This window comes from Ovis canadensis, chromosome 3 (genome assembly GCF_042477335.2).
Source record: "Ovis canadensis isolate MfBH-ARS-UI-01 breed Bighorn chromosome 3, ARS-UI_OviCan_v2, whole genome shotgun sequence".
Lineage (NCBI taxonomy): Eukaryota > Metazoa > Chordata > Mammalia > Artiodactyla > Bovidae > Ovis > Ovis canadensis.
The window spans coordinates 210,431,903-210,503,991 of NC_091247.1; the positions used below are offsets into that span (position 1 = coordinate 210,431,903).

The 72,089-nt window shown below is 38.5% G+C and overlaps 2 protein-coding genes across 5 annotated transcripts in view; both read left to right on the forward strand.

The window, feature by feature from the left end:
* Positions 1-3,097: 3,097 nt before the first annotated feature.
* On the forward strand, positions 3,098-56,467 carry LOC138437798 (C-type lectin domain family 7 member A-like). 3 transcript variants are annotated; one of them, XM_069585680.1, is made up of 9 exons: positions 3,098-3,208; positions 6,773-6,865; positions 33,098-33,190; positions 40,827-40,940; positions 46,181-46,276; positions 49,843-49,992; positions 52,064-52,215; positions 53,685-53,791; positions 56,265-56,467. In XM_069585680.1, the coding sequence occupies exons 2-9, from the start codon at positions 6,775-6,777 to the stop codon at positions 56,407-56,409; spliced, it is 948 nt and encodes a 315-aa protein (XP_069441781.1). In that variant the 5' UTR covers positions 3,098-3,208; positions 6,773-6,774; the 3' UTR covers positions 56,410-56,467. The 3 variants fall into 3 exon arrangements, with proteins under 3 accessions (XP_069441781.1, XP_069441783.1, XP_069441782.1); XM_069585682.1 differs by lacking the exon at positions 40,827-40,940; XM_069585681.1 differs by lacking the exons at positions 3,098-3,208; positions 6,773-6,865 and adding an exon at positions 9,102-9,405.
* A 13,771-nt stretch (positions 56,468-70,238) lies between these two features.
* Positions 70,239-72,089, forward strand: part of LOC138437802 (C-type lectin domain family 7 member A-like) — a 19,713-nt gene continuing 17,862 nt past the window's right edge. The window contains exon 1 of one of the 2 annotated variants that reach the window (XM_069585689.1): positions 70,239-70,399. The gene's annotated coding sequence lies outside the window, so the exon portion shown is untranslated. The remainder of the gene's footprint in view (positions 70,400-72,089) is intronic. The other variant, XM_069585690.1, reaches the window with a different exon arrangement.

Genomic DNA, 72,089 nt, shown 5'->3' on the forward strand with positions numbered 1-72,089 from the left:
ATTGCAATAAAGTGAATGTTGCCATAAAGTAAGTCACACAATTTTTGTTTTTTTGTTTGTTTCCCAGTGTATATAAAAGTTATATTTACATTATCCTGTAATCTATTAAGGGAGCAATAGTATTATGTCTTAAAAAACACACACACACACACACAATGTGCATAGCAGAAAAAATTAATTAAAAAAAGTTTAAAAACTAAAACCAATGTGCATATCTTATTTAGAAAATGCTCCATTGCTAAAATATGCTAGCCATCATATGAGCCTCCAATGAACTGTAATCTGTTTGCCGTTGGAGGGTCTTGCCTTGATATTTGATTATGGCTGATCAGGGTGGTGGTTGCTAAAGTTTGGGGGTGACTGTGACCATTTCTTAAACTAGACTTGTGTTACATATGTGTACTTGGTTATGTCCAACTCTTTGGGATGCCACGGACTGTAGCCTGCCAGGCTCCTCTGTCCATGGAATTTTCCAGGCAAGAATCCTGGAGTGGGTTGCCATTTCCTCCTCCAGGGGATCTTCTTAAATCAGGGATCAAATTCGCATCTCTTTCATGTCCTGCATTGCAGGCAGATGACCGCTGAGTCATCAGGGAAGCAGAAGTGAAGTTTGCCACATCAACTGACTCTTCCTTTCAGGAACAATTTCTCTGTAGCATGCCATATTTTCAGAAAGCATTTTACCCACAGTAGAAATTTTTTTTCAAAATTGGAGTCAATCCTCTCAAAGAGTGCTGCTGTTTTATCAACTAAGTTTATGTAATATTCTAAATCCTCTATTGTCATTTCAATCATTTTCACCGAGTCTTCACCAGGATTAGATTCTATTTCAGGAAACCACTTTCTTTGCTCATCTTTAAGAAGCAACTCCTCATCCTTTAAAATTTTATCACGAGAGATTGCAACGATTCAACCATATTGTCAGGCTCCACTTCTCTTGCTATTTCCACCACATCTGCCATTACTTCCTCCACTAAAATCTTGGACCTCTCAAAGTCATCCATGAGGGCTGAGACCACTTCTTCCAAATACCCATTTATGTTGATACTTTGACCTCTTCTCATGAATCACAAATATTCTTAATGGCATTTAGGATGGTGAAGATTTTCCCCTCTCTCCTTTCTTCTCTTCCTTCCTTCCTTTCATTATCTACTCATATATGGTATGATTTTCCCCCCTCCACTTTTCAATCAAAATTCTTTACTTCACAGGTACTATTTTTTGGCTTGCTTGCTCTAGGCGATGAGAGAGACCAGTTCAGTTCAACACAGTCACTCAGTCGTGTCCAACTCTTCGTGAACCCATGGATTGGAGGACGCAAGGCTTCCCTGTCCATCACCAACTCCCAGAGATTACTCAAGATCATGTTCATTGAGTCGGTGATGCCATCCAACCCATCCCATCCTCTGTGGTCCCCTTCTCCTCCCGCCTTCAATCTTTCCCAGCATCAAGGTCTTTTCCAGTGAGTCTGTTCTTCACATCAGGTGGTCAAAGTATTGGAGCTTCAGCTTCAGCATAATTCCTTTCAATGACTATTCAGGATTGATTTCCTTTAGGATGGACTTTTAGGATCTCCTTGCAGTCCAAGGGACTCTCAAGAGTCTTCTCCAACACCACTGTTCAAAAGCATCAATTCTTCAGTGCTCAGCTTTCTTCATAGCCCAACTCTCACATCCATACATGACTACTGGCAAAACCATAGCTTTGACTAGATGAACCTTTGTTGGCAAAGTAATGCTTCTGCTTTTTAATATGTTGTCTAGGTTAGTCATAGCTTTTCTTCCAAGGAACAAGTGTCTTTTAATTTCATGGCTGCAGTCACCATCTGCAGTGATTTTGGAGCCCAGAAAAATAGTCAGCCATTGTTTCCACTTTTTCCCCATCTATTTGCCAAGAAGTGATGCCATGATCTTCGTTTTCTGAATGTTGAGCTTTAAGCCAACTTTTTCACTCTCCTCTTTCACTTTTATTAAGGGGCTCTTTAGTTCTTCTTCACTTTCTGCCATGAGGATGGTGTCATCTGCGTATCTGAGGTTATTGATATTTCTCCCAGCAATCTTGATTCCAGCCTGTGCTTCATCCAGCCTGGCATTTAGCATGATGTCCTCTGCATTTAAGTTAAATAAGCAGGGTGACAATATATAGCCTTGACGTACTCCTTTCCTAATTTGGAACCAGTCTGTTGTTCCATGTCCAGTTTCAACTGTTGCTTCTTGACCTACATACAGGTTGCTCAGGAGAAAGGTCACGTGGTCTGGTATTCCCATCTCTCTAAGAATTTTCCACAGTTTGTTGTGATCCACACAGTCAAAGGCTTTGGCATAGCCAATAAAGCAGAAGTAGATGTTTCTCTGGCACTCTCTTGCTTTTTCCATGATACAATGGATGTTGGCAATTTGATCTCTGGTTCCTCTGCCTTTTCTAAATCCAGCTGGAACACCTGCAAGTTCTTGGTTCACATACTGTTAAAGCCTGGCTTGGAGAATTTTGAGCATTACTTTGCTAGCATGTGAGATTAGTGCCATTGTGCGGTAGTTTGAGCATTTTTTGGCATTGCCTTTTTCTGGGATTGGAATGAAAACTGACCTTTTCCAGTCTTATGGCCACTGCTGAGTTTTCCAGATTTGCTGGCATATTGAGTGCAACACTTTCACAGCATCATCTTTAAGGATTTGAAAGAGCTCAACTGGAATTCCATCACCTCCACCAGCTTTGTTCATAATGATGCTTCCTAAGGCCTACTTGACACATTCCAGGAAGTCTGGTTGTAAGTAAGCGATAACATCATGGAGAGGCAAAGTGAAAGTGAAAGTGAAATTGCAGTCATTCAGTCGTGTCTGACTCTTTGCAACCCCATGGACTGTAGCCTACCAGGCTCCTCTATCCATGGGATTTTCCAGGCAATAGTACTGGAGTGGATTGCCATTTCCTTCTCCAGGGGATCTTCCCAACCCAGGGATTGAACCCGGGTTTCCCACCGTCTGAGCCACCATGGAGAGGCAAGGGTACTTTAAATAAAGTGGACATATGTAAGAGTTCTGACAAGAACAGAAACTTTCAGAATGTCTCAAATGTCAAGATTTCCTATTCTACTGCTGAGAATATTTTCAGTTGTTCTGGACATCAGATCTTTTCTTCCCATTCAGCCTTTAGAAGGGAAAGTGAACCCCTCCCAACTCTATTTCTGAACAAACTGTGAAACTTACAGGTAAGATCAAAGCTACTGTGTGTCATCAGCTACTGTTTCTGGAGAGATTTTTAACATCCTTAATCCTATCTGATGGGGCTTGGTACGTGAAAGTCTGAGATGGTAAAGAATCTGCCTGCAATGCAGGAGACATGTGTTTGATCCCTGAGTCAGGACGATCCCCTGGAGAAGGGAATGGCTACCCACTCCAGTATTCTGGCCTGGAGAATCCCATGGACAGAGGAGCCTGGTGGGCTGCAGTCCATGAGGTTGCAGAGTCGAACACGACTGAGCAACTTTCACAGAGCAAACTCAGAGTAATGAGACGTTAGGAAAGGAGAGCAAATCCCCTGAAGTATAGCATTTTCAAGTAGAACTATATTGAATTAAAAGGAGGACATTGAATGAAAGAATTTTTATTCTGGTAATGAAATAATGCTGAACCCTCCAAATTTCCTTGTTAAGAAATCGAATAAAGTGAATTGTAAAGACTAATAAAAGGTATAGAAAAGGTATGTTTACCTTTCATTTTTTTTTAAGAATAATTTTTTTTGTGAATGTTTTCTATCATCATTTTAGTTAGCTTTTACTCTTAGTTATAAACTATAATAATCTAGATAGGCAATATTTTGTTTTCTAGTAGTATACAAATTAATGACTATGTGAAATCTTTTTTCCTTATAAGTTGAAAATTTTTGGAAGATAAACACTTTGTATTTAAGTTTAGAAACAAAGTCATTCAAGGAGATCAAATTATTGTGTCATAAACACCTTTACAAATAATTAATTGCTCTTTCTTTTCAGTTTTCTAAGTTTATAATTGCCTCCTGCCTTAGAGTATTCATTTGTTCCTTTATCCGTCTGTTCACCAATGCTTAGTTAACACTTACTGTGTGCAAGGCACACATTATACTTGGTGCTGAAAATTTAAAGGTAATTAAGTCACAGACCCTTTGCCTTGAAACTCAGAGTTCAGGGGACAGAAATAGCTATAAATAATTAAAATGTAATGTGAAAACAGAAGTAACTGGATCATAATTAAGGATATCTGAGAGTTCACAGGAAGATGGAGTTAACTCTGTTCAGGCACAAGAAACTTTTCAAAGAAATGCATTCAGTCAAACTTGGAGGAAGACTACGTATTTTGCCAGGTGGAGGAGAGGAGCATGGCAATGCATTCAAAGTGATTATAGCCCAGATACATTATTTCCACAGACTCTTAGTGCTGCTGGAAGATAGGATATTGGGCATTGCTGGAGAAGCTGTGAATAGGGGCTATCAGCGTCAGATTTAGCCAGAGTTGGCAAACTAAGAGCAGTCTGTTTTTTATTTTTTAACTATGCTGGGTCTTCACAGCTGTCAGCGGGCTTTTCTCTACTTGCCATGCACAGGCTTCTAAGTGCCCTGGCTTCTCTTGCTGCAGAGCACAGGCTCTAGAACACACAGGCTTCACAGCTAAGGCACGGGGCCTAGTTGTCCTGCAGCACATGTAATCCTTCCGGAACAGGGATGGAATCCTTCCGGAACTGTGTCTCCTGCACTGGCAGGCAAATTTATAACCACCAGACCACCAGGGAAGTCCCTAAGAGCAGTTTTTAAAGAATCAATAAGAGAATCAATATTATACAGAGATTAAAAAATACCCTAAGATTTCTGTTCAGTCCGAAACTGTTTTTCTCTTCTTTTTTTGATTACCAGTCCTTTCCGGGACTCATCCCTCTTTTCTTTTCAATATAAAGTTGTCACAATCTAGGGAATCCCTTAGTATCATTAACCCAGACATATCCTTCAGGTGAAATCTTTCTAATTCAAACTTTTGTTTTTCCTATAGGCAAAAATTATTCAGAGTTCTCTGCTTTTAAGTTTATATTTTAAAAAGGCTTTTATTGAATTTGTTACAATATTGTTTCTGTTTTTTTGTTTTGGTTTTTTGGCTGAAACGCACATGGGATCTTAGCTTCCTGACCAGGGGTCAAACTTGCACCCTCTACTTTGGAAGGTAAAGTCTTAACCACTGGATTTCCAGGGAAGTCCCTTAAGCTAATTTTTTTATACTGATAATTGCAGTAGGTAAACTAGCAGAGACAAGTAATATAGTAAAAGATCTTCTAAATTCATTATATACTGTGATATGTATAGCTCTTAGCTCTTTTTCTGAAAATTAAAATGCCTTTTTGGATTCACTGTTGTTGTGTAGTCACTAAGTCATGTTTGACTCTTTTGCAACCCCATGGACTGTCACCCGCCAGGCTCCTCTGTCCATGGGTTTTCCCAGGCGAGAATACTGGAGTGGTTTACCATTTCCTTCTCCAGGAATCTTCTTGACCCAGTGATTGAACTTGTGTCTCTTGCATGCAGGTGGATTCTTTACCACTGAACCACCTTGACATCACCTTTACATTAATTTGAGGGTATAAATAGTTAGACCTCAAAAATGTGTTGATGTCCATTAAATCTTGTGTTAGCCCTAGCCTAGGGGGCCAAAGACTATTGACCAGTCCATGAGCCCTTCTGAATCACTGTTTCTCTTTTTCTTCGCATGTTACTTTCTCAACTCCCCTTGTAGCTAGAATGGCTATGTAGCCCACCTTTGGCTACTAAGACTTAAGACAAAGTCTAGCTTTCTGGAATGGCTTGCATTACCTCTACTCTTTTTTGCCTTGAATACTGAATAAGTTACCTGGAGCTGTGACAACTCTAATGTAGCCATGAGGTTGTCAACATGCCCAAGAGCAGCTTCAAAAGCTTTAGAGAGCCAGTGGCATTGATGATGCTGTTGACCTGTCTTGATCTCTGGATATTTTATCATATACATCCAGATACATGTCTAAGAGCCACCTACTCGTGGCTCTTATCGTCAGTTTCAATGGGTACCTCATTGCACAGAAGAAGGAACTCACACTGAATTAAAAATATAAGCAGGTTGTTTGACAAGTGAGAATGGACTTAGGAAAAACCAGATGGAGAAATCAGAATAGTTCTGGATTTATTATCACTATATCTATAAAACGTGTTCTTATAATCTAGCATTACAGTATACAGAGGATGTGCTTTGCTACAGAACTAGATAGCTTAACATGAAAACAAACCAAGACAAAACAAAACAGGTAACCCTTGTGATTTGTGGTTTAAAAATAAAAGGATCTCAGGCAGCCAAAGCTGCAACTTCTCAGCCTTTCTTCTGGCAGCTCTGCTTTTATGTTTTATGACCTATTGTTTTAATCTGTTTCTGAACACTGTAGGAAAGTCTCTTCAAAATATGTATATATACACTTTGGTCTGAACACTTTATACTTTTGCCCCGCCCCCCCCACCCCAATTCTCCATTTATCATGGGAACAGCAGCCTCCCTCAAGCCTACAAAAGACCACCAATGGTGTGAAATTCCAACACACAATTTACTTATTTTAGGCATTCAAAGGAGTTCTCATGAAAGAGGAAGAAGATCCCCTCAAATATAATTTTTATAAAGAACAATTTTTCATATGGTGTATGAGAAGTGTGAATTGCAATAATTTTTTCCTTAAATGTATGAGAAAGTTCTCTTTCAACCACATCTCATCTCCACGTTTCTCTACCCTTCAGACATGATGGAGAAGCATGTTTATACTGAGGTGAAATCTCTTGGCAAAAGGAAGAGAATGCAATCCAGAACTGCTGACACAAAATATGAGGGTGGTAAGCATCTATATTTACAGAATCATACATCACAGGTTTGAACATGATCTTATACATTTAAAAATCCACTAAATTTGTAAATGTCTCTCTATAACTTACCTGCCAAGTGTTTAAACTGTATTTGAACACCTGCTTGGAAATGAAACTCATTTTTTTCCCCCAGGGTAGTAGTCAATCACAAATTGTAACTGCTCCTAGAATATTTTTGCTTTACTCTGAATAAGAATATTTCTTCTTGACTCTGGCATGCACAAACACTACTTAGAAGCGTTTTCATGGAAAAAAAAAAGTGATTATCATAAAAGCTTGATGATTTCTTATGTTGAGTCCAGGATTTCAGTGCAACAAGGGCATTATTTCTTCCTGTGGGTCCATGAATTAATTACAGTGCAGAAAGCATGGCAAGATCATCTTGTTTTATTAGTAATAGATATAGAGTCAAGGTATATTTGCTGTTTAAGAGTTTTTTGTCTTTAAAGATGATAAATGCTAATGCTAGGGAATTAGCAGTGTATATAGGCATTATACTGTAATGATTGGGTCTTTATCTCCATTTTTTAATTTTATTTTTTAAAAATCAACTAATTTTTGGCCGCACTGGGTCTTTGTTGCTGCACAAAGGCTTTCTCTAGTTGCAGCAAGTGGAGGCTACTTGCTAGTTGCCTTGTGAGGACTTCTCATTGTGGTGGCTTCTGATGTTGCAGGGTGTAGCTCTAGGTTTGCAGGCTTCATTTGCTGCTGTACACAGACTTCATTCAGCAGTTGGGGCTCTCCATGGGCTTAGTTGCTCCACGGCATGTGGGATCTTAGTTCCTGGACCAGTAATGTCCACTGCACTTGTAGGCCGATTCTGGACTCCCAGGGAAGTCTCCTTATCATCATTTTTCAATGGTTCTCTTCTGACTGTCCTTCTCAATAATCCAAGTGACTACTCTGTGCTGGGCTGTTTTCCGCAGGTGGCCATACCAGTGGAAGGACTGAAAGAAAATGTCTTGGTCCTTAGGACTGCAAATAGCTTCTTCAAACTCCTTATTTAAAAATCTGTAATTTTAAATTATTTTGTTCTTGCAGTTATAGCAGTTGCAAAAACATAAAAAAAAGAAAAACATGTCCTGTAATTTGTCGTGAGTAACATTAGGAAAGGGGGCTTAAGACTTAGGACAAATGTGAATTCTATCACTCTACTGTAATGCTTTGCTAAGTCGCTTCAGTCGTGTCCAACTCTGCGCAACCCCATAGACGTCAGCCCACTAGGCTCCTCTGTCCCTGGGATTCTCCAGGCAAGAATACTGGAGTGGGTTGCCATTTCCTTCTCCAATGCATGAAAGTGAAAAGCGAAAGTGAAGTCACTCAGTTGTGCCTGACTCTTAGTGACCCCATGGACTGCAGCCTACCAGGCTCCTCTGTCCATGGGATTTTCCAGGCAAGAGTACTGGAGTGGGTTGCCATTGCCTTCTCCACTGTAATGCTTTATTAAGTGTTAAATTTCTACACTTTAGCCATTTATTCATAGATGTTGTAGGAAGTCATTATGGGTTGACATATATTTACATATATAAAAATTAAGGGAGATTTCCCTGGCAGTCCAGTGGTTAAGACTGTGCACTGCCAATACAGGGGACATAAGTTTGATCCCTGCTGGGGGAACTAAGATCTTACATGGTCAAAAAATTTTCTTTTGAAAAAGTGAAAAGACAACCTACAGAATGGGAGGAAATGTTTGCAAGTCATATATCTGAAGTGACGTGGATTCATAATACATAATGAACTCTTACACTTTAACAATAAAAAGATCATTTACCCAATTAAAAAAAAATTAAGGGCAGACATGCCCATTAAGCAACTTGAGGCAGAGACAGAAGCACATGCAGGCAAATATGCATGCAAACCTTCCACGAAGGTCTTTTTCTTTTCCTTTTTTTAAAGAATGGATATTTATTTATTTATTGGCAGCATTGCAGCCTGTGGAATCTTAGTTCCCCAAACAGGGACTGAACCTGTGCCGCCTGTAGTGGAAGTCCAGAGTCCCAACCACTGGACTGCCAGAACCGTCCCATCTGGGAAGATTTTCTTAAACTTATCTTTTTTTTTAATGTCTTTATTGGGCAGCATGCCCCATTATGCTGCAGTTTTCTCTAATAATTTTATGCTTCTGTAATCTTGCTTTGACCTAGATACATAATATTAGTTTTGTTTGAACACTGTTGCAATAAGACCTTTAACTTATACTTTGATTGCTTTCATCAGGTTTATCGTTCCAGTCCCCTTACTTTCATGTAATCATAGCTGCTTACTGCAAGTCAGCCACATTCTGGGTGCTGTGCTGTGGGCCAGTGATACCAAGGAGATACTGTGTTTTTGTTGCTGTTTATCACAAAGCCTTCTCCCTCTAGACTAAAATACATCCTCAGGAATGGAAATTATGATCAAATACCTATTGCAGAGCATGTGAAACCTCAGAGGAGGTCAGTGTGGAAGGAGACTACAAGTAGTGGGGAAAATGACAGAAAATGAAAATGAGGAAGTGATCAGATAATGAGGTAAGTTTGAATGTTCATCCTCAGTTCAAAAGGAAGTATTAGAAACTTTAATGGAGAAGAGAAAGAACCTGAGCTCGTTGAGATTTAGCTGATTTCATGGCTTGAAGAGGGAAAAATTAAGTTTGGAGAAGGGCTATATCTAATTGTTATCTGTGAATAAGGAAGCATTTAAGACAAAGTTTGTCAATATTCTGGAAAAGGCAAAAGTACAATGATGGTAAAGAGATTAGGGATGTGGAGTGGGGAGATGAATAAACAGAACACAGGAGATTTTTAGGGCACTGAAAACACGCTCTATGATATTATGATGGATATATGTTATTTTACATTTGTCCAAACCCATAGAATGTATTAATATAACACCAAAAGTGAACTCTTAGGTAAACTATGGACTGAGTCAAGGCAGGTTAATTGATTATAACAAGTGACAGCAAGTGTACCACTCTGGTAGGAGATGTTGATAATAGGGGAGGCTATCTATGCATGTGTCAGGGTAGGGAGTCCTTGAGAAATCTCTGTAACTCCACCTTCAAGATTGCTGTGATCCACAGCCAGGCAACAAGAAGGTGGGACGAACTGAGAGAGGAGGACTGGCATACCTACACTATCATGTGTAAAACCGATGACTAGTGGGAACCTGCTGTATAACACAGGGAGCTCAGCTTGGTGCTATGACGACTTAGCGGTGGAGGGAGCAGGAGGGAGGGTTAAGAGGGAGGGGATATATGTATACTGACGGCTGATTCACCTTGTATAGCACAAACCAATACAACATTGTAAAGCAATTATCCTCCAATTAAAAATAAATTTTAAATTAAAAAAAGTTTTAGCATAAGAAGATTGCTGTGATCCAAGAAGTCTAAAAGAATAAAGTCTTTAAAAAATTCTTTTAAAGATAATGTAAAAAAAAAATAAATAAAGATAACGTACATAGAGGTCAGCTTGAAGGAACTATTAGGGGCAGTTTGTGCAAACTATTTGGGGTACTTTGAGCATTAATGATAGTAATATTATAATAGACAAATATATAAATCAATAAAATTATTTTACAAGGTCATATGTTCATAATGATAATTAAAAGAAAAGTTTGTCAGCATAGATAGTTGTAATCTGAAATAAGAACTCTAACAGATTATATTTCAGAAATGTATTTCAAAAAGTTAATAATTTCATTAAATGTGTTAATATAGCTAAACGATTTTGAATATGTTTATATTTATATATGTTTGTGAAGTATAGAGAGGTATTTGTTTTAACTGTGTAAGTAAAGATGGGAAAATATTGGAAATTATGTCAGCCCAGAAAAAGCAGAATCCAAACGAGGATGATCATACACAATAAGAAAGCAGAAAGAGGAAAAGAGAGTTTAATTTTGTGCTTTAAAATGATGATTTAACCACATGTTTTAAAAAGGGACTAACTTCAAGAGTTTGATTCCTCTTTTCCCAGGGCTTAGACTTTCTAAATGGCCCCCAAATTTAAATGTTACAAGAATGCATACATAATTTTTAATAGTGCTAACAGATAATAGCAATATATAAAAAGGATAGCATAATGCATAATTAAATGTTAGCTAAAATGAGGCCTAAAACGTACCCTTTGTAATGGAAATATTAGGTTAAGAAATACAAAATCTATATGAAAGGTGAGAATTCCAAATGTTCCATTTTTGTAATAAATTAAGTTTAAAACAAGAGCCAACTTAATGGCCTGCAGCTTGAATTCAGTCATGATGAGAAAGCAAACAATCTAAAAATCAGTTGTTTGACAAAGTATTTTGCTGTTTTGGTCCATGGAGATTACTGAAAACTAGAAAAGTATTCAAGGATCTAATAATGTAACTATTGAACAGTTTAAGTACAGTTATAACCTTAGAGAAGTATAAAAATTATAGGAATAACACACAAAATGAAGTTTAAAAGCTACTGCTTTATTTTAAAGTAGATTTAAATACAAGAATAGCAATAGGTTTTGTAATAATTTTACTTATATTTGTTTCTTGAGGTGTTCAAAAGAGTTAGACACTTTAACTGAAATTTAAAAATTTTATAGGACTTAATTTGAATACTTAAGTAGAAATTAATGTTGAAATGTTTCAGTAGGTTTCAAATTGTCTTTATTAGTGAATAAATAAGCTGGGTGAGTCACAGATAAGTTGGGTGACTGACTCAGTTTCTTAGGAAGCTGCCTTCTAGGTGCGGGTCAGGGGTGGGGTCTCAGGTCAAGGCTTGTCTAGGGAGCTCCCACCTCCAAGCTCACTCCCATGGGTGTTGGCTGGTCTCAGGTTGGCTGTTGACTGGAGACCCAAATTCTTTGCCACGTCGGTCTTTTCATAGGGCTATTTGCATCACTGGGGCTTCCCTCATAGCTTAGTTGTTAAAGAGTCTGCCTGCAATGCAGGAGACCTGGGTTTGACTCTTGGTTCAAAAAGATCCCTTGGAGAAGGAAATGGCAACCCACTCCATTCTTGCCTGGAGAATTCCATGGACAGAGGAGCCTGGCAGGCTACAGTCCATGGGATTGCAAGAGTCTGACACCACTGAGCGACTAAACCACCACCACCATTCACATCACAGCAGTTTGCTTCCTATGGGGGTGGGGGAGAGACTGGAGAAAGAAAGAGAGAGAGATGGAAATGCATTGGCTCTCTTGGGAAGAGGATTCCAAAATGGTATGGATATCAAGGGGTGGGGAATTGTGATTGGGGGCCACTGTAGAGGTTGCCTGTGCTATGAGATATGCATTTGTGCATTTTATAAAATCAGGATGATTCAAATCACAAATATTAGTAAATTTTATTTTCCATTTGCAAAAGCCTTTGGCCACATTTGCAGGGATCAGTTTGCTTTTGTATATCCCTGTTAAACTATGACCTTGAGGCCATGCCTTGTGACTCATATCTGTCTTCAGCAGGTGATAGACTAGTCACCGTGTGAAGTTCTCCAGAAATTCAGGTCGAACAAGATGCATTAATAAGTATCATTTGAAAGACTGTAAGCTTTATTTTATATGGTTGCTGAGGATAATTAGAAATCCAAATAGCAAGAGCACTTTTTGAAAACCTGTAAGACCGTTTATAGTCACCATAATTTTGCCGTTTCCAAAGGGGCTCCTCCACTTCTGCTTTTGTAATTTTGTATTATGGCCACCAGATGGCATCGTCGTACAAATCAAGTTCTGAAATTAAGCTGCTTCAATTTGAAAATGTCTTACTCATAAGAATAAAGAAATACATTCTCATAAGCTGCTACTCTGAATGTTAGTAGACTAGCATTGCAAATATATTTGGCAAAATATATCTGTAGTATTAAAAATGCTAACACTTTTTGAACTAATGATTCCACTTTAGAGATCTGTCTTCAAAAAATAATACATATGAACAAGATACTACACAATTTGATTTTTTTAAATCTCAGTATTATTTGACTTGCCAAATACTAGGAAAATCTAGTATCCAACAATAGGAGAAAGGTTAAATATATATATTACCCTACAATTGAAAAATACAAAAATTTAAAAATTATATTTATGAATATTCAAAATGTAAGAAATGCTCCTGATATAATGTTAGTTGAAAAATCATAAAATAATGTGTAACTCCTCCTATGCACAAAATATACACATAAAATATGGAAAGGAAACATATTAGCATAATTTTATAATGAGATTTTAACTTTTTTTCTTCATATTTTCCTTGTTGTTCCAATTTTCAGTAATGAGTAGCTGGAAATAGCATCGTATTTTTTAATAAGCAGAAATCAAGTGTAAGAACAAAGAAGGGAATAAAAATTTTTGTGCTAATCATAATTAAAAATTCTGTCCTTTACTATGTTAAACCATAAAAATATTCATTTATCTAATGATTATCTAGTGTTTTTTATATGTCAGACATCACACTGGGTGATGGTTATACAAAAGAAAATAAGACACAGTTTTTACGGTCAACTTGGAGAGAGAGACATATAAACAGATACTATATAAAGTACTGTGACAGGTGCAATGAATAAGACTATTAATGGTCTGGTACATTTTCTTTCTTTCATTCGTTAATCTCAACTCTCCCAGGTTTTTTTCCCCTACATTTCACGGGGCTTGCAGGATCCTAGTTCCCAGACCAGAGATGGATTGAACCTGGACCCTCTCAGTGAAAGTGCAGAGTCCTAAACCCTGGACCAGGACATTCCCTCCGTTCTCCATTTTGGTCTCCAACATTTGATTTGTGACAGTGATTTACTGAACTATACACATATTTTTCATTAAGAATTTCCAAGAACAGCCATGACACACAAGGAAATAACATTTACATTATCTATCCAGTGGTTATGAGTACCATTCTGTTGGCAAAGATATTATCTACCTGTGAGAAATGGATTGTTGCTGCTGTGATTAAGGTGGAGGATGATATAGAACAGCTGCTATGAAAAACTTGCTTGTCTGAGGTTACCAGCATTTCGATTGTGAGGCTGAGATGAGTTTTAGTAACAGATTTTCAAAAGGTTTTCCCTCTTCTCTGGTTCAGCACAACAGAGTGTATGTGTGAAGAAGGAAAACACGTGGGCAGCTCTTTTTGGAGAGGCATTACCCTTTTGAAAAAAGCCCTGTATTTTGGGTTGCTTTTCTTCTCTTTAGAGGGATGTGACTGCATGAGTATGGACTAGCACTGGGATGAGAAATTCTGAGCCCCGCAGGCCGCTAAAGTATGCTGGACTGTGGGCCTGAGGGTGTGTTAGGGAGATTGGGGTGGTGGGAGGGGGTGGGGGTGAGGGTGGGAGGGGGATCTTTTTCCCCAAGAATAACAGGAGGTCTGATCCATGGCCTTTCACTTACTAAACATTTAAGATGCAGTACTGATGAGAGAGATATTGGACAATTGTTTTGAAGGCAGAATAGTGAATGGAAATGCTCTCAACAAAGCACAACTTTCCTTATGTCCAATGGAAAAAAATGCACAACGTGTTGTGAGTTGAGTTTTATTTGGGCCAAATGAGCACTGCAGCCCAGGAGACAGCATGTCAGATAGTTTTGAGAAACTGCTCCAAAGAAGTGGGGAGTAAGATCAGCATATATACATATACATATTAGTAAAGGGGGGGTTTGTGTAGTTAAGCACACATTTTTTGGCAGAGGTTTGCTACTAGTCACAAGAAGGTTGCTGCTAGTCAAGAGGAGCAATCTCTCCTTTAATGATTTTAGTGCTTCCCTAGATATCAGAAGATGTAAAAAATTGGGCTCATAAACTCTTCTAAAAATATCTAACTATGTGAAGGCCTGTTCCGCCAGTTTTTCTTAGAGCACAGGGGGCTCATTCCTGATCTCCATCTTGGACTCCTTTCAGAGTCTGTTCAAGGTCAGGACCGCAGGGGCCAGTGACTTCATCCTTGTGAGAACCGGATGGTGAACTACAATTTTTAGCTGGCACTAATTTAGGCTGCAAACGGTGCTGGAGCTTGGTGGTTCTCTCCTCACCCCACATCGTTCTCTAGAAACGCCCCGCCTGCCTACTTTTAGACCCCTGAGCTAGCCACTTCCTCTCTCTTCACTCATTTCCCGATAGTGTGAGCTCATACTGGTCATCTGGAGGCAAAAATCTAGTCTGCCCAGTTTGTTCCTGTCTCTCATAATTAAATTTTGTGCATGATAGCTCTTGAATGCAAAAAGCAAAATGATTTTGTGGAAAGTCCAGTATTTTTGTTTTGGTTTTTGGAATTTCATGAAACATTTTCTGTTATTAACAGAAAAGTAGGATGAGAATGTGCACATAATAATTCTCATTAAGTTAATGTACACTTTATTCTTTATCTGTAAAGGTGAAAGTGAAGTGAAAGTGTAGGTCACTTAGTCATGACTGATTCTTTGTGACCCCATGGACTGTAGCCCACCAGGTTCCTCTGTCCGTGGGATTTCTCAGACAGGAATACTGAAGTGGTTTGCCATTTTCTTCTCTAGGTGATCTTCCCAACTCAGGGATGGAACCTGGGTCCTCTGCATTGCAGGCAGATTCTTTTACCATCTGAGCCACAAGGGAGCTCCTTAAAAGTAAATATAAATATTCTACATAAAGTCACATATATGGATTTGTGTGTGCTTTTGTGAGTCACTTAATGCTCCTACATCTGAGTGTCTTCATCAATAAAATGATGAAAACAATCTATTATCAAGTTTGTTGAGAAAGAGATGAAGTGGCTTAAGTGGGACAGCAACAATAACAAAAATAACCCCAAACTCTCCCAAACTATGCTTGACACATGGATTTTCTAAATGCTAGTTTGCTTCACTTAGTAAACAATAGACGATAGATGACAGCAAAAAGAACTGGCTCACACTTATTCATCTCTGAGCAAAGAAGAAAAACTACTCTAAAAACACAACAGGGGCTTCCCAGGTGGCTCAGTGTTAAAGAATTCACCTGCCAGTGCAGGAGATGCAGGAGACACAGGTTGGATCCCTGGGTTGGGAAGATCCCCTGGAGAAGGAAATGGCTACCCACTGCAGTATTCTTGCCTGGAGAATTCCATGGAGAGAGGCGCCTAGTGGTCTACAGTCCATAGCGTCACAAAGAGTTGGACAGGACTGAGCACGTACGCACGAAACAACAACTTCTGGGATCAAACACTCCATTTGCAATCATCAGACACTTTAATAAAATATCAGATTCTTATGTGTACGTTTCTTACTGTTACTGTACTGGAATCCATTCTCAAGAGGCCAAATTTAAAGTGAGCCAGGGATTTAAAGGTAGATCTCAAATCAGTAATATTTAAAAGTTTGTTTCATTGTTTCATTGTTTCTAGACCTTGCAGGAAAGTGAGGAAAGAGAGGAAGTACTTGTCAGGGTCACCCTGCCTTGCACAGTGAAATGTACATCACCCTGAGCCTTGCAGTGCCGTGAGCTCCTTGAGTTTGAGACTTCCTGTGTGGTTTTAGCTCAGATAGTGAGGTACCTCTAGCTACTTTTCTTCCTCTGCTGAGCTAGATATGTTGACAACCTCTCAGGAAGTCTCGGTCTATTTTTATATTTCATTTTCGTAGAGCATTTTGCTATGTCTTTTAGAATGTATTTTAATTGTCCTCATGATGGTGGAGGGTCAGATTGAGACAGACAAACAGCAGGTGATCTAAAACTCACTTATGTGTTATTTAATTATCATTTGAATTTTACTATTGTTTCAAATACACTTTGATAAAGCAATGTCCAACGATGACATTCCCTGAGCTTTAGCTAATTCATAACCAAAGAAAGTGGGCTAAGAAGGGTGAGGTGCTGGTAGGAAATTAGGTGAGCATGAAAAATTGCAAATGTAAACTCACTAAGAGGAGAAGTCACCAGGGTGTATCACTGAACAGTGAGTTCAGGGCTTCATCTTTATTTAGGCTGAATTGAATCTCTCTAGCATCATGCTTGATCTTGGTGTATTGCTATCAAGTGAGCAACAATGCTCTATTAGTCTGGACCTGGAGTTTACCTTTTTCAGGTATCAAAACTTGAGATGAAGGCAAAAACATAGAGTTGCAATTCAGCCTGGTTGTTATTCTTTAAAAACATAATGGGAAGTGGCATAAATGATTCAACATATTCCCTCCCATTTTGTATCTAGGTTAAGAAAGATTTTCTTTAGGTACATCCTTACTTTTGAACTTTTATCTTTAGGTACATCCTTAACCTCTGGGTTATTCAACCTTTTGGTTTCTCATTTTTTTTGTTTCTCCTACATATGGGCTTAAAGGGAAGGACTGTTAATAGCTGTGACTCATTTGCTTCCAATGTTAGCATCAGTGGATTTCAAACTTTAGCTTGCATCAGAATGATCCGGAGAATTTGTGAAAATACAGAATGTTGAGCTCCATCTCAAGAGTTTCTGATTCAGTGATTCTGGGGTGTGGCTACGAAATATGCATTTTTAACAGTTCTTAGGTGATACAATGCTTCTGGTCCCAGGGATGGTGCTTAAGGACCTCTGCTCTTGTTTATTTTTAATTATTTCACAGTGGAAGTATTAATTATAATTTTGTTGTTGTATAGTTGCTAAGTCCTATCCTACTCATTTGCAACCCATTAATTATGTTAACCAATGCCCTCTGAGTGCATCAGTCTGAGAATTCTTTTCTTGGAATTGCATTCTTAAACAAGAGAAATTGCTGTATATTTCTTCAGAAAAGGTTCCAACTAGCATTTCCATTTCAAAGCTATGTCTTTTGATTGTTATTTCCCTGATATAGTCTGCTCTCAGAATGAAAGTTTCTATATCTTTTCTCTTATTAAAGTTCATTCTTTTATTCTGTAGTAGAATTTTCCTTCTTCTCCTGTTCACATGGGAATTATTGTTAGAACTATTGTTAGTTGCTCAGTTGTGTCTGACTCTTTGCGACCCATGGACTGCAGCTGGCCAGGCTCCTTTGTTCATGGAATTCTCCAGACAAGAATATTGGAGTGAGTAGCCATTCTCTTCTCCAGGGGATCTTCCCAACCCAGGGATTGAACCCAGATTTTCTGCATTAGCAGGCAGATTCTTTCCTCTCTGAGCCACCAGGGAATTTGTAAACAAGAAGTTCAGTTCACTTCCATTTTGGTCAGGTGTCAGAATTATCCTTTCGTGATTCCAACCCCTCGCAAGGTATCCAAGTTTCCCACCTTCTCTTGAGGAGAGCTTAAAAGTGTTCAGAACTGTAAGTTGCCCGAAGAAATTAGATAGGTGGTAGGAAATGGATGCTCTCAGACAATTGGGTCATTTCTTCCTTTCTGTTCCATTATGTTGAAAGGGTATCTTATTAGTTCCATTCTCATTTCATTTTGTGCTCTGCTTTCCTGCTTTTCCCTTCCACAGCGCTTAGGGAAAAATACCAACCTCAACAAGTACCTCCACTTTAGCCTCCTAGGGGACTTTGCAAAGTAGTGTCAGCTTTCTTCCAGGCTGGGCAAGAAAGAGTGCTTTTCAGGGTGAGTGAAAGGGAGGGAAAACTTGGAGGACTAGAAAACAACCCAAGTAATAGCCCTATAACTCTGTTTCCATATTTATATGTTCCCTCATATATATATATTAATTTGTTCATATATTCTTTTTTTATGCAACAGACATGTATTGAATTCTTAGTGCCTTTAATTAACACTGTTCACCAACATTTTGGAAATGGAGACCTGATTGAAATAAAAGAGCCATTTGTTTGGGGTTTGTTAGAACTGCAGTCTGGGAGACACAGATTCAAGAGGTACTTGATTTGTGTTCTGATGGACTACCAAATGCACAAAGCCTATAAAAGCAAAACTCCAAGGCCACAGTTAGTTACATAAGGTGTTTGTCAAGGATTATAATTTGAGCTGGCAAAGAGTAAGGGTGCTTGTTAAGCAAGGAATGGTTGCGGCCTGAAATGGCGGCGTGGTTACCAGGGGGGACCTTAAGACTTTAATGCTTCAGCTGGTGGATGTTGTTCTAAATATGCCTGATAGTGGCCTTGGGTTTGATGCAGTTTGGAGAAAATACAAGTTCTCAGAAGTGCAGAGTCTTGTCTGAAACCACATCGTCAGTGGCTGATGAGTCTATTTTTTATGCCTGAACTGTGATTACTCCATTATAATTTCCATTGATTGTCAGTACTAACCACCATTTTAAAAGAGATTAGTTCCCCTCTCTTGTACTATTTTCTATTTAAGTTAGAAAGGTGTGTATTTAACCATATATTAAATGTGTATATTGCAAATTAAATATTTAAACATACACTATTTTAATATATGTGCCAAGCGTGTTTAACATGTGTATGTTATGTTAGTGGTTCAGTCATGTCCAACTTTTGTGACGCCGTGAACTATAGCCCACCAGGCTTCTCTTTCCATGGAAGTCTCCAGGCAAGAATACTGGAATGGGTTGCCAGTCCCTTCTCCAGGGCATCTTCCCCACCTGGGGACTGAACCCAGGTCTCCTGTATTGGAGGCAGATTCTTAACTGTCTGAGCCACCAGGGAAGCCCTATGTATGTCGTAGGTTTTTCTTTTACTTTCTAATCAAAGACGATAGAGAATTGATGATCCACGGTGCAAATGCAGTTTTATTTGTAATCACCAAGAATTAAAATACATTTTTTGTTTTGCTTTAAAATTCTACATTTTATTGAACATATTTCTGGAGTTTCTTAACAACATTCAGCAGTTATTGTATGTACTCTTCTCCAGGGTCTACTTGATCACAGATATAACACTTGCATTTTTTGAAAAAGTTTGTTCAACATTCTTAAATGCATTTCAGTATATAGTTAAAACATCTGGATTATAATTAAAATTATTAGAAATCAATACAGCGCATAAAATTACAAAAGAGAAAAAATTCACTATCCATAATCACCTAAAGATTCTTTTAAACTCCCTTCTAGCTGTTACTTATTTTCTTGTTTAATTAAACTGACAATTTAAAAAACTATATAGATTCTTTACAAAAAACTTAACATTTCAGATAAATACAAAGAATAAAGCTTTAAAAATACAAAATATAAGAAATAATCATTATGAATACGCAGCTATAAATGTATGACTGTAGGTACATTCCTGATTGTCAATCGATAAAATTAATATTGAGTTCTGTAATCATAATTTCCAAATTTGTGTGGTATCAATTGTTCATTTATGTCAATTTAAGATCACCATCAATTATTTCTCATTAATTTTCTATGCATTCTATGCATTCCTATGATTTCTTTAATTTGGTTCAAATTTTTGTTAAAGGAGCCACAGTGACTCAGCAAAGTTGCCACTAACTTTTATATTGTTTTATAACTATCTATATATAAAGGATATACGTACAGCCTACAATTCACTTACTAGAATGTCATCATTGAAAAGCCATCCAAAATTATGCAATTATTTTCACAAAGTGTTTTTTTTATCTTAGCAGAGCAATCCAATAATGCTAATTCAGAAATACATTTTTAAAGAAACTGAGCCAGTTGACTTTAAAAAGTCATCTTATATACTCTTCTGCTTAGAACATAGAAGGCCACATCAAAAAGTCATTCTCACTCTGACAAGGAAAATCTAGGTCATCTACAAAATTTTAACTTCATTTGAGCATGTCAGAGTGACAAAGTCACAAAGTAAGCAGTGCCAAAGAGGGACAAGCTCCCCTTCCCCCCACAACTCCCTCCATGCCGCCCCCCCACCTCCCACCTGAGGAAAGATAGAACTCATAAAGAGCTTTATCTGTGGCAGGGGAGAAACAGTGGCTGCCATAAAAGGGGATAAGATTAAAATAGCAGATATTTTAAAAAACCCTTAGTGTTTTTTTTTTTTTTTTTTAAATTTGGCTGCACAGGGTCTTTGTTGTGGCATGCAAACTCTAGGTCAAGTCATGTGGAATCTAGTTCTCTGACCAGGGATTGAACCCAGGCTCCCTGCATAGAGAGCATGGAGTCTTAGCCACTGGGCCACCAGGGAAGTCCCTTTAACAAACTCTATGTCTAGTCAAGGCTATGGTTTTTCCTGTGGTCATGTATGGATGTGAGAGTTGGACTGGAAAGAAAGCTGAGTGCTGAAGAACTGATGCTTTTGAACTGTGGTGTTGGAGAAGACTCTTGAGAGTCCCTTGGACTGCAAGGAGATCCAACCAGTCCATTCTGAAGGAGATCAGCCCTGGGATTTCTTTGGAAGGAATGATGCTAAAGCTGAAACTCCAGTACTTTGGCCACCTCATGTGAAGAGTTGACTCATTGGAAAAGACTCTGATGCTGGGAGGGATTGGGGGCAGGAGGTAAAGGGGATGACAGAGGATGAGATGGCTGGCTGGCATCACCGACTTGATGGATGTGAGTTTGAGTGAACTCTGGGAGATGGTGATGGACAGGGAGGCCTGGCATGCTGTGATTCATGGGGTCACAAAGAGTCGGACACGACTGAGCGACTGAACTGAACTGTAAAGGATGAAAGTGGACTGTCCTGACAGTTTAGAATCCCAAGAGCCCTAAACATAAAGGGAGTCCACTCTCTTTCACCAGGTCTTTTCAACAGACCTCCAGTGGGAGATCATGAGACAGACTGGGGCAGAGTAGGAGATGCAGGCGAGCTCCTTAGTGATTGAAAGGCATGAAACATCACCATTTCCCAGATCTTTTTCTCACATGAAGCAAAAACTCTGAGACACTGAGGGAGGGCCAGGAAACTCTCCGACTCCCAGAAATGGCTATTGGGGAAAGAATAGAAGCATTAACTTTTCTCCATTTTAGAAGAGGTAAGATAAGCCTCCCTGTTTCCCTCCTGGTCTCAGAAAATAAAGTGATGCTGCTGCTGCTGCTAAGTCACTTCAGTCGTGTCCAACTCTGTGCGACCTCATAGACGGCAGCCCACCAGGAGAGGGCTAAAAGCAAAGTCTCTTTGTAGCTGATCAAAGGAAGGCCTTTGACTGTGTGGATAACAATAAACTGTGGAAAATTCTGAAAGAGATGGGAATACCAGACCACCTGACCTGCCTCCTGAGAAATCTGTATTCAGGTCAGGAAGCAACAGTTAGAACTGGACATGGAACAACAGACTGGTTCCAAATAGGAAAAGGAGTACGTCAAGGCTGTATATTGTCACCCTGCTTATTTAACTTCTATGCGGAGTACATCATGAGAAACACTGGGCTGGCGGAAGCACAAGCTGGAATCAAGATTGCTGGGAGAAGAAATATCAATGACCTCAGATATGCAGATGACACCACCCTTATGGCAGAAAGTGAAGAAAAACTAAAGAGCCTCTTGATGAAAGTGAAAGAGAAGACTGAAAAAGTTGACTTAAAGCTCAACATTCAGAAAACTAAGATCGTGGCATCCAGTCCCATCACTTCATGGGAAATAGATAGGGAAACAGTGGAAACAGTGGCTGACTTTATTTTTCTGGGCTCCAAAATCAGTGCAGATGGTGATTGCAGCCAAGAAATTAAAAGACACTTACTCCTTGGAAGGAAAGTTATGACCAACCTAGACGGCATATTCAAAAGCAGACATTACTTTGCCAACAAAGGTCCATCTAGTCAAGGCTATGATTTTTCCAGTGGTCATGTATGGATTTGAGAGTTGGACTATAAAGAAAGCTGAGAACCAAAGAATTGATGCTTTTGAACAGTGGTGTTGGAGAAGACTCTTGAGAGTCCCTTGGACTGCGAGGAGATCCAACCAGTCCATCCTAAAGGAGATCATTGTGTTCTGGGTGTTCATTGGAAGGACTGATGTTGAACTGAAATTCCAATACTTTGGCCACCTGATGCGAAGAGTTGAGTCATTGGAAAAGACCCTGATGCTGGGAAAGACTGAGGGCAGGAGGAGAAGGGGAGGACAGAGGATGAGATGACTGGATGGCATCACCAACTCAGTGGACATGGGTTTGGGTGGACTCTGGGAGTTTGTGATGGACAGGGAGGCCTGGCGTGCTGCGGTTCATAGGGTCACATAGAGTCAGACACAACTGAGCAACTGAACTGAACTGAACTGAAAAGAAAGGAAACCATAATTGCTCCCACCACAAACCTTGCATGGTCACAAACAACAGATTCTACTGCTCAAGGCGGAGCAGGCAACCCTTTCATCACTGGTCCTAGACAAAAAGTTGATGCTGCCAAGGAAAGACTAGAATAAAATTATCTTTAATCCTGGGAGAAAGGCAAGGAACTCTCTGGGACCAAGGATTCCACATACTGTATATAAAACCGGGTTCTGCCACCCCTACAGAAGAGAGGGAAACTCTTTCCTGACTAAAACCCATACAGATACAAGAAAGAACTTGGCTACTGAGGAGGAGAAGTAGGAAAGCTGAGGGAGCCACACTCCCAAGGCTAAGGCAGATGGTATCTGTGTGAGACTGAGACTAGATCAAGAGAACTTCGAATCTCTACTGTCTCCCACACTGTCATACTTGATGTTACAAGCTATAGAAGCTTACCACTGGGGGAGGGCAAGAGTTTGGGGAGAGACCCCCTTCAGATCTGCTGAGACTGTAGGCTTGAATCAAAACACTCAGAACACATGTACACCTATGGCTGATTCATGTCAATGTATGGCAAAACCCAGTATAATATTGTAATTAACCTCCAATTAAAATAAATAAATTAAAAAAAACCCACTCAGAAAAAACGTTCACCAAGGGTGAAGACCTCACAGTAAGCATTAGGTTGCAGCACCATATTGCTGAAAATTTGAAGTCTGCATGTAACAAAGATGACCTCAGAAACAATGAACTATAAACCAGCCCAAGGTCCCACACTATTAGTCTTACAGAAGAGGTATCTTTTTTCTAGCCAAACATACAATGTTTGCCATTCAATAAAAATTGTTTGACACACATGTGCAAAAAAAGGAGACAATGACACACTGCCAAAAGTTAAAATGGTGGTGCTGGTGGTTTAGTTGGTAAGTCATGTCTGACTCTTGTGACTCCGTGTAGTCTGCCAGGCTCCTCAGTCCATGGGATTTTCCAGGCAAGAATACTGGAGTGGGTTGCCATTTCTTCTCCAGGGGATCTTCCCAATCCAGAAATCAATCCCAATTTCCTGCATTGGAGGCAGGTTCTTTACTGACTGAGCTGCAAGGGAAGAACACAGCTGAAATAAACTCAGGTGTGTTCAAGACGTTGGAATTAGCATCATGAAACTTTTTGAGAGTAACTTTTAACTTGTCAAAATACTAGTGGAAACTTAGGAAAACATACATGAGTATATGGGGAAATTTTATCTGAGAGATGAAGATTATATTAAAAAAGAGTCAAATGGAAATATCAGATGGGAAAAACCATATCAGAAATAAATCATTCCTTCCATGGGCTTGTTAGAAAACTGGACACATGAGAGAGAGAAGGAAAAAAATCCTAGTAAACCTGAAGATAGATCAACAGAAATATCCCAAGTGAGTCATAAAGAATAAAAAAAAGAGTGAAACTTGACAGGTCATCCAAGAGCTTTGAGACAGTAAGAATCATAGACTTTCCATCTGAAAGTATGCAGATTGGAAGGTGATAAAGTGACATTCTTTGTAGTACTGAAAGAAAATTTCATTAACTACTATAGGGATAAAGACACATATTACATAATGTTGAAGGAATCAGCATAATAAGATGCCTAAAAATTCAATGTGATATATACCCAATAAAAGAATTTGAAAATACATAAAGTAAAAACTGATATAATTGAAAGGGGAAATAGAAAAATCCTCAATTTCATTTGGACACTTTGACATAGTTCTATCAGCAATTATTCAGGATATTTAGGCAAATAAAAGCAGTAAGGATTTAGAAAATCTGAAAGAGCAATTTGCAACCAAATTGCATATCAGACGTATATAGAGCCCTATACTCAACAATAGAAAAAGCATATTCTTTTCATGTGCACATGGAGCATGGAATGTTCACCAGTATTCACCACAAAAAAAAAAAAAATCTTTTTTTTTAAAGAAAAAAAATTACAGACCTATATCTGTCCTGGATAGACCAAAATTTCTTAACAAAATATTAGCAAATCCAATCCAGCAATATAAAAATTACAAACACATCATGAGATGGTTGGATGGCATCACTGACTCGATGGACATGAGTTTGAGTCAACTCTCAGAGTTGGTGATGGACCGGGAGGCCTGGTGTTCTGCGATTCATGGGGTCACGACTGAGTGACTGAACTGAACTGAACACATCATGACCTCGTGGATTTGTCCCAGGAATTCAATTTTGTTTCAACATTTGAAAACCAATTAATGTAATTTTCTATTTCAACACAGTATTAAAGAATAACCATGTTGCTGTTATATAGTCACTAAGCTGTGTCCAACTCTTTCAGACCCCACGGACTGTAGCATAACAGGGTCCACTCTCCATGGGCTTCTCCAGGTAAGAATACAGGAGTAGGTTGCCATTTCCTTCTCAGAGAATCTTCCCAACCCAGGGATCAAACCCTCGACTCTTGCATTGCAGGCGGATTCTTTATTGCTGAGCCACCAGGGAAGCCCACACACAGAAAAATACATGAGAAAAATCCAACTTTCATTCTTGATAAAAGGTCTTAGAAAGTTGTGAACAAAAGATAACCTGCTAGCAAGCACACCTAAAGAAAACAAAACAAAACTGTATCTCATTTCATACTTAAAGGTGAAAGACTGAATGCTTTACTCCTAAGATTGAAAACAAAGCCAGGATATACACTCTCCCTACCTTTTTTAAATGTTGTATTGGCTCCAGACCATGTAGTTGATCAGGAATAAGAAACACAATGCATAGACCAGAAAAAATGAAAGACAAATATATTTGCAGAGGTTTTTATTGTACACAGTTTACTCAAAGAATCTACAAAAGAGATATGACAACTAATAAGTAATTGTATGAAATTTACAAGATATATAGTCCATGTATAATTGTATTTCTATATGAGTGTGGTAGGCAGCCTCTAAAGTGGCCTTTCATGATTCCTGTCTTCTATTTTTGCCCTTCTCTGACTACACAGGTGTTGATTTGTGGTTCTCTTCTAAGTATGCTGTTGCTGCTGCTGTTTCCTACATTGGCAGGCAGATTCTTTAGCATTGAGCCACCTGGGACACAGAGAGAGATTCACTCAATCGTGTCCGACTTTTTCTGACCCCACAGACTGTAGCCTGCTAGATTCCTCTGTCCATGAGATTCTCCAGGAAAGAATACTGGAGTGGGTTGCCATGCCCTTCTTCAAGGGATTTTCCCTACCCAGGGATCAAACCTGGGTCTCCCAGGCAGATTCTTTACTGTCTGAACCACCAGGGAAGCTTCACCGGGGAAACATGGTAAAAATAACAATATGTCACTTCTTTGGTTAGACTTCCATATATTTTAAAATATGTGTCCATTTCTCTTTAGAGAAATTTATTTTTTCCTTTAATGCAGCAGTTAAGGAGAGAAGAGCATGTACTGCTGATGCTTAGGTGAAGCACCAGTCTCCAGATCTCAGGCTAGAAGTTTGATCACAGAGCTTAGATATCTCCTGCCATACAATATGGTAAATACATGCTGGTGGGATCCTGAAGAACAAAGCTTGAATGGTAAAAGTCAGTTAGTTCATCTTCAGTTAAATAGGTTAGCCTGTTTTCTATTCTGCTTGCTCAGCCAAGAAGTGTTTGCTTCTTTTTCAATTGGAGTATAGTTGCTTTACATTTCTCAATGAGTCATCCATATGTGTACATAACCTCTCTTTTTTTTGGGTTTCCTTCTCATTTACACCACCACAGTGCACTGAGTAGAGTTTTCTGTGTTAAACACTAGATTTTCATTAGTTATCTATTTTGTGCATAATATCAATAGTGTGTATATATGTCAATCCCAATCTCCCAATTCATCCTCCCTCCCCCTTTCTCTGCCTTGGTGTCCATACGTTTGTTCTCTACTTCTGTGTCTCTATTTCTGCTTTACAAATAAATTTATCAGTACCATTTTTGAGATTCCACATATATGCCTTAATAAATGGTATTTGTTTTTCCCTTTCTGACTTACTGAACTCTGTATGACAGCCTCTAGGTCCATTCACATCTCTGCAAATGGCACAATGTCATTCCTTTTTATGGCTGAGTAATATTCCATTATATATATACACACACACCATGTCTTCTTCATCCGTTCCCCTGTTGATGGACATTTAGGTTTTTTTTCCTATGTCCTGGCTATTGTAAGTAGTGCTGCAATAGGCTCCCATCTTGGATGCTCTCTCTCTTACTCACTCACTTTGAGAGAAGCCAGTTGCCATGTTGTGAGCTGCCCAAAGGAGAGGCTCACCTGACAAGCAACTGATGGTATGTTTATATAAATCACAATTAACAATGGTTAAATGATTTGAATAGACACTTCACCAAAGAAGATATACAGATGACAAAATAAAAAAATGATTGGTTATTAGTAAATGCAAATTAAAGCCACAACAAGGTACATGCACCTATCATAATGGCTAAAATTTAAAATATGAACAATGCCAAGTGCTGGTGAAGGTGTGAGATATCTGAAAATCCTCATACAAATGTGAAATGGTACAGCCACTTTAGAAAACAATTAGAAATTTCTAATAAAGTTAAATATACACTTACCATATGGCCTAGAAATGAATACCTAGGTATTCACACTAGGGGCTTCCCTGGTGGCTCAGTGGTAAAGAATCCACCTGCCAGTGCAGGAGATGTGGGTTTGATCCCCTGGTTGGGAAGATGCCCTGGAGAGGGAAATGGCAACCTGCTCTGGTATTCTTGCCTGGGAAATCCCATGGACAGAGGAGCCTGGTGGGCTACTGTCCATGGGGGTTGCAGAAGAGTCAGACACAATTGAGTGACTAAACCACAACACATTCACACTGGAGAAATGAAAACAGACATCCACACAAAGCCCTATAACATTAATGTTATGACTTTATCATTATTACCAGAACCAGCCCATATGTTCACCACCTTGTGAAGGAATGACAATAGAACAATTGTTTAATGAATAACGGTTTATACAATGGAATAATCTCAGCCATAAGAAAGAATGAAATACTGATGTATATAACAATATTCGTAAATCTCAATAGCATTGTGAAAAGAGAAAGAAGTCATAATCAAAAACCTAAACATCATTATGAATTCACTCACATCACATTGCAGAAAAGGCAAGCTTATAGAGAAAAAAAATCAGATTAGTAATTGTCAGGGACAAGGCTGATGTGAGGGGATTGTCTACAAAGGGGCATGAGGCAACTTTTTGGGAGATACAAATGTTCTCTCTGTTATGCATGTGGGTACAAACTACATATGTGTTAAAACTCATCAAACAATACTCTTGAAAAGGATGACAATTACTGCATGTAAATTTTAAATGAATATGATATTTTATCTAGGGAGATGCTTGAACCTTTATATTAGTAGCCATAGTACTGGTGTCATAGCCACCTGCCAGGTTTAACTTTGATCTCAAATACATAAAAAATCTAAGTTGATAAGAGATCTTATCTAGGTAGAAAGAGTCAAAGATTATTTGTCTATTAGATAATGCCACACACATGTATTCAGTGTTTATAATGTGCATTATCCTTTGAATTGCAAGAATATATTAATAACAAAGTCAGGTTAAGACTCATACCTCTTGGGTGATATAATCTAATGAGACTATTAGGCAACAACTTTAATGCTCTAATGCATACTATTTTTTTTTTTTTACATTTTTAGCCACAGTGGGCAGCATATGGGATCTTAGGTCCCCAACCAGGCATTGAACTCACATGCCCTGAACTGGAAGTGTGAGGTCTTAACCACTGGACTACCAAGGAAGTCCCCTGGTTTCTATTTTTATTATGGAAAATATTTGGAGAAATGGGAGCATGTAAAAATATTATAAGCTAGCTTTGTTGTTGTTCAGTTGCTCAGTCATGTCTGATTCTTTGCAACCCTGTGAACTGTAGCCCTCCAGACCTCCCCGTCCTTCTCTATCTCCTGGAGCTTGCTCAAGCTCATGTCTATTGAGTTGGTGATGCCATCCAACCATCTCATCCTCTTTTCCTCTCTTACTCTGTTCTCCTTTTGCCCTCAGTCTTTCCCAGCATCAGGGTCTTTTCAAATGAGTTGGCTCTTCCCATCAGGTGGCCAAAGTATTGGAGCTTCAGCATCAGTCCTTTCAATGAATATTCAGGATTGATTTCCTTTAGGACTGACGGGTTTTATCTCCTTGCAGTCCAAGGGACTCTCAAGAGTCTTCTCCAACACCACAGTTCAAAAGCATCAGTTCTTCAGTGCTCAGCCTTCTTCACAGTCCAACTCTCACATCCATACATGACCACAGGAAAAACCATAGCCTTGACTAGAAAGAAGGACCTTAGCTGGCAAAGTAATGTCTCTGCTTTTGAATATACTATCTAGGTTGGTCATAACTTTTCTTCCAAGGAGTAAGTGTCTTTTAATTTCATGGCTGCAATCACCATCTGCAGTGATTTTGAAGCCCCAAAAAAGTAAAGTCTGACACTGTTTCCACTGTTTCCCCATCTATTTCCCATGAAGTGATGAGACCAGATGCCATGATCTTTGTTTTCTGAATGTTGAACTTTAAGCCAACTTTTTCGCTCTCCTCTTTCACTTTCATCAAGAGGCTTTTTAGCTCCTCTTCACTTTCTGCCATAAGGGTGGTGTCATCTGCATATCTGAGGTCATTGATATTTCTCCCGGCAATCTTGATTCCAGCTTGTGTTTCTTCCAGTCCAGCGTTTCTCATGATGTAGTCTGCATATAAGTTAAATAAGTAGGGTGACAATATACAGCCTTGACGTACTCCTTTTCCTATTTGGAACCAGTCTGTTGTTCCATGTGCAGTTCTAACTGTTGCTTCCTGACCTGCATACAGATTCCTCAAGAGGCAGGTTAGGTGGTCTGGTATTCCTATCTCTTTCAGAATTTTTTCCACAGTTGATTGTGATCCACACAGTCAAAGGCTTTGGCATAGTCAATAAAGCAGAAATAGATGTTTTTTTGGAACTCTCTTGCTTTTTCCATGATCCAGCAGATGTTGGCAATTTGATCTCTGGTTCCTCTGCCTTTTCTAAAACCAGCTTGAATAGCCCGCTAATGTTTGGAAAGACAGAAGGTGAGAGTGATAGAACTGGACAGACAGGACAAGGGATTGGCTTAAGTCAAATGATGGCTTCAGTGGAGTGAATTTATTAGATTATAAAATTAGAGAATAAAAGGAGAGGATAGCTAGAGTTGCAGGAAGGTGCTTAAGAAATAAGAAATAAAGTACAATTCACATATTTGAAATGCCTTAGCATATTGAAAAGCAGTAATATTACTTTGCCAGCAAAGGTCCGTCTAGTCAAGGCTATGGTTTTTCCTGTGGTCATGTATGGATGTGAGAGTTGGACTGTGAAGAAAGCTGAGTGCCGAAGAATTGATGCTTTTGAACTGTGGTGTTGGAGAAGACTCTTGAGAGTCCCTTGGACTGCAAGGAGATTCAACCAGTCCATCCTAAAGGAGATCAGCCCTGGGTGTTCTTTGGAAGGAATGATGCTAAAGTTGAAACTCCAGTACTTTGGCCAGCTCATGCAAAATGTTGATTCATTGGAAAAGACTCTGATGCTGGGAGGGATTGGGGGCAGGAGGAGAAGGGGACGACCGAGGATGAGATGGCTGGATGGCGTCACCGACTCGATGGACATGAGTCTGAGTGAACTCCGGGAGTTGGGGATGGACAGGGAGGCCTGGCGTGCTGCAGTTCATGGGGTTGCAAAGAGTCGGACATGATTGAGAGACTGAACTAAACTGAAACTATTCATATGTATTTTTATCTCTTTTTCCATAATTTTGATATATCTCTTCTTTGTTGTTCAGTTGCTAAGTACCCTCGGACTCCTTTGAGACTCCATGGACTGTAGCCTGCCAGGCTCCTCTGTCCATGGGATTTCCCAGGAAAGAATACTGGAGTGGGTTGCTATTTCCTTCTCCAGGGGATCTTCCCAACCCAAGTGTCGGATTCGTGTCTCCTACCTTGGCAGGTGGATTCTTATCCCCTGAGCCATCAGGGAAGCCCAATTCACATATTTTTTTATCCCTTTTCCATAATTTATCATTTGTTTATGAATATCAAATGATTTTATTGATTAACAAAATGGTAAGTACACAGAAGTTTCTCTAAATGTATTTATTTAATTATTGATATTGTGAATAATAAGACATGCTTTCTATTCTCCTGGAGTTAACAATCTATTATATATTTAGACTCATGACCTCCAGTAGTATCTTTTAGAACTTTATTGAAGTGTTTCTTTCTCAAGTGAGGTCTTCCATTATTATCCCCAAACTATCACCTCTTTTCCAACATGTTTTTCTTAGTTTTTAAAAATCACAATTTAGTATAGTATGCACTTGACTTACTGGTTTACTGTCCTCCACCTCACTATACTATAAACCCCATGAGCCAAGAGGTAATTTACTTGCTATATTTTTCGACTGCTCTATCGTCAGCATTTAGAACATGGCCTGGCATAAAATTACGTGATCAGTAAATGCGCATTAAATGAGTTAATTAATGAATGTGTTGCTTTAGTGGAAAAACACCAATAATTTTAAGATCTGTACAAATTATACCTTTTAAGTTAGAGATCCCTTAAAAGATGAATTCAAACCTTAAAATAAAATTGGCCAGAATTCTGAAAAAAAAAAAAGAAAAAAAAAAGGTCAGATTTTCTACCTTCTGATGTATGTATTATCATAGCTCAGCAATAGTGGGTCTCAGATGCAAATGTGCTAGTTGAACTCAGGACCTTATTATCTGATATTGAGGAGACTTTAAATATCCTCATCCTTTAACCTCTTGTGTGAAGGAAGAACAGCATGAATGTGACTCTAAGGGGAGGCTTCCTGTGTGGGACACATCACAGAGCAGTTAGACTCTTCTTACTCTGCTCATATTGTCACTTTGCTAACTTTTTGGTTCATGAGACAGACTCCTTGCCAGAACTTGGAATACTAAACCATGAGGCATAAACCACACAGAGGTGAGATGATCTCAGGATAACTGGCCATAAGTACAATTTAATAATTTAGCCTATGCTCTTGGGAATTAAGCTTCATTGCATGTCTTATAGCAGATATAGTTTTCTGTAAAGTATACATCTTGAACAATGATTACGTTGATGATAATGGGAGGATATTTGAGTTTTCTTCTTCTTTTGTTGTCGTTTAATGAAATTTGGTTTATGAGGTACGCAGATACATATACAAACACAAGCAAGAGACAAATGGTGCCTAGGAAACTTTTGGAATAAGTCTGCATATTCTTATCATTAATTAAATTTTCTACCAGAAACATATGAATATAGTCATGTATAACTATAAGTTGTGCACTTATAATTATTACTCAAAATTTTTTTCCATATATGTATGTAAAGCTTGACAGATTTTTCTGTGCCTCTGTTTACACGTCTATAAAATGGGGATGTATAACTTTGCAGTTTCCATTATTCAGAATTGTTGTGAGGATTAAATAAATGAATGCATATAAATACCTGAAATAGTACCTGGGACATAGTGAGTTGTTATTATTGTTATTATTATTACATTAACCTAAAAATTATAGTCATTGACTATGGCTAAAAATGACATAGTCAATTCCCAGAAATTTAATGAAATGGATGATGCAAAGACTTGAACACATTCAGAGAGCTGGATATCAGATTTCCATACGGAGAACATTTTAATAATTATTTTTTGAGAAATTCTTCTTCATTGTTATTATTGTTTAGCTCTAAATACATACAGATCAACATGTTTTGGACAGGACATTTGACTTGATTTATAAAAATGTCAGTTCAATGTGATCAACTCTTTGATTATAAACAATGATAATAAACAGTATAGATGCCCAGATTTAACTTAAAATATGACAATTCAGAGGATACTATTATTGCCTTAATTTCTTAGCGATATGCCCAGCTTTCTTTTTTCAACACCTTTTTTAATTGGTAAATTGAAGTTGTAGAATGTTACATTTATAAAGAAGCATAGAAAATGTTCATTTTCAGTACACATATAGCAGTAAGTACTTAGTAAATTCTTGTCCATAAAGCATGACATTATATGGTTATTAATTGTTATAGTCTTTTATTAAGGTATAATTTTAGAATTATTGCTACCTTTTAAAAATAGTTATTAACCTTCATTTCAGTTATAATGCAGACTGTTATTTTATCCAGTTATGATGAGAACGGATTTTGTTCCACTTTACTTCCCAGAAAACAATGGCAAGAAGATGGAATATATGATGGTCACACTTGCTGCTCCTGATCAGCGGACAGGTGAGAGACCTGAAATATCTCAAAAAGAAGGTAAATATTTGCATATATATTTAGACTTCATAAGATCTTTACTTTGGAGTTTCTGTTTACAGAAACTGTCAGGTGTGTGTGTGTGTTTTGTGTGTATTCTTATTATTTAAATGGAAAAGTCTTATTATTCTCCAAAATTTAATTCTGGAGGATATGAAGAGAGGAAAGTTAAGTGTGAAATTGATAGTGTTAGAATTAATCAATATCTGTTTTGAAGCCTGTCTTCCTTAGACTCATTTTTATTTGTTTCATATTTTAATTAATCACATGCCCATTGCAAAAAAGACTCCACAAGACCAGGTTTACTAATGTATCATCAGTACTTAGAATAGTGTCTGGTATATAATATATGCTCAATAAATATTTTTCAAGTGAATTTTCATTCATTAATATAATCATTCATTTCTTCATTCAATGAATTTTTTTGCATGGAAACATTTGTTAAGCATTATGATAGGTATTCATGCTGCATAGATAAAAGAGAAATTATGCCTTCAAGTATCTTACTGTGCAGCAAGAGAGATGGCAAGTATACACTTTTGAACAAATGCTATATAAGAATACAAATGAGATGATGAGAGATCAAAGAAGGATACCATTTTTAGTTGGGTTAAGAATAGAAGTGGATTAAATAGAAAAGACTCCTTGATTGGGATAAGTCTGATGGAGAAGGAAGTGGAGGAATGTTCCAGGTGAAGATAAGGCATAGACACGTGGGGGGTGATGGAACAGTAACCAGCAGGATTTAGATGGACTGAGGAGACTGAAGGCAGATAGGCCAACCTCTTGCAAGGGATCTGGGAAAGAAATCAGTGTTCAGACTGCAGCTGTGGCATTAGGGATGGGAATGGAAGAACTTAGCAGAGAGACTTAAGGAGGTAGTAGAATCATCAGGTTTCTTAAATTGTAGGATGAGGGCAGTAAAAAGACACAGATATCAAGATGATTTCTAGGCTTTTGACATGGGAAACTTGGTCAATTATGGTGCCATTCAACAGGATATGAAAGGCAGGTGCCGGGGGCCCCAAGATGAGGAGGATAGCTTTGGACAAAATGTTTTCAATACTTGTGAAGAATGAATGAGCCTGCAGATTAGAAAACTGATAGTGTCTGAGTGTATAAAGTCATGAAAGAGTCTGATATGACTGAGTGACTCACACACACACACACACACACACTGTAAGATTTCCTTTTCTTGGGCTCTAAAATCACTGCAGATGGTGACTGCAGCCATGAAATTAGAAGATGATTGCTTCTTGGCAGGAAAGCTATGACAAGCCTAGACAGTGTGTTAAAAAGCAAAGACATTTCTTTGCTGACAAAGGTTCATACAGTGAAGGCTACAGACTTTCCAGTAGTCATGTATAGACGTGAGAATTGGACCAGAAAGAAGGCTGAGTGCCAAAGAACTGATTCTTTCAGACTGTGGTGTTGGAGAAGACTCTTGAGAATCCCTTGGACAACAAGGAGATCAAACCAGTCAATCCTTAAAGAAATCAGTCCTGAATATTCTTTGGAAGGACTGATGCCAAAGCTGAAACTCCAATACTCTGGCCACCTAATGCGAAGAATTGACTCATTGGAAAAACCCTGATGCTGGGAAAGATTGAAGGCAAAATGAGAAGAGGGCAACAGAGGATGAGGTGGTTGGATGGCATCACTGATTCAATCGATGTGAACTTGAGCAAACTCCAGGAGATGGTGAGGGACAGGGAAGCCTAGTGTGCTGCAGTTCATGGGGTTGTGAAGAGCTGGACATGACTTGGCAACTGAACAACAAAAGGTATGTAAGTGACAGATGAAACCAGGACAGCAGATGACATCACTCATCAACATAACGCAGGGAACACTGCTCAATATTCTATAATAACCTAAATGGGGAAAGACTTTGAGAAAGGATAGATACATGTATATGCATAACTGAATCAAGTTGCTGTACACTGGAAACTAATAAAATTTTATTAATCAACTATACTCTAATATAAAATAAACATTAAAAAAGATTATGCAGATGAAGAGAAGGGGCCAAAGACAGATACTGAATACAAATCATTTGAAGATTGCACACACAAGGCTTCCCTGATGGCTCAGCATTGAAGAATCTGCCTGCCAATGGAGGAGACACAGTTTCGATCCTTGATGTGGAAGATTCCACGTAGCAATTAAGCCTGTGCATCACAACTACTGAGCCTGTGCTCTCAAGCCCAGGAGCCACAATTACTGAAGCCCGTGTACCTAGAGCCCCTGCTCCACAAGAGAAGCCACTGCAATGAAACCCTGTGCATCGCAACTAGAGAATCCTGTGCACCCCTGCTCACTGCAACTAGAGAAAAACCCAGGGAGCAATGAAGACCAAACACTGCCAAAAAAAAAAAAAAAAAAGGAAAAAAGACTGCACACACACACAAAAACAACTAGGAAGTGACATCAAGAAAACTATGAGTTTTAACAGGAAAGGAAAGGGAGGATATCCTTTTTCCTCTTATCTCAGATGCAGGATTTTCTAGCGTCACAAAATAAATGGTGGATTGTCTCTCACTCTGACTCCATGCTACTTTTGTGTTTTTATTGTTTATAAGAATTTATGTAATATTAGGATAATCTGTTCTTCTAACTTTTAGGACTTGCTTTTAAAATAGTATGAAACTATTGCTTTCTTTGTGAGAATTTTTTAGACTCATTTTCGCTAATGGTTATGGGCAGGTATTAGATTCAAAATATTCACAACTACCGTGACATAAGCTCAACCAACCTGAAAACACAGCAGTCTGCAAACATCTGTTGCATCCTAGTAACTGTGAAACACAAAGAATTTTTCTTCAGGAATAACTTTTGGTAAATTAAATATTTCATTGAATTTGCTCATTTCATCTAAATTTTCAAATAAATTGTAACCCTTCAGCACTCTGTATCCTTCTTTCCTGAGTTATTTCTTACCATTTTCTACTAAACCATAATTTTGAAAAAGCTTGTTTATTTAATTATTATCCACCTTTCCGTCACACCCCACCTCCCCCTGTCCCCCTCCCCCCCCGTTGGTAATATTAGCTCCATAAGAATAGGGATTTTTGTCTTTTTTTTTTTTTTAACCTGCTTTATTCCTGATGCTTAGAATAGTAGCAGGGCCACATTGTGTGCGCATAAATATTTGCTTAAATGAATAAGGTTTTTATTATCTTTGAATTCTCTACTATTTTTGGTCTTTTTTCCATTCATTATATGATTAATTTCTACCTTCTTTCTTTTTATCCATGTAGTCAGGAATTTCATTACTCTTTTAAAAGAACCAGTTTCGAATGTGTAGATTCTGTTTTATGTTTATTTACTTTCTATTTAATTTTGCTTATCATGTGTTTTTTTGGTTGTTAGTTCTAAAAGGTCTTGTAGGTCTTCATAGAACCACTCAAATTCAGCTTCTTCAGCGTTACTGGTTGGGGCATAGCCTTGGAATACTCTGGTATTGAATGGGTTGCCTTGGAAATGTACAGAGATCATTCTGTCATTTTTGAGACTGCATCCAAGTACTGCATTTTGGACTCTTGTTGACTGTGATGGCTCTATTTCTTCTAAGGGATTCCTGCCCGCAGTAGTAGATATAATGGTCATCTGAGTTAAATTCACCCATTCCAGTCCATTTTAGTTCGCTGATTCCTAGAATGTGGACGTTCACTCTTGCCATCTCCTGTTTGACCACTTCCAATTTGCCTTGATTCATGGACCTAACATTCCAGGTTCCTATGCAATATTGCTCTTTACAGCATCGGATCTTGCTTCTATCACCAGTCACATCCACAACTGGGTATTGTTTTTGCTTTGGCTCCATCCCTTCATTCTTTCTGGAGTTCTTTTTCCACTAATCTCCAGTAGCATAATATCCTTTTCATTATAGGGGACTGGAATGCAAAAGTAGGAAGTCAAGAAACACCTGGGGTAGCAGGTAAATTTGGCCTTGGAATACGGAATGAAGCAGGGAAAAGGCTAATAGAGTTTTGCCAAGAAAATGCACTGGTCATAGCAAACACCCTCTTCCAACAACACAAGAGAAGACTTTACACATGGACATCACCAGATGGTCAACACGGAAATCAGATTGATTATATTCTTTGCAACCAAAGATGGAGAAGCTCTATACAGTCAGCAAAAACAAGACTGGGAGCTGACTGTGACTCAGATCATGAGCTCCTTATTGCCAAATTCAGACTTAAATTGAAGAAAGTAGGGAAAACCACTAGACCATTCAGATATGCCTCAAATCCTTTATGATTATACGGTGGAAGTGAGAAATAGATTTAAGGGACTAGATCTGATAGATAGAGTGCCTGATGAACTATGGACTAAGGTTTGTGATACTGTACAGGAGACACGGGTCAAGACCATCCCCATGGAAAAGAAATTCAAAAAAGCAAAATGGCTGTCTGGGGAGGCCTTACAAATAGCTGTGAAAAGAAGAGAAGTGAAAAGCAAAGGAGAAAAGGCAAGATATAAGCATCTGAATGCAGAGTACCAAAGAACAGCAAGAAGAGATAAGAAAGCCTTCCTCAGCAATCAATGCAAAGAAATAGAGGAAAACAACAGAATGGGAAAGACTAGAGATCTCTTCAAGAAAATTAGAGATACCAAGGGAACATTTCATGCAAAGATGGGCTCGATAAAGAACAGAAATTGTATGGACCTAACAGAAGCAGAAGCTATTAAGAAGAGGTGGCAAGAATACACAGAAAAACTGTACAAAAAAGATCTTCATGACCAAGATAATCACGATGGTGTGATCACTCACCTAGAGCCAGACATCCTTGAATGTGAAGCCAAGTGGGCCTTACGAAGCATCACTACGAACAAAGCTAGTGGAGGTGATGGAATTCCAGTTGAGCTATTTCAAATCCTGAAAGATGATGCTGTGAAAGTGTTGCACTCAATATGCCAGAAAATTTGGAAAACTCAGCAGTGGCCACAGGACTGGAAAAGGTCAGTTTTCATTCCAACCCCAAAGAAAGGCAATGCCAAAGAATTCTCAAACTACCACACAATTGCACTCATCTCACATGCTCGTAAAGTAATGCTCAAAATTCTCCAAGCCAGGCTTCAGCAGTACGTGAACCGTGAACTTCCAGATGTTCAAGCTGGTTTTAGAAAAGGCAGAGGAACCAGAGATCAAATTGTCAACATCCGCTGGATCATTGAAAAAGCAAGAGAGTTCCAGAAAAACATCTATTTCTGCTTTATTGATTATGCCAAAGCCCATGACTGTGTGGATCACAATAAACTGTGGAAAATTCTGAAAGAGATGGGAATACCAGACCAGCTGACCTGCCTCTTAAGAAATCTATATGCAGATCAGGAAGCAACAGTCAGAACTGCACATGGAACAACAGCCTGGTTCCAAATAGGAAAAGGAGTACATCAAGGCTGTATATTGTCACCCTGCTTATTTAACTTCTATGCAGAGTGCATCATGAGAAACGCTGGGCTGGAAGAAGCACAAGCTGGAATCAAGATTGCCGGGAGAAATATCAATAACCTCAGATATGCAGATGACACCACCCTTATGGCAGAAAGTGAAGAGGAACTAAAAAGCCTCTTGATGAAAGTGAAAGAGGAGAGTGAAAAAGTTGGCTTACTGGCACCCCCCAAAAAAATAAAAGTTGGCTTAAAGCTCAACATTCAGGAAACGAAGATCATGGCATCTGCCCACATCACTTCATGTGAAATAGATGGGGAAACAGTGGAAACAGTGTCAGACTTTATTTTTTTGGGCTCCAAAATCACTGCAGATGGTGACTGCAGCCATGAAATTAAAAGATGCTTACTCCTTGGAAGAAAAGTTATGGTCAACCTAGATAGCATATTCAAAAGCAGAGACATTACTTTGTCAACAGAGGTCTGTCTAGTCAAGGCTATGGTTTGTTCAGTGGTCATGTATAAATGTGAGATTTGGACTGTGAAGAAAGCTGAGTGCTGAAGAATTGATGCTTTTGAACTATAGTGTTGGAGAAGACTCTTGAGAGTCCCTTGGACTGCAAGGAGATCCAACCAGTCCATTCTAAAGGAGATCAGTCCTGGGTGTTCTTTGGAAGGAATGATGCTAAAGCTGAAAGTCCAATACTTTGGCCACTTGATGTGAAGAACTGACTCATTGGAAAAGACTCTGATGCTGGGAGGGATTGGGGGCAGGAGGAAGAGGAAATGACAGCGGATGAGATGCAGGGATGGCATCCCTGACTCGATGGACGTGAGTCTGAGTGAACTCCGGGAGTTGGTGATGGCCAGGGAGGCCTGGCGTGCTGCAATTCATGGGGTCGCAAAGAGTCAGACACAACTGAGCGACTGAACTAACTGACTGATTGATCATTTATTTTCTTTTTTTTCTCCTAGTTTCTTAAATTGAACTCATTTACATACACTCTTTATTACCATTTACCCTTTATTTTTTAACACAAATATCTTTATCTTAATTTACCATGTATTTTTCCACTTGGAAACAGATATAAGCTCATGTAAGAAAAAACTTACTCTCAATTCCAATATCTGAGGTAAATCACCTTTGTTACTTTGGCATATTTTTCTTTTGCACATTTTTTCCCTTTGCTTGATTAAAAATAGTTCTGTATACAATCTAGAGGCTGATTTTTTTTTTCTTTTACTTAAAGTGTGATCTCATTACAAATTTCTGCATTATTACCTTTGGACTAGTGTAGAGCTCCTACACTGTATACATAGTGATATTGTGACTAGAGATCTATACACATAACACAGTCATTTAAAAGTGTCCTTCAATGATATAACTAAATATATAAATATTTTAAGTTATTTTTAAAAGAATGTCCTGGTTTCGGGGTCCTTTTACAGTTAAAAAATTTGCAGAATTTAGCTAAGTATGAATTACAATGCTAGAATATTTCCTTTCTTGATGTGGTCAGTTGGAGAAATGCCCTGGACTTTGGAGAATGAAACAAGAGGACAGTAAAAAATTAAAAGCAAAACCAAAAACAATTAGTTGTGTTTTATTTAAAAGTAAAGGTTAAGGGCTTACTGAGATGTGGAACTGCTGATTACATATTTTTGGAGCAGTACAATGACATCCCTCTTGACTAGGTCTCAGACATTTTCTGGGCCAAACATAGTTACAGTCATCTTGGAGTTGTCATTATAGCCCTCTACTCCTCCTCTATTTAATAGAAACTTACTACAGGCAAGGTCCTCAGCACATTATACAAATTAACCCATTAAGTTCTCTTAGCTAATCAATGAATTAGAGCCTGTAATTATCTTCATTTTACAAATAAAAAAACAAAGAATTTAAATAACTTGTCTAACCTAATTCACATAAATAAGTGATAGAACCAGGGTTAAACCTGGAAATCTTGGTTCTGGAACCCATGCTCTAAAATGCATGCTGAGTCTCTTTGTAGCTTGACTAGAGATGTTGCCAGATTTTGAAATCTGGATAAACAAACCTGAGGGTGGGTGGGGTTGTGGGGGTGCAATCTGTGCTCCTGATTGTCTGGGGAACAATATATCTTCTTTATACCAATACCTCTCACCCTGGTTTCTGTATTTTTTTCCTCTGGGATAATGATTATTCCTGCAATTGTCTCAATATGCTAATTAATGCTGAGGACATTTTTCTTCTATAAAGCATCACAGAATAACAGATTAAAAAGACCTTACAGGAATGCAGGATTTCATTCTCAGCCTCAGATCCAAACAACTCAACAAATACAAAGAATTCCTGAACATGACAGAAAAAAAGGTATGTGCAAGATTTTAAATTTCCATCATGCTCTGAATGTTAGACCATTGAGAATTTTTCATGATCTTTTAAGAAACCATGCTGCTGCTGCTGCTGCTACTAAGTCGTCTCAGTCCTGGAAGACTCTGTGCGACCCCATAGAGGGCAGCCTACGAGGCTCCGCCCTCCCTGGGATTCTCCAGGCAAGAACACTGGAGTGGGTTGCCATTTCCTTCTCTAACGCGTGAAAGTGAAAAGTGAAAGTGAAGTCGCTCAGTCGTGTCGGACTCAGCGACCCCATGGACTCACCAGGCTCCTCCGTCCATGGGATTTTCCAGGCAAGAGTACTGGAGTGGGTTGCCATTGCCGTCTCCATAGGAAACCATAGAGAACACCAGAACTATTATTGCAGCTAAATTTTAATGTGTCTTCTACAAGAAAAAAAAATGCTCTTTAATCCTACTTATTCAAACTATGCAGTGTAGAAGTAATTATCTGGATCACCTTACTGGAGATTTTGAGGGCAGTGTGGAAGAAAGAATGGCTTATTTCTTGCAGAAAGCTCATGGATTTTCTGACTTTCTTTCTTCTTCTTCTTTTTTTTTTTCTTTTACTTTATTTTACTTTACCATACTGTATTGGTTTTGCCATACATCAGCATGAATCTGCCACGGGTGTACACGTGTTCCCCATCCTGAACCCCCCTCCCACCTCCCTCCGCATACATCCCTCTGGGTCATCCCAGTGCACCAGCTCCAAGCATCCTGTATCCTGCATCGAACCTAGACTGGCGATTCATTTCTTATATGATATTATACATGTTTCAATGCCATTCTCCCAGATCATCCCACCCTCTCCCTCTCCCACAGAGTCCAGAAGACTGTTCTATACATCTGTGTCTCTTTTGCTGTCTTGCATACAGATGAGTATTCTAGACAAAACTTGAGAATATTTCTTTTAGAAAAATACCTGTTTTCCTTTAAAATAGTACCTCATTTCAAGTCATCATCATAAGAAGTTGGGGGCAAAGCTCAATGCATTTTGTAGTCAGAACTGGGTTTTAGTATATTCCATCAATAATTAACAATGTAATTGTCAACTAAGTTGCAAGTTAAGTTTTATCTGAGACAAAATGAGGACAGTAGCCCAGGAGACAGCATCTCAGATAACTCTGAAAAATTTCTCCAAAGAGATAGGAGGAAGGTCAGTATATATATGATTTTTGTGAAGGGAGAGTACATGCAATCAGGCACATATTTTCCCAGAAGGTTTCCGCTAATCTCATGAAGATTTTGCTAGTCATGAGGAACAGTCATCACCATGAAGGATTTTAGTGCTTTTCTAGATAGGAGGAGATAGAAGAATTGGGCTTATAAAACCAGCTTCTAAAAATATCTGACTATCTGAAGACCTGTTTTGCCAGTTCTCCCTCCCCACCCTCCACCAGCCCCCAGCACAGAGTGCCTCATTTCTGCTCTCCACCCTGAACTCCTTTCAGGGAGTGTTGAAAGTCAGCAGCTACAGCTGTACCAGATTTAATCCTTGTAGAGATAGATGCCAGCAAGTACCAATTTGTAGCTGACTTAACAGTAGGCCAGTTACCTAATAACCAGTATCTACACCTTGGTTTCCTCATCTGTAAAATAAGAATAGTAACAATCTTAGAGTGATTGTTGGGACTAAATGAGATTATAAAAGCCATTACCACATGATAATCTTTCCATTTTTGAGAGTTATTATTAATTCAATATGCAATTATATGTAAAGAATACTCCAAATAATACTTTCTTCCCCAAACTACATATTTTTCTTGAGGTATGGAAAAGAAGAAATTTCTGCCAGGACAATTTCCACATAGTCAACTTCTCAGTTTGTCCCTGAGTGATTCACTCAACTAATTAAAAATATTTTTCAGTAGTATGCCTCTACTTTGAGTCACTGTGCTAAAGGAAGACCAGTCAGAGGACTTCTGTGATAGTTCAGACTAGATGTGACTGTGACTTGCCTGAGCGAAATGAAAGCAGAACATAAGATCAGGGATGCCTTTAAGTTTCTACCTGCTTTTTTCTTCAGAGGGCTTTCTAGGACCTAGAGTGTGTTTGCCATTTCTTCCTTTCTCCATTGCCATAGTCTGGAATTTCTCCACTAGCCTGTTTTTCTAAGATTTTTTTTTTTTTGAGTGTACCATTTTTAAAGTCTTTTATTGAATTTGTTACACTATTTCTTCCATTTTATGTTTTGGTTTGTGTGTGAAGCATGTGGGATCTTAGCTCCCTGACTAGGGATCAAACCTATAGCCCCTGCATTGGAAGGTGAAGTCTTGAACACTGGACCACCAGGGAGTCCTTCCCTTAGCCTCTTTTCTTTTTTAATTAATTTATTTTTTTATTGAAGGATAATTGCTTTACAGAATTTTGTTGTTTTCTGTCAAACCTCAACATGAATCAGCCATAGTTACACAGATATCCCCTCCCTTTTGAACCTCCATCCCATCTCCCTCCCCATCCCACCCCTCTAGGTTGATATGGAGCCCCTGTTTGAGTTTCCTGAGCCATACAGAAAATTCCCATTGGCTATCTATTTTACAAATGGTAATGTAAGTTTCCATGTTACTCTTTCCATACATCTCACCCTCTCCTCCCCTCTCCCCATGTCCATAAGTCTATTCTCCATGTCTGTATCTCCACTGTTGCCCTATAAATAAATTCTTCAGTTCCATTTTTTTAGATTCCATATATATGTGTTAGAATATGGTATTTATCTTTCTCTTTCTGACTCACTTCAGTCTATATAATAGGTTCCAAGTTCATCCACCTCATTAGAACTGTCTCAAATCCATTCCTTTTTATGGCTGAGTAATATTCTGTTGTGTATATATACCACAACTTCTTTATCCATTCATCTGTCAATGGACATCTAGGTTGCTTCCATGTTCTGGGCTTCCCTTGTAGCTCAGTCAGTAAAGAATCTTCCTGCAGTGCAGGAGACCCAGGTTTGATCCCTGGGTTGGGAAGATCCCCTGGAGAAGGAAATGGCAACCCACTCCAATATCCTTGCCTGGAAAATCTCATGGACAGAGGAGCCTGGTGGACTACAGCCCATGGGGTTGCAAAGAGTTGGGCACGACTGAGCAAACTGCTGTAAATAACACTGCAATGAACATGTGTCTCTTTCAATTTTGGTTTCCTCAGGGTATATGCCTACGAGTGGGATTGCTGGGTCATATGGTGGTTTTATCCCTAGTTTATTAAGGAATTTCCATGCAGTCTTCCATAGTGGCTGTGTCAATTTACATTCCCATCAACAGTGCAAGAGTGTTCCCTTTTCTCCACACCCTCTTCAGCACTTACTGTTTGTAGACTTCTCGATGAGGGCCATTCTGACCGGTGTGAGGTGATATCTCATTGTAGTTTTGATTTGCATTTCTCTAATAATGAGCAAAGTTTAGCATCTTTTCATGTGTTTGTAAGCCATCTGTATGTCTTCTTTGGAGAAATGTCTGTTTAGGTCTTTTCCCCACTTTTTGATTGGGTTGTTTGTTTTCTGGTATTGAGTTGTATGAGCTACTTGTATATTTGGGAAATTAATCCTTTGTTAGTTATTTCATTTTCTATTATTTTCTCCCATTCTGAGGGTTTTCTTTTCACCTTGCTTATAGTTTCCTTTGCTGTTCAGAAACTTTTAAGTTGAATCAGGTCCCTCTTGTTTACTTTTGTTTTTATTTCTGTTACTCTAGGAGGTGGATCATAGAAGATCTTGCTTTGATTTATGTCATCGATTGTTCTGCTTATGTTTTCTTCTAAGAGTTTATAGTTTCCAGTCTCACATTTATATCTTTAATCCATTTTGAGTTTATCTTTCTGTATGGTGTTAGGAAGTGTTCTAATGTCATTCTTTTGCTTATAGCTGTCCAGTTTTCCCTGCACCATTTATTGAAGAAGCTGTCTTTGCCCCATTGCATATTCTTGCTTCCTTTGTAAAAAATAAGGTACCTATATGTATGGGTTTATTTCTGAGTTTTCTATCTTGTTCCACTGGCTTATATTTCTGTTTTTGTGCCATTATCATCCTGTCTTGATGACTGTAGCTTTGTAGTATAACCTGAAGTCAGAAAAGTTGATTCCTCCAGCTCCATTTTTCTTTCTCAAGACTATTGGCTATTTGACATCTTTTGTGTTTCCATATGAATTGTGAAATATTTTGTTCTAGTTCTGTGATAAATGCCATTGGTAATTTGATAGGGATTGCATTGAATCTATAGACTGCATTTGGTAGTATGGTCATTTTCACAATATTGATTCTTCCTACCCAGGAATATGGAATATCTCTCCATCTGTTTATGTTGTCTTTGATTTCTTTCATCAGTGTCTTATAATTTTCTGTGTACAGTTCTTTTGTCTCCTTAGGTAGGTTTTTTCCCTAGATATTTAATTCTTTTTGTTGCAGTGGTGAATGGGATTTTTTCCTTAATTGCTCTTTCTGATTTTTCATTGTTAGTATATAGAAATGCAATTGATTTCTTCCCTTAGTCTTTCAGTTGAATCTTGACTAGGTCTTAATTGACTGTAGTAATTAGTATTTCTTAGTTCTATGTTTGTTTACTCAGAGACACTCTCTTACTACATCCCTCCTCTGAATACCAACTAGGAAGGGATCTAGTAGTCATCTAAATTTTAAAATCAATATTTTTGGTATTGGTATTTTTCTTTTCTACCCTAGAAGTAATAAGACTTAAGAGGAAGTAGGAAATGGCAACCTACTCCAGTATTTTTGTCTGGAATATTCCATGGGCAGAGGAGCCTGGAGGACTACAGTTCATGCGGTCACAAAGACATGCCTGAATGCACGTGTGCAGCTCCAAATGAGGGAAATACCATGCATGTTGTAAGCAAGACAAGAAAGACCAGATTGGTGATTTTAAAAAAGTAAATGTTACTTGGGAAGAATGGGGAAAATTACATCTCTTCCCCTCATTTCCTTTACATCACCAAATAATGTTTAAATTGGGAGCACCAATGATTTAAAAACAGAGGCAAATATTTCTAATAGATGGTAAGTGGTTTTTTTGTTTTGTTTTGTTTTGTTTTGTTTTTAGTAAGTGAAATGATACCCCTGTGAACTAAGTGGGTTACAATAGCTACTTCATGACAGTGCTAATTCATTCTTAACCTGTATGCTTTTGTGAGACAAAAACTCAGAGAATATTACCTAGATTGTAGCCTTGTGACACTTTATCTTCAGTTTTCACATTCTTTTGACAGCGTTCCGAGCATCATCTTCTGGATGTATTGTAGCAGTAATACTAGGAATTATATGTGTCATCCTTTTGGGAATATCAGCTTTTTTTGCTACCAAGTGTAAGTATTCTACAGAAACTTCATTCCTTTTTTTTTTTAATTTATGTTTTTATTGGAGGATAATTGCTTTACATAATTTTGTTGTTTTCTGTTAAACCTCAACATGAATCAGCCATAAGTATAATACATACATCCCCTCCCTTTTGAACCTCCCTTCCATCTCCCTCCCAAATCCCCACCCCCCCCCCCCCCGCCCCACCCCACCCCAGGTTGATATAGAGCCCCTGTTTGAATTTCTTAGACATTCAGCAAATTCCCATTGGCTATCTGTTTTACATATGGTAATGTAAGTTTCCATGTTAGTCTCTCCATACATCTCACCCTCTTCTCCCCTCTCCCCATGTCCACAAGTCTATTCTCTATGACTATTTCTCCATTGCTGCCCTGTAAGTAAACTCTTCAGTACCATTTTTCTAGATTCTGTATAGGTGTGTTAGAATAGGTTAATATGATATTTATCTCTCTCTTTCTGACTTACTTCACTCTGTGTAATAAATTCTAGGTTCATCCACCTCAGGACTGACTCAAATCCATTCCTTTTTATGGCTGAGTAATATTCCACTGTGAATATGTACCACAACTTCTTTGTCCATTCATCTGTCGGTGGACATCTAGTTTTCTTCCATGTTCTAGCTATTGTAAATAGTGCTGCAATGAACAGTGGGGTACATGTGTGTATTTCAGTTTTGGTTTCCTCAGGGTATATGCCTAGAATTAGGATTGCCAGGTCATACGGTGGCTTTATTCCTAGATTTTTTTAAGGAATCTCCATACCATCTTCCACAGTGTTTGTATCAATTTACATTCCCACCAACAATGCAAGAGGGTTCCCTTTCCTCCACACATTCTCCAGCATTTATTGTTTGTAGACATTTGGATGGCAGCCATTCTGACCGGTATGAGGTGATATTCCATTGTGGGTTTGATTTGCATTTCTCTAATAATGAGTGATAAGAAAGCCTTAATCAGTGATCAATGCAAAGAAATAGAGGAACACAACAGAATGGGAAAGACTAGAGATCTCTTCAAGAAAATTAGAAATACCAAGGGAATTTCATGCAAAGATGGGCTCAATAAAGGACAGAAATGATCTGGACCTAACAGAGGCAGAAGATATTAAGAAGAGGTGGCAAGAATACACAGAAGAACTGTACAAAAAAGATCTTCATGACCTGAATAATCATGATGGTGTGATCACTCACCTAGAGCCAGACATCCTGGAATGTGAAGTCAAGCTGGCCTTAGACAACATCACTATGAACAAAGCTAGTGGAGGTGATGGAATTCCAGTTGAGCTATTTCAAATCCTGAAAGATGATGCTGTGAAAGTGCTGCACTCAATATGCCAACAAATTTGGACAACTCAGCAGTGGCTACAGGACTGGAAAAGGTCAGTTTTCATTCCAATCTCAAAGAAAGGCAATGCCAAATAATGCTCAAACTACCGCACAATTGCACTCATCTCACACGCTAGTAAAGTAATGCTCAAAATTCTCCAAGCCAGGCTTCAGCACTACGTGAACTGTGAACTTCCAGATGTTCAAGCTGGTTTTAGGAAAGGCAGAGGAACCAGAGGTCAAGTTGCTAACATCTGCTGGATCATCAAAAAAGCAAGAGAGTTCCAGGAAAACGTCTATTTCTGCTTTATTGATTATGCCAAAGCCTTTGACTGTGTGGATCACAATAAACTGTGGAAAATTCTGAAAGAGATGGAAATACCAGACCAGCTGACCTGCCTCCTGAGAAATCTGTATGCAGGCCAGGAAGCAAAAGTTAGAACTGGACATGGAACAACAGACTGGTTCCAAATAAGAAAAGGAGTACATCAAGACTGTATATTGTCACCCTGCTTATTTAACTTCTATGCAGAGTACATCATGAGAAACGCTGGGCTGGGAGAAGCCCAAGCTGGAATCAAGATTGCTGGGAGAAATATCAATAACCTCAGATATGCAGATGACACCACCCTTATGGCAGAAAGTGAAGAGGAGCTAAAAAGCCTCTTGATGAAAGTGAAAGAGGAGAGTGAAAAAGTTGGCTTAAAGCTCAACATTCAGAAAACGAAGATCATGGCATCTGGTCCCATCACTTCATGGGAAATAGATAGGGAAACAGTGGAAACAGTGTCAGACTTTATTTTTTGGGGCTCCAAAATCACTGCAAATGGTGACTGCAGCCATGAATTAAAAGACACTTACTCCTTGGAAGAAAAGTTATGATCAACCTATATAGCATATTCAAAAGCAGACATTACTTTGCCAACAAAGGTCCGTCTAGTCAAGGCTATGGTTGTTCCAGTAGTCATGTATGGATGTGAGAGTTGGACTGTGAAGAAGGCTGAGCGCCGAAGAATTGTTGCTTTTGAATTGCTGTGTTGGAGAAGACTCTTGAGAGTCCGTTGGACTGCAAGGAGATCCAACCAGTCCATTCTAAAGGAGATCAGCCCTGGGATTTCTTTGGAAGAAATAATGCTAAAGCTGAAACTCTAGTACTTTGCCCACCTGATGTGAAGAGTTGACTCATTGGAAAAGACTTTGATGCTGGGAGGGCTTGGGGGCAGGAGGAGAAGGGGATGACCGAGGATGAGATGGCTGGATGGCATCACTGACTCGATGGATGTGAGTCTGAGTGAACTCCAGGAGTTGTTGATGGACAGGGAGGCCTCGCGTGCTGCAATTCATGGGGTCGCAAAGAGTCGAACACGACTCAGTGACTGAAATGAATAATGAGTGATGTTGAGCATATTTTCATGTGTTTGTTAGCCATCTGTATGTCTTCTTTGGAGAAATGTCTGTTTAGGTCTTTTTTCCACTTTTTGATTGGGTTGAGAAACTTCATTCTTTATGTTCAATTTTATCTAAACATTTTGTCTTTTCCTAAAAGGAGAGTCAAGGTTAAGACTAATGAGATAATCACACTCTGACATCAGAAACATTCTTATTTCCATATGTCTCAGGACTTGAGAAAAAAAATATTCATGAATCCAAAGAAGAAAGTCTTTTTAAAGATTAAATTTAAGTTTTAGTTTTTAATTTTTTATAAGAAATATAATTGATCAATATTGTGTTAGTTTCAGGTGATATTTGCATGGCTTCCCAGGTGGCGCTTGTGTTAAAGAACCTGCCTGCCAATGCAGGAATCAAAAGAGACACGGGTTCGATCCTTGGGTCAGGAAGATCCCCTGGAGGAGGAAATGGCAACCCTCTCCAGTATTCTTGCCTGGAGAATCCTATGGACTGAGGAGCCTGGCATGCCAATGGGGTCACAAAGAGTCAGACACAATTGAGTGACTAAACAGCAACACAACCTTTTTAGATTGCTGTTTAGTCTTGTGAAGGGGACTAAAGTCAGGAATGAATTATGTTGACATTTGATGATTTCACTGTTTCATATAGTTTCTAAAATGTGAGAAACAAAATTGAAATTATGGGAGAAGATTTTAAATTTTTTTCTGATTTTTAATGTTATATATATATTTTCTTCATTTTAAAAATGAAAATTTTAGTGTAACAAGTTTATATTTTACCTTTTAAACTAACTGTCTTTTTTCTGCTGATAATTTTCAGATTTTCAAAATTCTTTTAATTATCAGAATATGTTGGATAATGACCCACAGAAATATGATCAGAATATGTTGGATAATGACACGCAGGAATATGAGAAAGCTAGGACTCCTGTGAAAAATAAATGCTTTTCAAAGGATTGGTTAAACTCAGGTATGTAGTAACATATAAGCACTCATAATTAAAAACTGGTATAATGAATTATTGCCAGGCAATCTCCATTTTATTATTAAACTCATGATCTACGAAAGTGAAGTATGGTAGAGATATTTTTCATTCAAGAAGATACAATTTCTTGCCACATGGTCTGCCTGCATCTTTGAACTGTAGATAATCAAAATTTAGTAGTTTCTGTTTATTGGTCTGTCAGTTAACTGACTTTGCAAATAAGAAGTGAAATAATTTTTGAGTTTCTTTCAGAGTCATGTCAATCAGCAAAGGAAATCTTTCAGTGCATTTAATTTATATAGCATGCATAAGATATAGTATAATTACTTAGTAGTTTCCTACTTCTTTATAAGACAATATTTTCCACTGATCCTTTGTGAAATGACACTGTCTTATGTCACTTCCCAGGTGGCTCAGTGGTAAAGAATCCACCTGCCAATGCAGGAGATGCGGGTTCAATTGTTGCATTGGGAAGATCTGGAGAAGGAAACGGTCATCCTTCCCAGTATTCTTGCCTGGGAAATCCCATGGATAGAGGAGCCTGGCAGGCTCCTTGGGGTTGCATGGGATAGCAAAAACAATCGGGTAAGGCTTAAGGGACCAAATAGCAACAACTGTCCTACATATCACTTTGCTAACTCAAGTCCCTTGAAACATATCCCAACTCCTGACTTGGTCATATGGGTAAAATTTACCTTGCAAGCAATCCCATCCTATCTCTCAAAGTCATGGATAACCTGAAAATTCAGAGAGCTTCCCTGAGGTTTCTCCAGGCCAACAGTCAATTCAATTAGACTCTTACTATATCCATGTACTAGTTTTGATAAGCACTCTGGTGGGACTTTATCCTTCTGTCTGTTATGCTTATCATTAGCAACTAGTTGCTTAAAATATTCTTGCTAGAATATAATTTAGTTACTTTGGTTTTGTCTTCTATGACAATACTTTAAAGATGCTTTTTAAGTAACTATATCTTTTTGTTCTTACATTTTTCAGATAGTAAAATTTGATGGGTAGGAGAAAGGAGAAATGGATTATTTTCTTTCTTTAAACTAATAATTGCTGTTGTTGTGGTTTAGTCACTAACTCATGTCCAACTGTTTGTAACCTTATAGACTGTAGCCCACCAGGTTCCTCTGTCCATGGGATTTCCCAGGCAAGAATACTGAAGTGGGTTACCATTTCCTCATCCAGGGGAATCTTCTTGACCCAGGGATCAAACCCGTGTCTCTTTTGTCTCTGCATTGGCATGCAAATACTTTACCATTGACCCACCAGGGAAGCCCAAACTAATAATCACTGTACTTTGATGAAGCTAGAGAGTTCCTGGAGGAAAGCATTGTTAGTATTGATACAAAAATTAAATATCAAAAGCAATACAGTTTTTGCCCTCTTAAATATTTCCTACTCTTGCATTCATGTCCTGGTGCCCATGGCATCCTGGAGAAAACTTTGCAGAAAAAGAAAAGTCACTCTTTCCCTCTCGACGACAGATATGTTATTTTGCATTTTAAGTTAGCAGTGATGTCCTCAGAGCTCATGGAAAGTAATAAGACCTGTAGAGCTGGGGGGGATGTCTGGAGCAAAACTTTCTGGGAAGAGCATTCAGTTCAGTTCAGTTCAGTTCAGTTCAGTCGCTCAGTCGTGTCCAACTCTTTGTGACCCCATGAATCGCAGCACGCCAGGCCTCCCTGTCCATCACCAACTCCCGGAGTTCACCCAAACTCATGTTCATCGAGTTGGTGATGCCATCCAGACATCTCATCCTCTGTCGTCCCCTTCTCCTCCTGCCCCCCCATCCCTCCCAGCATCAGAGTCTTTTCCAATGAGTCAACTCTTCACATGAAGTGACCAAAGTATTAGAGTTTCAGCTTTAGCACCAGTCCTTCTAAAGAACACTCAGGACTGATCTACTTTAGACTGGACTGGTTGGATCTCCTTGCAGTCCAAGGGACTCTCAAGAGTCTTCTCCAACACCACAGTTCAAAAGCACCAATTCTTTGATTCTCAGCTTTCTTCACAGTCCAACCTAACTTAAAAACTTTTTTTTTTTTAGAAAAGTCCAGAGAAGAATACAAAAACAAATGGTTTTGCTGTGAAGAGAAATGCTACTATTTTTCTAACATAGATAAAACCTTTGAAGAGAGTCGGAAATTCTGCACCAACCAGGGCTCCCATCTGTTGAAGATAGAAGATGAGGATGAACAGGTAATGAGTTCTGAAGTTGGAAATTTTTCCCATATTTTTTTGTATGCAAGAAGAAAATTGCTAAAAAGTTTTAAAGAACATCTGAAAATCATGTGTTTGTTAAATGACAATGACTTATCTTTTCAAGTCAAATAGAAAACTTTGTAGTAAATAAAAAGAATCCCTTGTTGGGAATTACAGCATCTCAGTTTTAGTTTTGTCTCAGAAAAAACATTAAGCTCTGGTAATGATGCTCTGTATCTGCTCTAGGAAGCAAACTGAGGTTTCTGAACAAAAAGGCATTTCTCATGAAACCATCATGGGAGTTGCCCTTTTTTCATGTTGCTCTGTTTTGAAGTCCTTTAATAATAATGGATCTTTTAATATGTTGATACTTTTGGCACATATTGGAGTGGGTTCAGTTCAGTTCAGTCGCTCAGTCGTGTCCAACTCTTTGCGACCCCATGAATCGCAGCACACCAGGCCTACCTGTCCATCACCAACTCCCAGAGTTCACTCAGATTCATGTCCATCGAGTCAGTGATGCCATCCAGCCATCTCATCCTCTGTTGTCCCCTTCTCCTCCTGCCCCCAATCCCTCTCAGCATCACAGTCTTTTCCAATGAGCCAACTCTTCACATGAGGTGGCCAAAGTACTGGAGTTTCAGCTTTAGCATCATTCCTTCCAAAGAAATCCCAGGGCTGATCTCCTTCAGAATGGACTGGTTGGATCTCCTTGCAGTCCAAGGGACTCTCAAGAGTCTTCTCCAACACCACAGTTTAAAAGCATCAATTCTTCCACACTCAGCCTTCTTCACAGTCCAACTCACATCCATACATGACCACAGGAAAAACCATAGCCTTGACTAGACAGACCTTAGTCGGCAAAGTAATGTCTCTTCTTTTCAATATGCTATCTAGGTTGGTCATAACTTTTCTTCCAAGGAATAAGTGTCTTTTAATTTCATGGCTGCAGTCACCATCTGCAGTGATTTTGGAGCCCCCAAAAATAAAGTCTGACGCTGTTTCCACTGGCAGCCCTTCGTTTCTCCAGGGGATGTTCCCAACCCAGGGATCAAACCCACGTCTTTTGTGTTTCCTTCCACCAGGGAAGTGGAAGGAATGATTAGGCAATAATAAGTAGTCCTAATTGAAAATATAAAGAAAAAGATTTTGGTAAAAATCAAATTATAATTGTTTGTGTTCACATTATTTTCTTTTATTTTGTATAAAGGTATAGCCAATTAACACAAAATGTGTGGCAGTTTCAGGTAAACAGCAAAGGGACTCAGCCAAATATACACATATATCCACTCTCCCCCAGACCTCTCTCATTCAGGCTGCTATATAACATTGAGCAGAGTTCCATGTTCTAGGTCCTTCTTGGTTATCCATTTTAAATTTGGCAGTGTGTGTTCACATTATTTTCATCTTTTATTGTTATAAAAAAGACTGGGGATTAAATTACATGTAGGGTTCTTCCTTCGCAGAACTTTGTTCAGTCTTTGGTGTCTTATTTTTATTGGATTGGATTATCTCGAAAAGGAAGTGTCAGCCCCTGGATGTGGGAAGATGGTTCCTTGATACAATATAAACTGTAAGTATCCAAAACACTTGAAAGCTTCAGTTTACTTGTTAACTATGGAAATGAATTGCAGAGATAAGTTTCATTAAGCAAGATTTTCTGACCTCAAGAGCAATTCTAAGACTAATTTTAATTTTGTAAAATATCCTTGGCATTAGAAAAAACACTGCTGACTTCCATGCTTCTGAACTTGTATTCATGTGGTTTCCTCAACCAGTAACACTTTCAGTTAAAATTTATTTTCTCTTTGAAGTCATTCTTGATCTCCTGCTTTGAAATTAGTTCCCCTTTCATGCTCCTAATTAGCATTTTGTTTTCTTTTACCATCTCACATCCAATCTAGAATATTCTGTCTCTCATCTTTTGTTAATCAGCAGCACACAATGCATAATATTTGATGGTTGCTTAACAACTTAAAAATTATCAATACGGATATTAATGAATTTTCTAGACATAAACAGAGGGTAGCTGGAAATGTACGGTTTCGGTGACTAGTTCCTGTTCTTGTTGTTTTAGTAGCTAGGTTGTTGTGACTTTGGAATCCTATAACTGTGACTCTGTAGCCCGCCAGGCTCCTCTGTCTGTGGGATTTCCCAGGCAAGAATACTGGAGTAGCTTGCCATTTCCCCTTCCAGGGAATCTACCCCATCCAGGTATCAAACCAGTGTCTCCTGCATTGGCAGGAAGATTCTTTACTGCTTAATCACCAGGGAAGCCTTCAATGACTAGTTCCAAGGTCTAAATCAAATATCTTCACTGTTTATCTAGATTTCCTCACTGTCTAGCAAAGCCCATTTTATATTACAAATAATACACCATTAAGAAACAATATGAAAATGAATTGGATTGGACTCAGTGTACTATGTTTTCCCCCATTTTTCATGATGTAGTTTTCTATGATAATTTTTAAGATTATATACATTCCCCCACCACAGATACTATTAATAAATAAACTAAAAAAGTCTTAACAACTATTAATGGCAGAGATGGACTGAGGACTAGGTCACCTACTTCTGAATTTGGTCCTCTTTACACTACACTGGTATTTAGAGTGCTTTTTTATTTGCTGTAATAACGATCTGTTCCAAATTTGCAGTTAATCACATGAGACACACTCTTTTATATTTCTGCACATTTGCATATACTATATCCTTTATCTGGATGCTCTGTAGTTCCACTCTTCATCTGGTTGGATCCTAATCATTAATTTAGTTTATTTTTAGTTGCTTGATAGCTCAGTCAGTAAAGAATCTGCCTGCAATGCAGGAGACCAGGGTTTGATTCCTGGGTCAGGAAGATGCCCTGGAGAAGGAAATGGCAACCCACTCCAGTATTCTTGCCTGGAAAATCCTGTGGAAACAGGACCCTAGCGGGCTACAGTTCGTGGGGTCAGAAGAGCTGAACATGACTTATCTACTAAACCACCACCACTATAGTTCCTTTATGATGCTGTGTTAGTTTCTATTGTGCAGAGAATTCAATCAGCTACATATATACATAAATCTCACATAAACACAAATTCCCTCCTTTTTGGATTTCTTTTCCACAGAGCATTGAGTAGGGTTCCCTGTGCAATACAGGAGGTTCCTATTAGTTACCTATTTTATACATAGTAGGAAGAGTGTATATATGTTACTCCTAACCTCCCAATTCATCCCACCCAGCTCCCTTTCCCCTTTGGTGTCCATATGTTTGTTCTCTACGTCTGTGTCTCTATTTCTACCTTGTAAATAAGATCATATTTACCAATGTTTTCGGATCCATATATGTGTGTTAATGTACAATATATGTGTTTTTTTCTTTATGACTTTCTCCATTCTGTATGACAGTCTCTAGGTCTATTCATGTCTCTGCAAATGACCCAATTTCATTCTTTTTTATAGCTGAGTAATATTCTATGGTATATATGTACTATATCTTGTTTATCCATTCCTCTGTTGATGGACATTTAGGTTATTTCCACATCCTGTCTATTGTAAATAATGCTGCAGTGAACATTGGGTGCATGCATCTTTTTGAATTATGATTTTCTCTGGGTCACTAATTTATGAGATAATTATACCATTTATTTATTTGTGCATGTATTGATTTAATCATTCATAAACTATGCATCACATTCTATGTAGGGGCTCTGCACTCAGTGGTATGTCTTCCTTAAGAGTCAGCTAAAATCTTCCCACATCAAAACTGTGTTCTCTGGCAAACTCTTTCCCCCTTGTCTGAGTTAGAAGCCACTCTTCTGTGCCAAATAAATGCATCTTTCCCCCTCTTTGTGTAAACTTCTTAAGGATAGAAATAGATTTACTCTGTATCTGCATTCCAGAATCTTAGTAATATGATAATACTTTAGAAATGTTTGTTAAGTGAATAAACAGAGAGATAGCTAAACATATAACTCCCTCCTTGTCAATAATAGTATATCTACTGGAAATATGATTTATATCTGAATATTAGACTCAATTTTTGTTTTTCCCCTCTTCAACAGAAATCTGTGTAATTCAAAAATAAACAACAACTGTGCATATGTCACAGGAACCAAAGTAGCTGCCACAGTGTGCACCAGGCAGTATTTCTTTATTTGTGAGAAGAATTATACTAATGTTGCTCTCAAACTATCAGAAGATAAATGAAGTTGTCAACATTCTGGTGCATCCACCTGCAAGATGCAAGTAAATGTTGTGTTCGTGACACTGGTCTGTTATTAAGTTAATTGCATATGTAGGATAGCTTGTAAATTTGATGTAGATACTTAAAATGTTAGAACTTCATCTGCATGGGGAAGGGGTTGACAAGCACCTTCTTTGACTTGATTTCAGGTGGAATTAATTTTGATGGAAAGATGAAGATTTAATTCAGAAACTATTAGTGATATTCTTTTCCACTCTATTTTGGTTGGACTTTCCTGCAACATATGGTATTCCTCATATATATTGTGAAGAAATAGTCCATACACAGAGCTATTTTTTAACTGATGTTCAGGAAATCAAGGTGAAACATGATATGACTATGTACATTCATTTTTTTTTTGAGAAGTATATTTGTACTTTCAGAGAGGATGAGTCATTTCTGCACTTCTGCTTTATCACTTTTAAAATTCAAGATTTTCACAATTAATGTAAGAATTCATAGTTGAAAAATTAAAAAAAATATAAAAAAGAGAAGCACATTGAATAAAAACTGATTCTATAATCCTTTCTCCTAATTTTTTGCCTTTCCAGTTACACTGTTAACATTTGGATTGTATCCAGTTTTGGCTAGTGTTTTGCTGTAGATAGTAGTGTTACATGAAACTTTATTACATAAACATCTTTGTGAATGTATTTGAATATTCTATAAAGTAGAAATAGAGAAGAGAAACTTCCATGTCAAATAGTATGCATCTTATAAATCCTCAAGTATAGATACTTTCTGCAAAAGCTGTTAATTAGTAGCCACATATACAATACATGTATCAGTTCAGTTCAGTTCAGTTCAGTCACTCAGTCGCGTCTGACTCTTTGTGACCCCATGAATCACAGCACGCCAGGCCTCCCTGTCCATCACTAACTCCTGGAGTTCACTCAGATACATGTATACGTTTCTTCAAACCCTTACTAATATATTATATTATCAATTTTTAATAGACACAAATGTTCTTTTATTGTTTTAACTAATACTTCCAACATTACCTGTGAGACAGAGCACCTGTTCTGTTACTTATTTGTCAATTATTCCATGCTTGGCTATTTTACTTTTTTTATTCATTGTTTTTCTATTTGTTTGTCTTCCTCCTTTTCTTTACTGATTATAGAAAGTAATTATAGATTACGATTACTGATTATAGAAAGTACTGATTATGTCTTTTTGTATTTTCACTCAGTATATTTTTATTACCTTTCAACTTAGTTTTTCATGATTTTTTATCTTATGTATAATACATAAGACAATATTTTTCTTTTTTATTAATTTAATTAATTTATTTTACTTTACAATATTGTATTGGTTTTGCCATACATTGACTTGAATCCACCATGAATGTACATGTGTTCCCCATTCTGAACCCTCCTCCCACCTTCCTCCCCATCCCATCCCTCTGGGTCATCAAGTGCACCAGCCCCGAGCACCCTGTATCATGCATCAAACCTGGAGTGGTGATTCGTTTCACATATGAAATTTTACATGTTTCAATGCCATTCTCCCGTATCATCCCACCCTCGCCCTCTCCCAGAGTCCAAAAGACTGTTCAATACATCTGTGTCTCTTTTGCTGTCTCTCATACAGGGTTATTGTTACCTTTCTAAATTCCATATTTATGCATTGGTATATTGTATTGGTGCTTTTCTTTTTGGCTTACTTCACTTTGTATGATAGGCTCCAGTTTTAGCCATCTCATTAGAACTGATTCAAATGTATTCTTTTTAATGGCTGAGTAATATTCCACTGTGTATATATATCACAGCTTTTTTATCCATTCATCTGCTGATGGACATCAAGAACACTTTCTAACACCATACACAAAAATAAACTCAAAATGGATTAAAGATCTGAATGTAAAACCAGAAACCATAAAGCTCCTAGAGGAAAACATAAGCAAAACACTCTCTGACATAAACCACAGCAGGATCCTCTATGACCCACCTCCCAGAATATTGGAAGTAAAAGCAAAAATAAACAAATGGGACCTAATTAAATTTAAAAGCTTCTGCACAACAAAGGAAAATATAAGCAAGGTGGAAAGACAGCCTTCAGAATGGGAGAAAATAATAGCAAACGAAGCAACAGACAAAGAATTAATCTCAAAAATATACAAGCAACTCCTGCAGCTCAATCCCAGAAAAATAAAAGACCCAATCAAAAAGTGGGCCAAAGAACTAAACAGACATTTCTCCAAAGAAGACATACAGATGGCTAATAAACACATAAAAGATGCTCAACATCACTCATTATCAGAGAAATGCAAATCAAAACCACAATGAGGTACCATTTCATGCCAGTCAGAATGGCTGTGATCCAAACGTCTACAAGCAATAAATGCTGGAGAGGGTGTGGAGAAAAGGGAACCCTCTTACACTGTTGGTGGGAGTGCAAACTAGTACAGCCACTATGGAGAACAGTGTGGAGATTCCTTAAAAAGCTGGAAATAGATCTGCCATACGACCCAGCAATCCCACTGCTGGGCATACCCATCGAGGAAACCAGAATTGAAAGAGACACGTGTACCCCAATGTTCATTGCAGCATAATAGCCAGGACATGGAAGCAACCTAGATGTCCATCAGCAGATGAATGGATAAGAAAGCTGTGGTACATATACACAATGGAGTACTTTTCTTTATCACACTTAGGATTCACGCTTCACTTAGGGAGGATTTTTCTCTCTAAAATTAAAAATAATCTTTTATCTTTATATAATTTTAGGGAACTTTTAATTTCTGGAACAGGTGAAGGTTTCTATGTACTGAAGTAAACAGTTACTTGAATTTTAATTAACATTAAATTTATTGAAGCACTTGTCTCTTGGAAAACTAATATATCAAGGTGAAAATTTAGTGTATAGAACTCAAACATTTTTTCTTTCTTTTTAAAATTTTATTTTATAGTGAAGTGTAGCTGATTAACAATGTGACAGTTTCAGGTGGACAGCAAAGGGACTCAGCCACACATATATATGTATTCAGTTCAGTTCGATTCAGTCACTGAGTCATGTCCAACTCTTTGTGATCCCATGGACTGCAGCACACCAGGCCTCCCTGTCCATCACCAATGCCTGGAGTTTACTTAAACTCGTCTGCATTGAGTCAGTGATGCCATCCAACCATCTCATCCTCTGTCATCCCCTTCTCCTCCTGCCCTCAATCTTTCCCAGCATCAGGGTCTTTTCAAATGAGTCAGCTCTTCACATCAGGTGGCCAAAGTACTGGAGCTTCAGCTTTAACATCATTCCTTCCAATGAACACCCAGGACTGATCTCCTTTAGAATGGACTGGTTGGATCCCCTTGCAGTCCAAGGGACTCTCAAGAGTCTTCTCCAACACCAAGTTCAAAATCATCAATTCTTCAGCACTCAGCTTTCTTTACAGTCCAACTCTCACATCCATATATGACTACTGGTAAAGCCATATTCTTGACTAGACAGACCTTTGTTGACAAAGTAATGTCACTGCTTTTTAATATGCTGTCTAGGTTTGTCATAATTTTCCTTCTGAGGAGTAAGCATCTTTTAATTTCATGGCTGCAGTCACCATCTGCAGTGATTTTGGAGCTCCCCCAAATAAAGTCTGTCACTGTTTCCACTGTTTCCCCATCTATTCTCCATGAAGTGATGGGACCAGATGCCATGATCTTAGTTTTCTGAATGTTGAGCTTTAAGCCAACATTTTCACTTTCTTCTTTCACTTTCATCAAGAGGGTCTTTAGTTCTTTTTCACTTTCTACTATAAGGGAGGTGTCATCTGCATATCTGAGGTTACATGTATCCATTGTTCCCCAAACTCCCCTCCCCCTTAGGCTGCCATATAACATTTAGCAGTGTTCCCTGTGCTATATAGTAGGTCCTCATTGGTTATCCATTTTAAATACAGCAGTGTGTATGTGTCGATCCCAAACTCTCTAACTATCCCTGTAGAATTCAGATATTTTAAAGCAGAGTCTTTCACAGAAGACCAATTAACAGCTACTTACAGATAACACATGACAAAAATCCCAGAAGACAGGGCAAAGGCTCAAGTACTCCACTGGTTCACAGAGATGGAGAAGGATTGCACAGAAGGATGAGGAGAATGGTCACAGTCTGACCACTTGTCCCTCCCCCAGGTCAGCACTGCAGAGGGTCTCCCTGAGCCTACAACTTCTCCCAGTGGGTAAAAGAGAGCCCAAGGTGGACATCCAGCTTCCCAGCATTGTGGATCACTTCCTGGTTGATTCATCTGGGTCTTGCATCAAGAAGATGCAAGAATCTGTGGGGTTTCAGCATGGACATCAGATTGGAACAGAGAAAGGACATGGAGCTTAGTGCTGGAGCAACCAGCACTTACTGGAGCAAGCAGCACTTGCATCTCAGCAGACCATACGTCTCCTCCCGGTGGTGCCTGAGTAGAGATCCCAGCCAGCAGCTGAGTCCATTTGTACAGGGGCTTCCCTGGTGGCTCATTTGGTAAGAAATCTGCCTGCAATGCAGGAGACCTGGGTTTGATCCTTGGGTTGGGAAGATCCCCTGGAGGAATGCACACATTCTTGCTTGGAGAATCCCAGTAGACAAAGGAGCCTGGTGGGCTAGAGTCCACGGGGTCACAAAAATCAGACACAACTGAACAACTAAGCACACACACACACTCCAAACTCCACGATCTAATGCGTGATGACATGAAGTGGAACTAATGTAATAATAAGAGAAATAAAGTGCACAAAAAATGCAATGTGCTTGAATCATTTTGAAACCGTCCCCTCCACCCCAGTCCATGAAAAAATTATCTTTGTGAAATGCCCCTGGTGCCAAAAAGGTTGGGGACCAGTGTAATTTGAAGATATAAGATGAGGCTCTGTCTGCCAGAGAATTCCCTGTTTAGTTCTGCCTAATTTGGGCCTCTAAATAAAAATATAAGGACTGATGCTGAAGCTGAAACTCCAATACTCTGGCCATCTGATGTGAAGAGCTGACTCATTTGAAAAGACCCTGATGCTGGGAAAGATTGAAGGCGGGAGGAGAAGGGGATGATAGAGGATGAGATGGTTGGATGGCATCACTGCCTCAGTGGACATGAGTTTGAGTGAACTCCAGGAGTTGGTGATGGACAGGGAAGCCTGGTGTGCTGCAGTCCATGGGGTTGCAAAGAGTCGGATACAACTGAGTGACTGAACAACAACAAACGACAAGATGTACAGGCCTGTTCTCCTGTCTCTCTCAGATTGCATAGCCCCCCTACTGTTGAATACAGCCCCCAGGCCCACCCAACCAGTAAACGTAACCATAGCATCTGGGAAGTTGTGTAGTTCAAGCCTAGTCTGCCTACAGTGGCAATTGAGGAGCCAATCCAGCCAGTAGAGCTGAGCTGATGGCCCTTCTGACCAGGATGATTAGTGCAAAATTCTGCTTCATTTGGGTCTCCAGCTGACCAGCTGACCCTTTCTTTGAGCCTGATTTGTCACCCTGCTTGAACAGGAAAGTGGGTTTGTGGCTCTATGTATTTCAAAGAGTAGCTTTGAGTCCCACTCAACAATGCCGGACCAAAGCATCCAGGAGTCTGCATAGTCCACCCTACAGCCTGGTTTGAAGTAAATGCCTGAGCATAGAGCACAGCCCATCTGAGCTGAGCAGCTCTGCCCATTTGCTTCACCTGTCAGGGGATCCCAACCAACAGTCCCTCCCAATTTGGGTCCCCAGACAAGAAGCTGTACCAGCATAGAAACTGTTGTTCTGGCCCCATCTGGCTAAGGAGTTTAGTGGGCAGCTCTATCAGATGTAGGTACCCAGTTATTGAGCTGCAATGCTATGGTCCTCAATTCAGGCCCTGCCCAGGCAGGCAAGCAAGTTTACAGACCTGCCCAGCAGCTGAGTAGAACACATAATCCCACTCAACTAGGAAGTCTGAACAGAGTGTCTGAGCATCCACAGAGCCCATCTTACAATTGCCTGGGCAAAAAATTAAGATAGTAGTCCTATTCAGCTGCTCTCAGCCACTGGCATCATGCAACCTCAGAGCTCAGGAAATGCCCTTGCCCGAATAGAAACCCCAGTGGCAAGCCTTGCCTGACTAAGAATGCTCTCAGCTGACCCATCCAGAACCCCAAGCTGAGCTGACTGATGTAGGATGATCTCTTCCAAATGAAGCATGTAAAGTTTGGATGAGAAGATGGCTTATTCAACTGTGCAGATACCAAGGATAATGGATGATAAAGAATCAGGTAAACATGACATCAATAAGGGAAATTAGTATAACTCGAATAACTGACCCCAAAGATATGAAGATCTGTGAACCATCTGACAAAGAATTCAAAAATAATCCCCTTAAGAAAACTTTGTGGCCTATAATAACACACGGATGGACAACTAACAAAATTAGGAAAACTGCATTAAAAAAAACAACAAGAAATTCAAAAGAGAAATTGAATTCATTAAAAAGAATTCCTAAGCAAAAGTTTTAGAATTTAATAATACAGTGACTAATCTGAAGAAATCAATATAGAACTTCAACTTCATTTGACAAAACAGCCAACAGAAAATAATCAATAAACTGAAAGATAGGTCATTTGAAATTATCCAGTCAGAGAAGCAAAAATAAAATATAAGGAGTAAAGAAAGCCTGCTGCTGCTGCTGCTGCTGCTGCTGCTGCTGCTGCTGCTGCTGCTGCTGCTGCTAAGTCGCTTCAGTCATGTCCGACTCTGTGTGACCCCATAGATGGCAGCCCACCAGGCTTCCCCGTCCCTGGGATTCTCCAGGCAAGAACCCTGGAGTGGGTTGTCATTTCCTTCTCCAATGCATGAAAGTGAAAAGTGAAAGTGAAGTCGCTCAGTCGTGTCCAACTCTTAGTGACCCCGTGGACTGCAGCCTACCAGGCTCCTCCATCCATGGGATTTTCCAGGCAAGAGTACTGGAATGGGGTGCCATTGCCTTCTCCTAAAGAAAGCCTATGGGACTTTAGATTCCTAGATGGCTCAGTGGTAAAGAATCGCTTGTAATGCAGGAGATACAAGTTTGACCCCCAAGGTCGGGAAGATCCCCTAGAGAAGGAAATGGTAACCCACTCCAGTATTCTTGCCTGGGAAATCCCATGGACAGAGGAGCCTGGCAGGCTACAGTCCGTGGAGTCTCAAAAGAGTCAGAGAGTACGTAGCAACTGAATAACAACAACAAAAACAAGAAGACACGTTATAAATAAATTGCCAAAAGTTGAAGACAAAGAAAGAATTTTGAAGGAAATCAAAAGAAAAGCAACTCATTACATAAAGGAAACCCCCCACAAGACAACAGGTGGATTTCTCAAAAGAAATTTTGCATGCCATGAGAGATTGGGATGACATTCAAACTGTTGAAATAAAAATTTTCAAGGTTACTGTACCTGGTCAAGCTGTCCTCCAGAAATGAGGGAGAGATAACAAAGAAAATCTGAAGGAATTCATCATTTCTTGACTTGCGTTAACAGAAATCCTAAAGGAAGTTCTTCAAGAAGAAAAAAAAAATGAAAGTGAAGTCGCTCAGTCATGTCCGACTCTTTGCGACCCGTGGACTATAGCCCACCAAGCTCCTCCGTCCATGGGATTCTCCAGGCAAGAATACTGGAGTGGGTTGCCATTTCTTTCTCCAGGGGATCTTCCCGACCCAGGGAACGAACCCAGGTCTTCCACATTGCAGGCACACGCTTTAACCTCTGTACCACCAGGGAAGACCCCAGCTTCACCAGGGTCTTCCTAATGCCCCCATTCCAACTTAGAAGATCTCATTCTTGCCCCGTTCATGCCCTCACTTTAAAGGTAGGCACCCTTTGAGGTTGACAGTTCAATTTGTATTGCGATTCAGCTAGAAGCAGGTTGAAATTCTGAATTTAATTTTTAGTGATCTCAGCTCTACAGGAGATATGGGTCTCCTTCAGGGCTCACACAGAGGTTATTGACGTGATGCTTAAGTGACTGCACCATTTTACATTCCCTTCAACAGTGCACAGGATTCCAATTTTTCCACATCCTTGTCAACACTTACTATTAATATTTTGTTTTTTTAAATAGATAAGGCAGAACAATTGCCAGCAGAAGCAATAACTGGAGAAGGCAAATAAAAACCTCAATCTTTTGTTATTAAAGACATAACTGTAAGCAGAAATGCTCCCAAATAATTTACATTTTGATGTATCAATATATTAGTTATCTCCTTGCCTTTTCATACTGTTCACGGGAGTGTCTTTGGCCACCTGATGCAAAGAGCCAGCTGATTGGGAAAGACCCTGATGCTGGGCAGGAGGGCAAGAGGAGAAGGGGGCGACAAAGGATGAGATGGTTGGATGGCATCACTGACTCAATGGGCATGAGTTTGAACAAGCTTTAGGAGATGGTGAAGGATGGGGAAGTCTGGCCTGCTGCAGTTCATGGGGTTGCGAAAAGTTGGACATGACCGAATAATAACGACCAACAACATGTTATTAAACAAAAATGACATATGGAGACATTTTAAAGATCTGAAATACAGCAAATTATCTCCCTTCATATCTTTTATTTTTTGTCACATACATTCCTGTTTATTTGCTAGTTAACACATTTTTCTCTTTTCCTTTCTTTCTAATATAACCAAGAATTTTGGACTGAATTTCTTCATACTTACCTAATTTTTACCAGCTTTAAAAGGAAAAAAAAAACCCAAATAGATGAAAACTGCTTATAAGAAATACATAATACAAAAATAAAAATTACAAACTTATTTTGGAAATTTATTTCAAAATTGTATGCACTCTGCCTGTTTCCTCCCTTATCAGGAATATTTCTCTCTTTATGTCTCATATTATTTACTTATTAATTTGTTTCATCTTGAGGTTGCATCTTGGTTTCTACAAATTCATTGTCCTTTCAATCAAGGACAATAGTTTATCCTTTTTCTTTGATACCAGTTAGACTTGGTGGATGTAAAAATAGTGAAACACGATTTATAGTTTAGTGAGACAAGAAAGGCTAGATAAAACTGAATGAAAAAAAGGAAGTATAGAAAACTTTATAAAAAGCACTAAAAATACATTGGTATTTTGGGTGTGAAGGTATGTGGGTGTTTGAGGGACAGGAAAGTGGGGGGAAATGTGTTTATAATCAAACAACTAATAAGGGCCTCATTCTTTACTCAAAATAGTTAAAAAGATAACAAAAAATCCTCAAAGATGTGATATAGGCTGATAATATTTTATATTTTTACTTGCTGTAGATACTGTTGAAAAATATTCAAACCTATACAGTGAGAAAAATTTTCTAAAACCTATCATGTATGTTTTAATTGCCATAAACCCAGAAGCCTATTTTAAAAGGCTCAGGATTGAATACCGCTAATAATTGCTTTTCCTTGGTTGTTGTTCAGTCACTAGGTCCTGTCCAACTCTTTGTGACCCCATGGGCTGCAGTATGCCAGGCTTTGCTATCTTTTATTATCTCCTGGATTTTGCTGGAACTCATGTCCATTGAGTCAGGGATGCCATCCATCCATCTCATCCTTTGTCACCCCTTCTCCTCCTGCCCTTATTCTTTCCCAGCATCAGGATCTTTTCTAATGAGTTGGCTCTTCGCATCAGGTGACCAAAGTATTGGTGCTTCAGCTTCAGCATTAGTCTTCCAATGAATATTTAGGGTTGATTTCCTTTAGGATTGACTGGTTTGACCTCCTTGTTGTCATTGATGACTTAACCCAATTTTTTAGAAATACAGAAGTATCGGTTGAGGCTTCCCTTGTGGCTCAGATCATAAAGAATCCACCTGCAATGTGGGAGACCTGGATTTGATCCCTGGGTTGGGAAGATCCCCTGGAGAAGGCAATGGCAACCCACTCCAGTATTCTTGCTTGGTAAATTCCATGGACAGAGGAACCTGGTGGGATACAGTCCATGGGGCTTATTATTAGACAATAATAACCATAAAGTCTGTACAACTTTTAAAATCAGTGGAGACAACACATTACTGTAAACATACGTTAATTTTTTGAGTCAACTTTCCAACTGTTTTTTAAAAATACAAATTTATTTATTTTAATTGGAGGTTAATTACTTTACAATATTGTATTGGTTTTGCCATACATCAACATGTTTTTAAAAAAATTTATTTTTTATTGGAGTACAGTTGATTTACAATGTGTTTCAGGCGTGCAGTCGAATGAGTCAGCTATGCATATACATGTTATCTATTCTCTTACAAATTCTTTTCCCATTTATGTTTCTACAGACTATTGAGCAGTGTGAAAGTGAAAGAGGAGAGGGAAAAAGTTGGCTTAAAGCTCAACATTCAGAAAACTAAGATCATGGCATCCAGTCCCATCACTTCATGGCAAATAGATGGGGAAACAATGGAAACAGTGGCAGTGTTTATTTTTGGGGGCTCTCAAATCACTGGAGATGGTGACTGAAGCCATGAAATTAAAAGATGCTTACTCCTTGGGAGGAAAGTTATGACCAACCTGGACAGCATATTAAAAAGCATTTAATATGCTTTTTTACCATTACTTTGCCAACAAAGGTCTGTCTAGTCAAGGTTATAGTTTTTCCAGTAGTCATGTATGGATGTAAGAGTTGGACTATAAAGAAAGCTGAGCACAGAATTGATGTTTTTGAACTGTGGTGTTGGAGAAGACTCTTGAGAGTCCCTTGGACTGCAAGGAGATCCAACCTGTCCATCCTAAAGGAGATCAGTCATGGATGTTCATTGGAAGGACTGATGTTGAAGCTCAAACTTCAATACTTTGGTCACCTGATGCAAAGAGCTGACTCATTGGAAAAGACCCTGATGCTGGGAAAGATCGAAGGTGGGAGGAGAAGGGGATGACAGAGGATGAGATGGTTGGATGGTACTGACTCAATGGGCATGAGTTTGGATAAACTCCAGGAGTTGGTGATGGACAGGGAGGCCTGGCATGCTGCAGTTCATGGGGTCGCAAAGAGTTGGACTTGACTGAGTGACTGAACTGAACTGAAATGAAATTGAGCCATATAGTCGGTCCTTTATATATTTGAAATATACATATTTCAAATGAGCAGTGTGCTCATTAATTTTTTTTTCTTATTGTGATTAAAGTCAGATAGTGTAAAACATACTATTTTAACCATATTTAAGTGTACAGTTCAGTGGTACTAAGTATATTTACATTGTCACACAACTCTCCATTATCCATCTCCTGGATTTTCACCTTCCTAAAGTGAAACTGTCCCCATTAAATACTAACTTTCCATTCCCCCTCCCCATCCCTTATCCTCCAGCCCTGGCATCTACTAGTGTATCAGTACTTTCTGACTGTATGAATTTGTCTATTCTAGATACCTTGTGTAAGGGGAATCAAACAGTATTTGTCTGTATCTAATGTAAACTGGCTTCTCTGGTGGCTCAGTCATTAAAGCATTTGCCTGCAATGCAGGAGACCTGTGTTCAATCCCTGGGTTGGGAAGATCCCCTGTAGGAAGAAATGGCAACACACTCTAGTATCCTGGCCTGGAGAGTTCCATGGACAGAGGAGCCTGGCAGGTTACAGTCCATGGGGTTGCAAAGAGTCAGACATGACTGAGCGATTTTCACTTTCATTTTCATAGTATATTGGAATGCATTTTTAAGGCTAACTGAATATTTGTACTACAAGTAGATTGTACCTTTTTATTTACCCCTTCATGCTATACACAATACAGTGTGTACATGTTACTCAAACTCCCACTCCATCACCTTCTTCTGTTCTTCCCCCTGGTAACCGTAAATTCTTTCTCTAAGTCTGTGAGTCTGTTTCTGCTTTGTAAGTAAGTTCATTTGTACCATTTTTTTTTTTTTTAATTTCACATATAAGTGTACAGATGAACCTGTTTCTGGGGCAGGAATAGAGACACAGACAAAGAGAATGGGCGCGTTGACACAGTGGGAGAAGGAGAGGGTGAGGAGAATTGGTAGATTAGAATTGACATATATACACTCTCATGTAAGACAGCTAGTGGGAATCTGCTATAAAGCACAGGTTGCTCAGCTCGGTGCTCTGTGATAATCAAGATGGGTGGGGGTGGGGTGGGGTGGGAGGAAGGTCCAGGAAGGAGGGAACATATGTATACATTTAGCTGATTTGACTTGTTGTACAGAAGAAACTAACACAATATTGTAAAGAATTATATTGCAATAAAAACGTTATTAAATACCACCTAGTAGATTCCTCAAGTCTTCCGACAGACTACATTTGTGTGGAAGGTATTCCTGATGCTGCTGAAGAGGATGAGGCTTCCAAAGTTAGCTGCCTCACTCACTCTCGCTACAGAGAAAGTCTGAAGTATGAACTGCAGTCAGCTCTTACCACCCATACCACTGGATGATATCACTGCACCGAGAGCATTGAAATCATATGTATTCACCCCTAGAATACATGTTCAAAGTCAATTTACTGTCTTAATTATACTTTACCAATAAGAATGCTATTTAGTTGCAAAACAAATAGTTATCAAATGCATTTCTGTTCAATGATACATTTCAGGATTGGAGAATTTGACATAGAAGGTGTAAATTGAGATGTACCAAAGCCAAGTAGAGTAATTACATCCGTGAGCCTTGAAGTTCATGGCACACAAGTATGCCTAAAAACTAAGCTTTGCCTTTATGAGAAAGTCCTCATGCATGGAGAATTTCTAGAACACTTTTCTTGTTGTCTTTATTTATGTCAGAAACCTCCTTCCCAAAAGCAAACCATTAGATCCTAGCAAAGAAAAATAAGTCAAAGACAAACCTACAAGGACAAAAAATTGAAATTTTCATATGTGCTACCATTATTTAAAGGAGATAAGACAGTTTTGCTTTGGAGGCAATGGGGGGACGAAACATAAACCATGGAAAAGTGCTTTTGAAAAGACTTCAAACCATATAGCTGACACAGAAGTGGGTTTTGGTTATTACTATACATTTCTAAGAATTTTAAAGCATCGGACATAGGGGTCCTTTGATGCACAGATAAATGTGATTGATAAAAAAAACAAAACAACACTTTTATTCCTGTCTAACACATACTTCTACGGTTAAATGGTGCATTGAAGTATTCATTGAATTAAACAAATCATAATTTATAAATACATGCTCTGACAATTTTGGCTATAACTAGAACAGATGATTTTTTACTTTGATGCCTTAAAAGGACTACATTCAACCCCACTCAACATTTTGAGCCTGTCGCTTTGTTTCTTTCTTGATTTCTATTTATTATTTAAACAGAAAATCTGCTTCTTTAGATAATTTAAAAAGAAGTGAAGAAATAATTCAAAATCTATTATATATTTATGTATTTATATTACTGCAATCTGTCAAGCAATGTGGTTATCAAAATGTTTGTTAAAGATATAAGTTGCTTATGCACATTTTGACATATACTTATTTTTACAGTTTTTATCTCATATATATATATATTTTAGGGATTTACCTTCATTCTTTAAAAAGAAAAATGTATGAATCATGTCAGGTAGAACATGGGTATTTCCCCTTTTGTTTTTATTAATATAACCTTTTATTTTTTTGTTAACCATTTTCTAATCTCATGAGATCCTGAGATGACCATTTTATTTCCGATTTATGGTAACTGCTAAAGTTCAGATTTGAGCTGATCTACAGATGTCCTCAAAATTTGGGGCTTTAGTTCTTTGTGACTCTTGTCTGACAGAGTGTGGAGTAAATGAGATACTGACACGAGGGGAAACTTTCTGTGTGGGAATATTGAAGGCCGTTTGATCATTGGCTACTTTTTCTCTGACATTGTCTCTCTAAGGCCAGTCATACATTTTAACAAGGACCTCCTAGACTCAAAGCAGAAGTGAAAGGCCAGCAGAGTGAGCTCATCCCAGCTGTGCTCCTGATCAAGCTTGTCCTCCTGTTGGTGAAATCTCAAGGCATAAACACAGGTACTCTCGGGCACTGTGGGTGTGCCTTTGCTGTCACGCTGTTGAACAAAGAAGGATAAAGCAGGTAAAGGAGAATTTGCTAGTGCGAGACCATGTAGAAAGTTACAGGGATTTTGTATCATTGCAAGAAAGAATTCACTTTGGGGTCCATGTTAATTAATATCTAATGTTAACCCTGTTTGACCCTATGGGTCAAAATATTTAATATGCAGAATATGAATTTTAAATATACTCAAATGTTTTGGGGAATATTTAACTCTTTTTTAGGTAATATAAATTTGTGGGTTCTTTTCTCTCACCTCTAGGGGTGGCAGCCAACTGGTTAGCAACTAATTATGCAAAGCTTGAACTCCCTTGTCTTAAATGCAATAGAGAAAGTTCAAGTGTTTGGATAATATGATTATTTTTCCATTAAAATATACCCAGGTTTATATAACAAATGTATTTTCTTGTTATTTGGATAAACAGTTATTGAATTATAAAGTAACTAAATAAAAATCAGTGAGCTAGGAAAATATGTCCTTGAAAAAGGATTTACTTTGTAATCTGTCACTGTGGTAGAAAGAATATTTATTGAAAAATAATTGGTAGTATATTCATACATCTTATCATAATTTGATGATTGTTCAAATCGTTTCCTCAAATTATAAAGAAATTAAAAGGTGAAATACTATAATATTAATATTTTAAGAACCAAGAATAAAATCTATTTAGGAAGACTGGTTATCTGGTTCTTTCTATCGAGTTACCAAAAACATTAGTTTTTGAAAAATGTTTTTCCTCTTTAGTCATTATTTATTTAAATTTCTAGGGAAATATGTATTTTTTATGGAAGTGTTTATATAAACTAAGTGTAGGAAAAGGATCATATTTTTGTAATTTTAGAAGCAATTGATATAATGCACATATTTGAACTAAATAGGTATTACATATGAAATATATACTTTGGTATGTACTTATATATATTTATTCATTTGAACTAAATACTTTTGTTTATAACAAACTGTGGAAGAATCTTGAAGAGATGGAAATACCAGATCACCTTACCCTCCTCCTGAGAAACCTGTATACAGGTCAAGAAGCAACAGTTAGAATCGGATATGGAACAATTGACTGATTCCAAATTGGGAAAGGAGTACGTCAAGACTGTATATTGTCACCCTACTTATTTAACTTCTATGCAGAATACACCATGTGAAATGTCAGGCTGGATGAAGCACAAGCTGGAATCAAGACTTTGGGGAGAAATCTCAATAACCTCATATATGCAGATGACAGCATCCTTATGGCAGAAAGAAAAGAGGAACTAAAGAGCTTCTTGATAAAGGTGAAAAAGGAGAGTAAAAAAAAAACTGGTTTAAAACTCAACATTCAAAAAATGAAGATCATGGCATCTGGTCCCATCACTTCATGGCAAATAGATGGGGAAACAATTGAAATAGTGACAGACTTTCTTTTCCAAAATCACTGCAGCCCTGAAATTAAAAGATGCTTGCTCCTAGACAGCATATTAAAAAGCGGAGACATTACTTTGCTGAAAAAGGTCCTTCTAGTCAAAGCTACAGTTTTGCTAGTAGTCATATATGGATGTGAGAGTTGGACCATAAAGAAAGCTGAGTGCTGAAGAATTGATGCTTTTGAACTGTGGTGTTAGAATTACAAATTATGCCTCAGTTGTTTGATGTTACTTCCTAAAATGCTTTTTCTTGAATCCTCCCACAATTTCTGCCTTTTTCTCAAACTGAGAAGATTGT

Bases quoted from the DNA above. Each gene is read 5' to 3' on its own strand.
- LOC138437798 (XM_069585680.1), top strand. From the start codon at position 6,775: ATGATGGAGAAGCATGTTTATACTGAGGTGAAATCTCTTGGCAAAAGG. The intron at 40,941-46,180 runs GTATGTGCAAGA...TTCTTTTGACAG, and splicing joins TGAACATGACAGAAAAAAAG to CGTTCCGAGCATCATCTTCT. The intron at 46,277-49,842 runs GTAAGTATTCTA...GATAATTTTCAG, and splicing joins AGCTTTTTTTGCTACCAAGT to ATTTTCAAAATTCTTTTAAT.